Here is a 72,089-nt window from a genome sequence, read left to right as displayed (position 1 = left end):
TGCCATACTTGATCGGAGGAGTACTCCATCTAGTCGGGTATCCTGTCTTCGACAGTGGTCAGTACAAGCTGCTTCAGAGGAAAGTACAAGATGGACACATATTGACTTCTCTGTTTTAATTGAGTAAATTGCTTAGAGGACTCCACATAGTCAGGAAAGAATTTGTCCTATTATTTTTGGAGCAGCATCCTCTCTGAAATGTGTAAGTCATCAGAACAGAATGAATCTAGGGATCCAAGTGCAACTAAGGGGAGCATTTTTCATTTTTGAAAAATCATGACTCACTATGAGGTTTGGGTGCAAAAGAAAAGCAGGCCGGGGCCCAAATGGTGAGATGTTTAGTAACTGAGAAATGACAAAGGGTTGTATTCTTCAGTGATAAGCCTGAGAACTGCTGCAATTCCATCCATTTTCTTATTTGGTGGGGTGGGAAAATTTCTGAGAGGCCAAATGTAGCTCCAATACGCTCTTTGAAATGCAGGTACCTGGAAAAAGTGATCACTGCTGAAATCATAAGAGCAGGTATCTGACTTGTGAGAGAAATTTGATGACTTAGGCACAATGATAAAAGCAGAATTATAGAAATGTAAAGGAGCTACCTTCTCAGTGTCCCTAGTCCCTGGGCCTCCATTTGGCATGAAGGACCAGGTTTGGTTTTGTCTACACAGAGAAAATGAGTTCTGTCAGAATGTGTGTTAACCCATGTTTTAATTAACACGCTGTCCTACACTGCTGAGCACCTAGTGTAAACAAAGATAGTTGTGACTTAAAATGGTTCCCTGGTTGTAGTGAAGCTTGGGTGCCACCTCACCCTAGGATTTTCTAATGCAGCACATTTTCTTAGCATAGACAAAGGCTGTGAGACTCCACTGTGGTTCCCTACATATTTTTATGGTACTCTTATATGCTGGGCTGTAACAAAATTTCACATTCTGAGCTCAACTGTGCCATTAAGGCACAGACTTGAATAAAGGCTATGTGGAGCTGAACTGCTTCAGGGGGTATTCTGGGAGAAAAAAAAATCCCACCTGGGGCTTCATGGTGCATACTGCACCCTCCCTTTGGATTGCGTAGAATGCCTCTCTTTCTGTGCCATCAGTTCAACTGGCTGATGCAGAACAGCCGCAAGACTATGGCTTGCCACTTCTTCCCCAGTTCCTTGGGGGAGTCTTGCATTCCCTGGGGTGCTAGGAAGGAATGGTTCCTGCATTCCTTATGCCTTCTTTCCCTCTGCACCTATGTGGTGGATAAGGCACAATGTGTCACTCTACTCCATTTGGGGGCAATAGCGTTTCTATTTGTGTGTGTGAGCATGCTCCTTTCTTGGAACTTTCATAGGATGGAAAATGGCCTAAATCAATGACCGCAATGCAAACTGCAATTGGTTTTCCATGAATCTATTTACAGTGTGAGTTATCTCCTGTCTTATTCCATGAATAACAGACAATGTTACATCCCATCCCAAATGCTTTTTGATAGGATAATGGGACCATTCTGAGAACCATGTAATTGCAGCGGTTTTGATTGAAGAGCTGATTTGATGGATTACATCCCTCTTGAAGCTAGGAATCAGGATACACTACAGGGAGACTGCCTGGACCCTCTGGTGCCAGAGGGCTTAACGCAGTATTGACAGGGCTGTGCATATTAAATCCAGATCAAACTTCTGAATGAACACAGGCACATGTGAACTTACAAGGCTGGAAAGTGCCTTCCAGAGTCTTATAGGAGCTATTTTTAGTAAAGGCAGTTTTTAAAAAAAACTACTTACAGCTGAGATATGAGCTGAAGTAACTGCCCTGTCAGAGCTTTTTTTTTATGTTACATGAACAGCAAAACAGAAATACGTTCAAGGCGTGTGTGTGTGTGTGTGTGTGTATATATATATATATATATGAGTCCTAGAGATATGACACACAGGATCCCAAATTTATAGGTTCCCCCTGCCCACACTGATGGGAATTTATGGACACTCCTTGACTAGGTGATTGCCCAACACTCTTGCTGAAATCATGGTTTTGAACAGTTCTCCAAATGTAAACTAAAAAATCCCGAGCAATCTTCCAGAAGATGGCACATCATTTCCTCTTTTAGATAAGTTGTTGCAGCCAATGTTGTTATTGTAGGGTCATACTCTGACACCCATACTTCTGTTGAAAAGTCCCCTACCTGGAGTGTAGTCCCATTGGAATGAATGGGCTTGCTCCTGGAGTGAGGTGCTATTCTCTGTGAGGGGGGCAGTAGAATCTGGCTCTTGCATTCGTTTCCTCGTAAGAAAAAGACACCGTTTCTTATCTGTATATTGCACATTAAAAATGCACTGTACCATTCAAAGGCAATGTAAAGAGGTAAACAGGAGGGAGAACCAGTGGTCCATTTGGAGCCCAATCCTGAAAGGGTCTAAACACTTCCTGCTGAATACCCTCAATTCCCATTAAAGATCCTGAGAGGTGCTGAGGAAGGGGAGTTGTTGGGGCTCAACTCCGTTCAGGACAAGGTCCTTAGGACCTGATCTAAAGGTTCACTGAAGTTAATGGAAAGACTCCACTGATGTCAATGGGCTTTTTATCAGACCCTTAGCAGGGTATGGCAGGAGCACTTGAGCTTAAGTTCTAATATCAATTTGTTGGTTTCCTACTAGCTGCTGCATGACATTTGCCCACATCACAAAGCTGTCCTATAATTTGGCCCACTTGGCATTTCATATGGAAAAGATTCCCAACAAGAATGGCATGGATATTACTACTCGGAATTACGATTGAGTTATGTGAGGGAGTGTGCGGAGTACCTGCCCAAACTAGTTGGCGCTATTAGTGACTTATCATGATTGTGAATATCAAATACACATGAATAGTTAGAAAAGAAAGTCAATTTGTTGAAGAAAAAAATGTCAAGGTCAGTTTCTACACTTCTGGCCAATAGAATGGAGCTGTAGACAGCACTTTCAGTGAACTTGCTTGAGTTTTACAGTAGAAACATATCAGACTGCGCTAGACACAAACATGGGTACCTTTTAGGTAAGGTTGTCCAATGCCCAAGTGGCCTATTGGGTACTTTCCTGCTCACAGAATGAAGGAATGGATGCATTAATGTTTTTTAACAGCAGTACTGTGGGGCTCACTTAGTTTTATTAAAAACATCTTTAATCTTTCATGCTCACATGTCCCTGCTCTCAGAAGCCACACATACTGACATTAACCATATCCAATTCTCCTGTCATTTGCTTTGTGTGTGACCTAGATTAATAGAACTGCTTGTTTGTTTATCTGCACCAGAATCAAATGGGTCTCTTTTTTCATTGCCTGCAATAGACACAGCATGATATTCTTGCCCACTGCTATAAACAGGGGCTCTAAACATGCCTAATGTTTCTGTTTTGCCTATCCATTTTCAGATGCCACTGGTCTTGTATTTTTGGAATATGTATGGTTAGAAGTTGTTTTATTAGTGCCATATTCTTCTTGGGATAGCTCTGTGTATGTTCCAGCATGCTCTGATCATTGGGATTGAAACACTGTTCTCCACAGCAACTACTAACCAGTGTTTTCTGAAGGATTATTACTCATGTATGTAGCACCACATGGTGCTTCAATTAAAAAAACAAGAGACCTCTGTGATAAAGGTTGATTTGCTTTTCACATTGATAAAAGAAGTGCTGGGAGAAGATGGGCAGATCTGCAGGTAGCAGCTACTTCGCAGCTTTCTGGCATTTTGCAGTAGCTCTACTGTGTGATATTTCATTTTGCTTGAAAGCTACAGAACATCCTGAAAGGTCAGCTGATGATAATGCAGTTTCTTTTTAGCTCTCACCTTTGGTTTGCCTAATGTGATACGTGACAAGGTTCTTGGACATGAGATTTCTTTTCTAGCTTTTTGTTTTATTAAATATTTAGCATTCATTTTCAGTTTTGGCAACCAAAAATGGACTTGGCCCTCTTCCCCATTCTTTGAGACTGTATCTAAGGGAAGCAGGGGAGATAAAGGGCATCGCTTTGGAGATTCAGTATTTGTTGAGTTAAATGTTGCTGAGTAGTTTAACATCCCCACCCTCATCGTGAATATATGTGGAAAGAATGAATATGAAGTCTAGCTCTAGCTGACTATAAACCTTTACTGTATGTGGGATGTTCCTTGAGAAGAGGCGGTCCGTAGCCTCCCAGACGGAGTAAACAGAATTCATCGGCTTACTCACTGTATCACAGGGGCAGTGTTTGATGGGAGTAGCTCTGGGTGCCTGGCACCTGCTGGAGCAGGGAGGCTGGCTAGCAACAATAAACCCACAATCAACCTTGATGACGGCTCTAAGTGCAGACTGTAAATAATAAAGGCTTTTATTTTATTTTTTCTGTGGGGCTGGGAACAGTATGTGAGAGCAAACAGAAGGAATTACAACAGCCCTTGTACAGCAAACAGGTGGTGGCATGTCTTCTGGTTTTGTTAGCGCATTTTGTTTCTACTCCCTCTTTGGCAATCCGTGGCCAAAAACATGTTCACTCGCTGTCTTCTCTCCCTTGCTGCACCAAACATGTGTATGTAAAAATTAGTTAAAAACATACAGAAAGAGATGAGATCAAAGAGGACAACATACATAGACCTCTAGTACATACCACCCAAGAGTCATGTGGGGCCTCCCACTTTTTTCAGCCCTTTGCATGACTGTATCCAGATGTCCAGCCATGTTGCTTCAGTACCACAGGCCTCCTGCTCTGGGTCCAACAAAATCCACTCTGCTTACTCTGTGCTCTGCCTGAGACACATGGGCAGAACTGGCAATAGAGCCCAAATCAAGAGGGCACTCCAGACTCTGATACATGGTATGTTACTCTGATGGTGCTCTCTGCTTCCTGCTCTGTCCATGGACCGGATCCTGACGATTCATTACACAGCAAGAAGGAGCATATGAACGCCATATGGCCAAACAATCTTGAGTCAGGCTGGCCCAGTATGCAAAGGGTGTGGGGAGTAGGTACCCCGAGATGCTCACCAGAGAACTCATCCAAATTAATCCTCACCCTCCTCTGGAAATTCCTACTTCCTTTCTCTTTCCCTGTGGTGGCCACAGAAGTCACTGTAACCCTATTGTTTCAAGAACCCTTGTGTGGCTGTTGTGGTAGGAGGGAGAGGGACCAAGACTGTGTCCCAAGACCCAGTGCCTCCACACAAATATATTGTCTTATGACTGTGAACACTTGCTCACTCTTAGTTGGTCTCTCCGGTGTAATGTAGGAGACTTTGAACTGTCACTGCCTGTGGTGGATCTTTTCTGTGACTTCATTCTCTTGGGGCTGCCATTCAGGCACTTTCCCCTAGCAATACATTCAGTCACAACCAGCCCTGTGACAATCAGAGCAGGAAAGGGAGTGTTTGCTTCTGAGTCTGTTTTCATGTTAGACGGATCCAATATCTTCATATTAAACAAACTGCTTTTGTCAGAGGCCTCTATGGGGAGTGACAGAAATGAAATTTTGTCTATAGCGTTGTCCAGGCTGCAACAGGAATAACTAAGAGCAAAAGTTAACAGGGGATTGTAGGAATCTCTCTTATCATTGTGGGAGTGTATAAGAACAGAAGTATTAAGATTAACTTGAATCATGTCCCCTGATTAGCCTCTGAAAACAACCTGGAAGGTTTATGATTTGTATTTATCCTCTCAGTTGCCTGATGTTTTGAGTGAGGCATTAACGATAGCTGTTGTGGTGCTACTGGATGTGAGATTTCGGCTTTCTATATAAAATGTGCTTTCTTCATAAGGTGCATGCTTTATCATGTAGTAAAAATCATGACTCATTTTCTGATTCAAAGATAGAATAGGAAGTGTCGATACTGCGACTACATATAAAAACCAACCCCCTATTTAAGAGAACTTGTAAATATAAGTATCCCACACCTCTGTTCATGCTTCTGTAAAAGTAGGAAGTGAGTGTGATACAACTGCTTTCATTGATCAAATACTTTCGGAAATGTGAAAGATGTGAAAGGAAATCTACAGGAAGGGACTATGGTCTACTGGTCAGAGCACAGGAGACAGAATCAGAAGATCAGGTGGTGACATGTTAGAACCCCTTTGGAATGCCACCTGATGTACTGGGGTTTCACTGAGCCCCTCCTCCGCTTCATCAGCCTGGATTCCCTCTCCCTGTTTTGCTAAATTAGGCTCTTCAGCCTCTTGTAGCATGCACACAGGTAGGGCCCCACCCAGCTGCAGACACAGACTGAAGTCAGCTCTGTGTGAGAGGATTCACTCAGCACTCACGTGCACCCCCCTTTGGGGAACAAACCCAAAATAATACCCCCTTGCGCTGTAGAGAAAGTTCTTCACAGCCAAACTCATAAAAATTTGCCCTCTCCCTCAATGTGAAGAGACAGATGCACAACTTCTTGCCCCCACGGTTACAAATTGCACAAACAGTATATATTTATTCTGTCTGATTAATTTTTAAACAGGGAACTTATAGTTGTAAATGTCAGAAGGAAAGCTCTAGGCAGAACTGAGAACAGCCTATTGCTGCCTGAGCTATTCTCGGGCCTGCACACAACCACTAGGCGAGCATGTCTTCAGCAGGAACGTTCTGGGATTGCCTTGGAAGGATTAACTGAACTAATCCAACTGCAATGCCAATGTTTTCAGTCCACAATAGATCTGTGGTGGAACAGTGGCCCAACGCGGAAGGTCACTGTAAGGAGATGGAGCACCACTAAAACTTTGGGTGTATTTGCAATTCCGATTTGTCCTGTGGTAAAGACAGCTCCATATGTCATGGCCTGAATTTTGATATACTCCACCAAGTTTCAGGGACTGTGTGCCACATTTAGGACTTAAAAGCCTGATCCAAAGCCCATCGAAGTCAATGGAAAGACTTGCATTACCTTCAATGGACTTTGGATCAGGCCCTAAGCACTGCAATATTTGTCCCCAAAATACTTTGAAATGTATAAAATTAACCAGTTTACTCATTTAGAATATACAGTCTGCTAGAAGAGATTTAAAATGCTCTTACCATTTGTATGTTGTTTAAAACACTTGCCACACAACACTAGATTTAAAAATATCATGAAAATGGGACAGTTTTCAAGAGAGTGCAAGAAATAATAATAAACCTAACTCTGTACAGGGAAAAAACACTGAGGATTTGTTTAGGTTGCTGCTCTTGAGAGCACAGTCTGAAGCTTCAACAGAGCAAAGTTAAAAACTGAGAAGTGGGGTGTACTGAGATGAGCATTGTTAAGGATAATGGAGCAGGTGGGCTTTCAGAGGTGATTTGGAGGAAGAGAGGCAGGGTGCTTGGCACAGAAAAGTCTTTTTTGACAAATGTTCTATCATTCATCCCGAGTGGCATTTTGAAATGAGCAAGAATCAGAGTTGCAAGTTGGGCATGGAAGGTAACTGCACTGAAGTTGTGAGCCATTAAAAAGTTACTCTAGGACAGTGTTTCCCAAACTTGGGATGCCGCTTGTGTAGGGAAAGCCCTTGGCGGGCCGGGCCGGTTTGTTTACCTGCCCTGTCCGCAGGTCCGGCCGATCACAGCTCCCACTGGCCGCAGTTCGCTGCTCCAGGCCAATGGGAGCTGCTGGAAGCGGCGCGAGCCGAGGGACGTACTGGTCGCCGCTTCCCGCAGCTCCCATTGGCCTGGAGCAGTGAACTGCAGCCAGTGGGAGCCGCGATCGGCCGAACCTGCAGATGCGGCAGGTATACAAACCGGCCCGGCCCACCAGGGGCTTTCCCTACACAAGCGGCATCCCACGTTTGGGAAACACGGCTCTAGGAGATGGAAGGCAGCAGCTGGACGGGGGGCCTGGAGTAAGAACTATTGGGGACTTACAGGAAGGAGAGAAGGCAGCAGTTGGGAGTGAGGAAGAAGCAGAATCTGGAACTTGTTTAAAAAAAATGCACTGTACCAGTTAAGCAGTAGCACAAACCACAAAGTGAAAATTAGCTTTTGTTTGGATTGTCCAGAAATGATCAACTAGTGTACGCAGAGTCCATTGTGTTTGAAGTAAATGGTGTTACAAAGGGGAAGAATTTTACCCATCATTTCACTGAGGTTGTGGATGTTCATTTTATAGTAAAATAAACAACATGAAGTGAAAACTGTGTGAATGTTTTCTGTCACCATGTCTTAGTCCTGTGTGGCCTTTTCTGCAGAAACACGCTGCCTTAATTACCATATAAAGGCAGTGACTATGTCATAAAAAAATGTTGGGGGAAAAAGTCAGATGACTCACAGTCAATATTGATAAAGTCACTGATTTGGGACTGATCCATAATTCCTGCCTCCGCCCCCCCCCCCCCCATCCCTGTTTTCCTGCATCCATTCCTGTTGCAGCTTCCCAGGCCTAACTACTCCCCTCCACATTCAGTGGGGGGGTCAGCAAGATTTTTTCCCCTCCCTGCTGTAAGGCCATGTGCAAGAGTCACAATGCTCCTTAAAATCCAAACCCAGGTGTCACAAAATCTGTAGCTCTTAGACCAACGATGGCAAGCTCCCAGAGCTACTTACAGTAACAGCTGAAATACCTGATCACACCCCATACTGGTGACAAATTACAACTTCAATTTGATAAGTAACATATTTCCAAATAAAGGACTTGATCTTGCTCTCACTTAATTCATTTGACTCCAGTGGAAGCAGAATCAGGCCCCAGAGCACGTTTAGAGAAAGTGCTGTAAGCCGTAGCTATTTTTCTAGTGTGTGTTCCATGTTAGTTTCAGGTTGAGTTAGTCAGACATGTGTGATTTGATGGGATTTTTATTTAGCAAAAGTTGTGATTAATAGAAGGCCAAATTGTGACTTTACCCTCAGCCCTGAACAAGAGGCTGCATTGTCCCGAGAGTAAATTGGAAGTCACAGTGGAACTCAGTGTCACAATCTGCGTTGGGGGTTTCAGCTTACTCCAAAGGGGAAGTACTCTGCGCCAAGTCTACGCCCGGTGAAGCATGTGTCCCCAGAAGGCTGGTGCAGCTCAACTGGCTGGTGTGTCTATGGCGGGGATTCATCGCCAAGGCTCTACCCATTCTTCCCGGTCCCCCAGAGATCTCTTCTTGCACCACTACCCGTGCTATGTGTAGCCTGCGCAGGGGTGTAAGGGAGCACAAGTTATCCCCTAGGGTCCCTGTGCAGCACTACAAGCAGCATACATTGAGTCATATGTGCTACGTATTATTATTGAGCCTTTCTTCTGGGAACCTCAAAAGCACATACATCCATTAGTTACAACATCCCATAGGGAAAGAAACACTGTTATTAATAATAGTATAGGGCCTAGGTTGTGGGCCAGAAGCCCATTATGCTAGGCACTGTACAAACAAAACAAGAAGACAGCCCTTGCCCCCAGAGAGTTTGTAATCTAAGTCAGAGACAAAAAACAGCTGCCTATAGACAGACCAACAGGGTACAAGGAAACAAGGAGACAGAGTGGGTCGGCATGATAAGCTGTGGCCTCAGCACACAAAATTTCAATGGTAAACATTCAATGGTTAACATTTTCAAGTTTTGATTTTGCAATTTTTAGCCTTGGCCACCTCAGTGTGCATTTTATCTAAATTAATTTTGGATGCAACTCAGATTATCAGTGTACAGTTATTTAAATAAAAGTGTGTCGTATGTGCATCTCCCTTCTCTCCACATTCTTTGACCTTTTGTAGGTCTAGGACAAACCGATATGAGCTAAAAAGCATATTTGCTTCACAATTGAGAGCTTGATACAATTCAATGAAAAGCAGCATGTTTGTTATTTATAATGATGTTCAGTGTTTTTTATCTTGAAAAAATTCTTCCAAAATATTAACTAATGAATATTTCTAACACCTTTGTGAAGCAGAAACAATTTCCTCTCATTTACAGATGGGAAACCTAAAGTAGGAGAGGGTAAATTAATTTCTGGATAAAGGTTGAAATTCATCCTATGCAGAAGGGTTTATGCAACATTTAAGGACTCTAATATAATGTATGTAGGAATTAAATAGTGTCTTGGTCTTGTGCTGACTATCTTCACAGGGGTACGTTTCATCCAAGGATACGTGACCGGAGGGTGTCAGAACCGTGATTAGATTTCAGGTAAAATTTCCCACAGTGACGGTCCTTGAACATCAGTGGAACGTAGGCTCCTAAGTGCCTACGTGGGGGGCATGGATCAGCATTCATGTTGCACCCCTTGTCAGTGCCCAGCCTAAGCTGAGGAAGCTAGTGATCCAACCAGTGGACCAAATTTGGTGATAAATCCTGGTCACGTGGCACCTGAGGCACATTACACATATGCTAAGAAGTGCCCACAAGACTTCTGAAAATTCTTAAATCTAAACATGCAATTGAGAGCCAAGTACTCCGGAGTGGTAAAATTTTCCAGAGCGCCTACAAGACTTAGGAGTCATCTCCTGTCCCAGCTGACAGATTGTAATACAATGATTACTGTACACCAAACAGCTGATGAACAGTATTCACTTGCACTGTAGAGCAGGCAGTGAGAGAGCAGTCCAAATGTTGCTGCTGAGGGCAGTGTTGGCTCATGGTGTATTTTATCTTCTCTGTGAGATCCTTGTTCCAGTACATAAACAAATTTGTTTTTGTTTAAAGACTTTCCCACACGAGTGACTGCCAAGTTCAGAGGACTGCTCTGAGATTGATCTTGGGGTTTTTGGAACAAGAGATGAGATTATATAATAAAGTTAGTCTCAGTGAAGCAGTTGGGAGATGCTGTTTCAATCTGCAACATAACAGCCAAAGGGACTAATAATAATTAAAAAAAAAAAGTCCTTTAAATGTTCATGGGTTTGTGGGGAAGGAATTCTATTGACCTTTGTAACATATAAATTGCATTTGCAGTTTAGCTGGTCCAGTTGGAAATCAGAGTCACAAGGCAAAACCATGACTAGTGAATCAGGCAAGAAGGAGCGTTCTGAAAAGAGAAAACAGGAGCTAACTAATTTCTTCTGGAGGATCAGAATTATCTATTTAAATTCTTTACACACAGCTTGCTGTAGATACTTCAAACTAACCAAGAAATGCATACACTGTAATGTTAATATAGTGATTTAGTGGTTTTCAAACTATGCTCCTTGGACTGCTCTTCCAGGTACTTCTGCTGTGACAATGTTGAATTCTGTTACTCTTCATGTAGATCGGCATCTGCTAATTGTAGCCTAATTCAGAGCTCAAAAGTTTGCCAGCAGTGTTTTACTATTTCTTTTTAAAAGGCACAATTGCAGGATGTAAGCACCATAGCGCCTCCTTGTGTTGAGGCATGATGCTGCAAGGGGTCCCCATCCCTACTGCCTCCTGCTGGCAGTCTGCCTTTCCCTGAGTCTTCTGTTGCTCAGTTCTCTGGCCAAGTCACATCAAATGCAAACCCCTTCCAGGGTAACAAAAACATCCAAACAAGAAGTGCTAACAAACACAAAGTAATAATTCTTTAGCCCCTCTTCAACCAAACTAGTCACTACTACTTCTCCAGCAGGATTCCCCACACTGCCTCCCTCTCCTTCCTCTTCCCTGTGCAGGACCCAGTTTCCACCTTTAGGATTTTCTGGTCTGGAGGCCTACACCAGCTCCCTTCCCAGAGCCTAATGAGAGGAGCTCCATCACTGTTTCCCTTCTCCAGGGACCCTCACAGTTCTCTTGAGGGCTCTCACGGTCAACTCCAAGCCCTCATTCAGGGCTTTCCACATGGAGACCTATTCTACCTCCTGTGGGCTTCTTCAAGTCTACAGAAGCCCTGCAGCTGCTTCAAAGAAAATTCCTTGTCTCTCACCATTCCCGTTAAACAACTTTTCCTTTATAATGTTCTATCAGTCTCTTTCTAGCTCAGCTGCTCATTACTAATTAGCTAAAAGACACCACCTGGAGCACCTAATTGCTCCCAGGTATAACCAACAGGTTTATCATAGGCCAGTTAGGCCCTCATTCTCCTGAAAGGCCATGGGCCCCAGGACTCAGCTGTGCAGGAACCAGAATGTCCATTCTGTGGGGAATGTTGCATTTCTAATTTTTGTTTGTTTGTTCTGAATTGGAATAAAAAGTCAGAAATATTAAATCTTCCACAAAATTCTGGGCCAGGAGCTGGCCAACAGGTAAGTCATCTGGGGAGCCAGGCAGTTCACCAGGCAAACAGCTATGATGCTGGGCAACCTGCCAGCCAGCAGGTGGGCAGGCTGGGAGGTAATCAGCCAGGCTTACATCAAAAGTTTTGATGGGATCGATATGTTTCGCGGAACATTTTGATCCCCTCAAATTAGTATTTTTCTGATAGAAAATTGTTTTGTCAGAAAATCTTTGACTGGCTCTCTGTAAAACAGATTGAAATAGGAGGAGTTTTCCTTTGACATATACTCAGCCGTGCTCAAACCTGCAGAAAACACAAGGGTGGAACTTACGATAACCAAGCAGCTGAGCCCCCACATTAAAGTGAATTCATTAGAGCAGTTTCCCAAACTTGGGATGCCGCTTTTGTAGGGAAAGCCCCTGGCGGGCCGGGCCAGTTTGTTTACCTGTCGTGTCTGCAGGTTCGGCCAATCGCGGCTCCCACTGGCCGCGGTTCACCGCTCCAGGCCAATGGGAGCTGCGGAAAGTGGCGGCCAGTACGTCCCTCGGCCCGTGCCGCTTCCAGCAGCTTCCATTGGACTGGAGTGGCAAGCCACGGCTGATGGGAACCGCGATCGGCCAGACCTGAGAACAGGGCAGGTAAACAAACCGGCCCGGCCTGCCAGGGGCTTTCCCTTCACAAGCAGCGTCCCAAGTTTGGGAAACACTGCATTAGAGACGTTAGTACATAATGGTCCTCCTATTTTTTCATGTAGCCAAGCTCTCTAGTTTTCTGTAGAACACATATAGGAGTAGTACAGCAAGACGGAAGATGGGAGAGGAGGTCCCCAAGGGGACTTCAATTTTACAAAGCAGTTCATTATAGAGCAAAATATTGAGAACCCTAGATAGGATTACTACAGATACATCTAATGGGTCCCCTTAAAAACTAGTTAGTTACAGATTTACATGGTACTTCGACTATTCTGCATGTGGGATTTATGGACTGAACAAGACGTTGAATGAATATTTGTGGAGCAGCTCTAAAAGTCATTCCTTGACATTCATCGTCTCAATCTTCATCTTTACAGCAGTCACCTCTGGCCGCATATGCTATACAATCAACTGCTAAAACAGCAATACAAATCCTGGAGAGGTGGAAGATCTTCCAATGAGGGACTTTGGCAGGTTTGCCGCCTGGGTTATTCTAAACAGACTATAAGCTCTCCTATTGCCTAAAGAAGGCAGGAGCCAAAATGTCATAAATTTATATTTATTATTTAATTCTCTTTACTGGACTGAGCTAGAACGTGTGTGGATCAAGCCCTCTTCTGGATCAACACCTTATAAATAATTTAAAGAAAGAACCACCATCCCCAAATAAGACAGTCTCCTTATAACTTAATTGTATTATTCTAAAAATGAAGATAAGAATGCCTTTGTACAGCATACGAGATTAAGAATTGCCAAACTGCCCCCTTTGATATGCAATGTATAGATTTAAATCTGTTGTGAAATACAGAGGTTTGACTTTAACAGACCACTAAAATCCACACTCTGCCACAACAAAGAAAGGACATTTTATTTTGCAGCATCTGAAGAGCTGACAGTTAATAAAAACAACAAAAAAAATCAAGGGATAAAGAATTGCTTGGAATAGGTCTAAATCTGGGGGATTAGTAGCACCTCACTATCTGTAACAAAGAGGGGTAAAAATAAGTTGGAGGGGCAGGAAGGAGCAGAGGGAAAACTCCCCCTCCTCTTCAGGGCTTGAGGGGAGCAGTACTCCCCCACATTTCCCCTCCTTCTTAACTAAGAGCTTCCCCTCCTGTTTCACTCTAGACACTGGCAACAAACCCAGTTAAAAATAAAATCACTAAGTGCAAACTGGCTTCCCTGAGGCATGCTGTTTCAGAGGAATTGTCTCAGCTTTGAGAAGCTATGCCAAAAAAGGCCAGATCAGTAATTTGATGGGAAACCTATAAGGGGCATTTTATGTGCTGCAGAAAGTGGTCATGGTGACTCAGTGGGTGGTTTTTCTTCCCTCTGAGTCAGTACAGACAAAGAAATGCTCATGCATGGTGTTAGAGAGGACTGTGGTGCTAGAGGTGCTGTCTTTTAGAGGAAACAAAATGTAGGCCCTGACCACTTGTGGTCATGAAAGATCCCATGCCCCTCTTTGTAGGGGAAATGGCGTTAATCCTGGTGTACCAGTAAAATTCGAAGCCAGGTAATTACATTCTGACCACTTAATCCTCCCCAGTAATTTCAACTGGGTATAGTATCCTTTACGCTCTGCCACAAAGTGTTCTGAAATGCTGCTGGACACTTCAAACGACAGTGGCTGGTTTCAGTGGCAGATGAAGTTATCCCTGTTGAAAGGCTTAGTTAATATTGGTCAAGCACTTTGAGCTTCTCGGATGAAAGACACTATGGAAGAGCAAGGTATCGTTGTTGTTGTAAATAACGTTAGGAGGAGGGGATAAGTATGCTCTGTCTTGAAAAAGTTTTGGGAACAACATTTATTTAAACTCCTTACAAAGGAAAAAAACCTCCCCTTTCTCCAATAACTAGATATGAGCTGCATCTACAAGCCAAAGCAGGTAGCAGAATAATCAGGGCTTCGTATCTGTCATTCTATCTGGCAATTAGGCACAAGTATTTGGAAAATCTGGGAAAGGACAGCTGATCAAATTTTCTTTTTGGTGGTTAGTGAACAATATTTTACTATAGTTTCCTGGAATTCCAAACCAATCCGCTGCAGTTGTGAAAGTTTACGTTTGGTTATGTGTCATCTTTTGAAGCCAGGGCTAATGAGATCGGACGTGATAGCATGATGAAATATGGCCCTGATGAAAACTAAAAAAAAAGTTGCTTTTCTCCAGGGAGGTAAACACATCCTATGCCTCAGATACATTTAGGGTTCATAAGACAGGTCTTTAATTTCTCAATTTTCTCCTGGGCAATGAATATTCATGTGCTGGCTACAAAAGACACTGTTCAAATGCATGCACTCTTAGCTGAACGTAGTCCTACTGCAGAGACCCACCAGTAGGAGAGTAAGCGTGGTGTTGTGGCATGAAAAATCATGCCAGAGGAACTTGGTGCTGCAAGCGATCCACAAGCCTTTATTCGGCATTGCCTCCTGGATGGCTTGATCTTTTGACTAATAGATCATATTCTAGCAATACATTATAAGCAAAGGAGCCCTTGGGCCCAGGCTTCATAAACATAAGAGATGCAATCCATTCTGTCATCTATCAGCTCTCGCTTGTACACAACAAATCAAGCTTATTGTTGAAGGACATGATGTGTCTATTAGATATCAAGATAATCAGCCTGATTCTGAACTCACAATAGTGTAATTCAGAAGTAACTCCACTGAAAGCAATAGGCCTGATTCTTCTCTCACACTAGTTTATTTTTTTAAGCTATGAGCGCCATTCGTTTCAGTGGAGTTACTTCTGGTTTGCACAAGTAAGAGTGAGTGAAGAATTATCCAAAAATCAAGGCATAGCTGTTTCAGGCTATGATATTTATGCCAACTGGGGAGCTACATACATGCTTCCAAGACTGGCATTTAGCCCTTAGGAACAAAACATATTGTTTGCAGTCAAACCTCTGAAACCCAACTCACTTCAATTGAGCTCCAGGTCTATAAATGAGGGCAGAATTTGACCCTCAATATTCAGTGGCAGAGCTACTATCTTTCTGTTGTGCATAGCTTGCTTCAAATGGATGCAGAGGTACATCTGTGGAGAAGTTTCTGAAATGGCTGTTTCTCCTGGGGAATTCTACGTTGCTTGTGAATTGCCAACCAAACAGCAAAGGCTGCAAACTCTTTTTCTATACAGTTAAGTGTTTTTGTATAGTACTTTTTAAAAGTGTTTTCTCCTAAGCACAAAAATCAATGTAACCATATTAAGAAAACAGAGGGAATGAAAGATAGTTTTAAAAAATGGTATTATTATATTTCTATGGCTGAGGCTTGTGGGGAGTTTTGGGTAAGGAATAGAAGATTCCCACTTCCTTCCCCCCTCTCCCCAATAGTGTTTCTAATATTTTCAGTATTATTCTCTACCTTATTTCTTATGCAGCCTAACTTTGTTTGCTTCTATTACCCACTCCCATTGAACAGTGCTTTCCTTACGCTCTCCCACCCACTCCCCTGCACACGCCTTACTCCTCGTGAGGCTCAACTCCCCCAGCTGCTCATGTTCCTTATGTTAAAGCCAAGGTTTTAATTTCATGCTCTAGTTTATCTTTGGCAAATTGAAATGATTATTATTTACACGGCACCCTCGGGGTCCCTGGCACTTTGCAGAAAAAAATAAAGGATAATCGAGGGAACTGATCTTACAAACATTAGCCACCAGACAACTGTTAACATGAGTAGTCCACATGGCTTCACTAGGGCAGTTCACAGCAGCACCAAGTTTTTGCAGAACCAGGCATTTAAGACATAAATCACTGCTGGCTATCTGCACATGACCCATAGATGAGTCAGAAGACAATAATTTGCAAGACCTCTATTTAGGGCATAACACAATTCTCCCACCTATCCCCCCTACACAGCCAGCTCTGCTGGTTGGTCCATGGGAGGGAAAAAAGGAGGGGATGGAGCTATGATTTCACCTATGTTGTTGTTCTTAAGGCATGGAGAGCTGGTATTTAACCATATTGCTGTTTAAACATAACTCTAACAGCAACCAGAGTCTGGTGTTGACTGTAGCCTACAGCTCCCTGAAGTCCAGAGCCCCACCTTCCAAAATGGAGGGTGACTTTGCTCTCTGCAACCATACCCACAACTTTGTTGCTCTGGAGGAAAGGGAAATATCTGTGTGTAGGTGAGCATCACCCTGGAACATGGATTCCACTGCATGCTGGCAGGGTTTGATTAAGGCAATCCAGGGTCCTAGGCACACCATGACATGGAGCTTCCCATCCCACTTGGCGGGGACCCCTCCTCATCCAGAGAGGTAGGGTCAGCAGCATGGGCCTTTTTGCACACACAGCTCCCCCCCGCAGGAGTGGCAGCAGGCAATCCCCCCATACTTACCCCAGTAAATGGGTTGTATCTGCTTGGGTCCGTGGAGGTGCCCCACTGGATTCTTCTCCTGTCACACACAGAGTCTTCTGCTAGGATGGTGTTAGCAAGGCCTCTCAGAGCAGTGAGTCTTGGCATTAGCAGCCCATAGAGAGGTATGAGGCAGTCCTTATTGCCCACTCAAAGTGGTCAAAAACCAGGAGTCCTCAAAATAAAACTGTAACAACCAAAACACACACACCCCTCGACACACAACTGATAGGGCTCTTTTTTTTAGGCTTTTGGTTTTTGAGCCTTTAGCATGCCCCTGAGTCACATTTTCAAGCTCTCTCTGTAGTCATTTGGGCTAGAATTATTTTTAAAATGAAAACAGATTCTTTCCTAATCACAGGCTTCCAGCAGCTGGGGCTTTAAGACTCACAGTAAAATTGTGAATGGTGGCAACAATGGAGTTCACACTTCTCAAAGCTATTGTTTCAGGCTCTCTGCAGACACAGACAGACATCACTCTATTGGTTGCACTCCAGTCACTATCTGAAAGTTTTCTTTTCAACTATGTGGGCTAGTCACTTACTATTTTTTTTAAACAAAAGTGAAGATTCTGCTGTCAGCACATAACTCCAGAAAGCTGAGCCCCAAATTATGTGCTTATGCCTTCATTCAGCCCTGCAATTCGGGTGGCTTTTTCAGGGCCATGCAGGGTGTAAAGAGAGTCTCTCTAGAGCACCTCCCTAGTGGGGCTGGCCCCCTCACCATGTCCAGTTTCCACCACCAAGTCAGCCTGCTGGTGGCCCCACCCCGAGGAGCCTACTTACTTTACTTCTGCGTGGGGAAAAAATGCAAAAGTCCAGGTCAATACAAACCAAGTCCCAGGGTCAATAACAAGGCCAAAAAAGGGGGGGGGGGGAAGTCTGATGCCCCACCTTACTGCAGGGGTGCCTGATTAGGAGTTTTGTTGGAGTCCTCAGGATTAGGTAGCCAAGTCAGCACCTCCCTATGGCTTACTCCTGGGGCCTGCTGGCCGCATCACAAAGCTTTGAGGTTTCTGACCTAAGCTTCTTCCTGCTGTCCCAGGAGCTACTCTAGCCACTCCCTTCACAGGGCAGCTTCCTCCTTTTAAAAAAAGCCCTCCTCCCTCCCACACATGACTGACAGGGCCAGAGGGACAGGACTACTTTAGTACACAGAAAGAAGAACAGGAGTACTTGTGGCACCTTAGAGACCAACAAATTTATTAGAGCATAAGCTTTCGTGGACTACAGAGCCTCCCAAGCTCCTTCCCTGTGGGTATGGGGTTTATACCCTGTCTCCCTATTCAGCTGTCAGGCCCTGTCAGGGCTAGTCACAATCTAGCTGTAAGGACAGATAGTAAACAACAGGGGAAGGGAGAGGGAGGCAGTAGGGATAGGAGAGTTACCACAGTGAAGATCATTTCATGTTACACAGTGTGTGCTTTATACCAGTTTCTTTTTAAATTAGCTTATTGATATTTGGAGACAGTCACATAAGAGGGCAAACTAAGGAACAAAGGGAGCTGTCAAGGCGAATTTGGAGGTGAATGAGGGTGCATAACTGACAGGGACAGGGAGGCAGTGCTAAACATGGAGTTATAGTTAAGAAGTCACTTGTGGGCGGAAGAAAACAGATCAGTCTCACAGTGAGCTGAATTGGGAGATCACAGGTGTGAGCAGGGAGACAAGGTGTATTTCCATAACAATTAGCCACTGTGGTCTCAGTAAACAGCCTGTGACTTCTATTACTACTGAGAGTACTGTGACTACTACCTTAACTGTTACCTTGTCCTACTTTCTCTCCCCGCTGACCTCTGTTTATTTGTTCACCTGTTACATATTGCCAGACTCCCAGAGTGGAGCTCTCAGGGGCAGGGACTGTCTTTATGTTATTTGTACAGTGCAGTGGTTATCTGAAACATAGCTCGAGGTGAAATTTATCACATTGCCAGGCAGTCAAAATCTTGAAATCCTCCTTGAAACCTTATTGGCTATCGTCCCTCTTCTTGTTGCTGGGTTTTTTTTATTATTATTAATTATTATTATTTTATTTTTTGGCTCTGCTGCTGGAAATCTTCCCTGAGAGGCCTCCGCTCCCTATAAATGCAAAGGGAGCCCTGCTATTTGCAATACTGTTATAATGACTTTTTTGGCAGTCCAAAAATAGCCTCAGGGCCATCTTGCAAAAGTCTATATTCAGTATTTCTGATTTGTCATTAAAGTCTTTCTGAATGTTAAACTTTTGTTGCCAATCAAAACAAACTTGTATCCCAGTGCCGGTCATTCACTTTGTCCATGTCCCTATGAACTAAATGTGGTTCTATTATTCCTGTTCCACTGTGATGCAACAGCAGAATTCTACTCTGGGAAAGACAGTGGGTCAAAAGGGGCTGGAAGATAGACAGATGAAACTAGGAGGGAACCTAGGGAAGAAAGGATGATTGATCTTTTCTTTGCTCTCTCACTCTCGGGGGCCCCACTCTTCAGAGATGTTGTGTACCCACATCATGGAACAGGCCCTTGATGTCTACTCCACTATCTTCCAAACAAGAACAGATTGATTCTGGAAGATACTTAATAGCTCTTTAAAGAGTGCTTAGTCTTGCTTGGATCAGTGGTTCATTCTTGGGTGCTTTTGCCAATGAAATGAAATGTAAATTGACAGTGTCAGGAAGGTATGCTGTGAGGAACTAAATATTAATAGTCCTGTATAACAAGATAGAAAATTCAAGATGGATGACTGGAAGAAGTTATACAGAAAACAAAAGAAATACAGTTGGTCTTGAATGTAGTCATTTGTTCTTCCCTGACATTTACATTGAGTGGGAGCATAGATCTCAGGCCCCACAAAGGTGAACAATGAAAGGAGACAGATTCAGCAGAGAATTTCAGTGTGCAGAAAATACTGATGCCAACTTTGCTGGGTACAAATTTGAGACTACTGTAACCTTTGAGCTCTGATTGTAAAGAAATGCTATGCAGCCCGATATGATGGATTACCATGGGGATTACCGGCAGGCAGGGGGGAGAATAACATCATGAGTTATTTTGTTTTCAGTTCAACATTTATCTTTAAATATTTTTGCCTCTGAATTAGTTTCAATAAAATCTGCATCGCAGCAGAGGGACTCGTGGAGCTCCTTCAATAAAAAAGTCACTGTGTGTTATACGATAACACTGAACAGACTCCAGACACTCCATTTTCTTATCTTAGATATACAGTGCAGCATAACTCAAGCAAAGGAGAGATGTTAATGCATCTGTAACACTAGGTAACAGAAGCAACAGTAGCATGTTAGTGTAGTAATAACTCTCACATGTGGAATATCTGAAGATGGGTTTTATTGAATTCAGTTTATTTAACCAGGATAAACCCTTGAGATATGAATCTCATTTACAAGATGGTGTTGGCAAGAAGGCAGATTATTACAAGCACATGCAGAAGATAAGTATAAAACAAAGTGAAAGGCCTGTTTATATTTTTAATTACCATCCTTTCATTATCAAAAACGTTAAGTGAAAAGAAAAGCATTAGAGATAACTATTGCTTGCATTATTACAGAATAAAGGCAAAATATTCCACTTCGTTGCATTATTCTGTGCAGGTATGCTGGCATTCAAGACTGGAAGGGGCTAGAGCGCTTTTCTTTCACAGTGTAATGCTGCTTGATAATCAAATGTCTCTGATAGGTAAATACAACGTCTCTCTTGTATTAAAGAGTTATTATGTTGTGTTTACAGTATATTCTCTTAGTCTGTAGTTAACATACTTTAAATACTCTTAAAGGTAATGGGCTGCCTGCCAATGACATCTGAAGACTAGCAAGCTGCATAGTTTTCTTAGACGTATCATTCTGGGTCTGTTTTTTGCTCTTCCTTTGAATTTTAGATTTTCACCCTACCTGTGCACAGAACATCAATCAGCAGGAATTCAGGAGGCTTTTCACCTCACCTTATATTGTTGATCTAGACTTCTAGAGAGAAGATGACTTGGCCAACTAGTCCCAGGCAAGGGGAATGCTGTGCTAAATATAATAGCAAATGACATTGCTATTGCTAAAGTGGATTAAAAATGTTTTATTCAGCAGTAATGTAAATAGAAGTACAATAATGTTATGATAACTCAACATTATATTGAAGGAGAGCTTGCACCAGCATCTACTGTATAAGTAAAGCCAATAGGGCTTTCTTTTGTTTGCTTCTGGAAGCATTCTTTATGGTTAAAGTGGAGCACTGGGGATCAGGGGATCTGTGTTACATGTTCAAGCTCTTTCACTGATTTACTGTGTGACCTTGGGCAACTCATACAGAGGAATATTATCACCTGGGTGGGACCCAGACTCCCTGTTTGTAGGTGGAATTTGTCCCCAATATTGTGTCCACAGTTCAAGTGTCTACAGAAATCTGAGTAGGTGGTCTTCTAACTACCAGATTTGCACCCACAAGCAAGAAATCAGATGTAACTAATATTTGCATCAACAATTGAATTGCAGGTGCAAAACGTCAGGTGTGAATTGGAGGCTTCTAAAAATGTACCCCTTAATCTTTCTTTTGTTTCAGCTTCTCCGTGTATTTTTGCCTCTGAGTTGTAATATCATCTGCTAGGTAGCTGAACAGAAAGCAGCTGCTCCTGTAAATTACACTTTACCTGAGACTGATGCTTTATTCCTCCAGTAGAGGGTGCTGTAAACCTCAGTAAGTTTCCTGTCTGTTTTTTCTGCCTTTTAAAATGCAGAATGTTACTGTGGGTTGGGTGTGGGTCCATCACAGCTACCCATGTAATTTCTCAAGGATTGTGGGGGGCGGGGGCTATAGCTAGTGAGAACTGTTCATCAAAGCTGCAAACTCACAAGTTTTCTTGCCTTTTAACTTGACACGTGTGTCTCTGTTAGATGACTGGTTTCAGAGTAGCAGCCGTGTTAGTCTGTATCCGCAAAAGGAAGAACAGGAGTACTTGTGGCACCTTAGAGACTAACAAATTTATTAGAGCATAAGCTTTCGTGGACATCCGAAGAAGTGGGCTGTAGTCCACGAAAGCTTATGCTCTAATAAATTTGTTAGTCTCTAAGGTGCCACAAGTACTCCTGTTCTTTTTGTTAGATGACTGTCTCTAACCATTAGAGTTGGGTGAATAATACAAAACATTTGCTATGTATATTCATTGGAATTTCTAAATGAATTTGCTTGACCGACCGTATTTGCCCCTTTGTGCATTTGCTTTCTATGAACATTCAAGTAGTGCAGATTACTGGCACAAAAAGTTGTGAAAAGCAAATTTTGGGGAAAATTTCAGTGTTTGCTCTGGAAGTGCTTGCACGCTCATCCAGGCCTCAGTTCAGCAACATACTTAAGCATGCGCCTACCTTTAAGCCTAGGTAGTCTCACTGAACTTGCTGAAGTGAACAGAACCAATGTCGTAAGTCTTTACTGACAAATCAAAATTGAGCAGCGCAGACTGAGTTGTTTAGAGTCTTCATGATCAATCCACACAGTATAAAATGTAAAGAAATATAAAAAAAATGAAGAAACCACAACTTGATCACGAATATGCAACAAACAGGAAAAAAAAAGAGGTCACTTTTGGTTGTTATGAATTATTCTCTCCGCTCTGGTCCCTGTGAAGGCTGCAATGAAAAGAAAGTCTAAAAGGAATGCTGACAGTTGCACCACTAAAAATAATTCTGAAAAGTCAGGCTTAGACTGAGAGGACCATGTCACATTCTCCATCAGAGCATGATAGTTTGCTGGGTGTGGCTAATGCATAGTGAGCAATGCGGTGTCAGGGGAGGTTTGTCTATTACCACCTAGTCTGTAGGTTTTCGATAAAAGTCACTGAATAAATTGAAGTTCTCAGATACAGCAGTGAGGGAAGCTTTACAAGCACCTACATAGACAGATCACAATTTTCTCAAATGTGTACTATTATGCTGGCTCTATGCCTGTTGCGGAGATATGGCTGCTTTATGCTCTCATTCTTTATAGGAGCAGCTGTTAAGGAGTGGGGTGGAACACAAGATCGAGCCCATTGTGTCAAATGAGGCCAGGATAATAAAGATTCATTATAGGAGGAACAATAGTGGCCCCTATAGTAAGATTGCCTAATATTTCCCAAGATAAAAAAAATTCCAATCACTTTTTGCAGCAAACATTTGAAATTTGGCAGGGGGTTAGTTCTGCTGCTAGGGAGGTGCCTTTTGCTCCCTCTGTGAAAATTTATTCAGATTTGGCTGTATTACATGCCATTAAAAATAAAAACAGCAAAATCACCATTTGCAGTCTGTGAAGATCTGTAGAACTTGCAAGAGAGTTGCCGCTCAAATCTCTGATCATTCCATTTCCACTGAGCATGCCCCAACCCCACTGATCCTCCTTACAGACCCCACATTGAGCATGCTACTCTACATCTCCTTGTGTCATGCAGAACCATAGGTACAACCACTGGGGAAATGGGTCAGGCCCAGCCTCAGAAATAGGCATTAGGTATATCATCTTTGGGTCACGATTACCACTATTCTGCTAGTGTAAATTTTGCAGTTTAAATTATTTATGGGGTCTGGCAAGAGAAGTCACACTATAGGTCTGATCCAAATCCCACTGAAGTCAGTAAGGATCTTTCCATTGACTTCAGTGAGCTTTGGGTCAAGTCCCATAGCAGGTTCATGCTATACATCTTTAAATTCTGCCTCTGGTATGATTTCACAGTGATGTAGTTGAGACCATCATAGATCCATATATTCTAATGTCAGAAGAGACCATTGTGATTGTGATCATTTAGTCTGACCGCCTGTATAGCACACGCCATAGAACTTCCTCAAAATAATTCCCAGAGCAGAGCTTTTAGAAAAACATCCAATCTTGATTTTAAAATGGTCAGTAATGGAGAATCCACCACAACCCTTGGTTTCAATGATTAATTACTCTCATTGTTAAAAATGTACACCTTATTTCCAGTCTGAATTTGTCTAGCTTCAATTTCCAGGCATTGGATTGTGTTATACCTTTCTCTGCTGGATTAGAAAGCCCATTATTAAATATTTGTTCTCCATGTAGGTTCTTACAGACTAATCAAGACACCCCCTAACTTTCTCTTTGTTAAGCTAAATAGATAGAACTCCTTGAGTCTATCACTATTAGGCATGTGTTCTAATTCTTTAATCATTCTTGTGGCTCTTCTCTGAACCCTCTCAAATTTATCAACATCCTTCTTGAACTGTGAGCACCAGAACTGGACACAGTATTCCAGCAGCGTTCACACCAGTGCCAAATCCAGAGGTGAAATAATCATCTCTAATCCTATTCATCATTCCCCTGTTTATGCATCCGAGGATCACATTAGCTCTTTCGGTCACAGTGTCACACTGGGAACTTCTGCACAGCTGATTATCCACCGTGACCCCCAAATCTTTTTCAGAGTTGCTGCTTTCCAGGACCAAGTCCCCTAGCCTGTAAGTATGGCCTACAATCTTATTCCCAGAGCCATACATTTAGCTGTATTAAAATGCATTTTGTTTGCTTGCATCCAGTTTACCAAGCGATCCAGATTGCTCTGAATCATTGACCTGTCCTCTTCATTGTTTACTACTTCCCCAATTTTTGTGTTATCTGCAAACTTTATGCATGATGATTTCATGTTTTCTTCCAGGTCCCCAATAAATAGCACAGGGCCAAGAACTGGTCCCGGTGGGACCCACTGGAAATAGACCCACTTGATGATGATTCCCTGTTTACAGTTACATATTGAGACCTAGCAGTTAGCCAGGTTTTAATCCATTTGATGTTGGTGCCACGTTAATTTTATATCATCCTTTTCTTAAATCAAAATGTCATTTGGTACCAAGTCAAATGCCTTACAGAAGTCTGTTATTGCCTCAACACTATTACCTTTATGAACCAAACCTGTAATCTAATAAATAAAAACAAGTTAGTCTGAGAGGATCAGATTTTCCATATATCCATCTTGATTTGCTCAATTACATTACCTTCCTTTAGCTCTTGATTAATCGAGTCCAGTATCTGCTGCACCATCTTGCCCTGGGAGTGATGTTAGGCTGTGTCGTGGGGCTGGTTCACTCTAGGGGAGGATGTTATAGCCCTATAGCTGAGTCCAAATGACTCGGGTCAGTATGGCCTAATGGCCAGAGTCAATAAGGCAGGCCTCCCTTTCCAGGGCTGCATGGCCTAGTAGCCAGAGTCAATAAGGCAGCCCTCCTATTTGGGGCTGTGTGGCCTAGTGACCAGGGTGGAAATGGGCTGCCACCCAAGGATGGGTGGTGGCCAGGATAGGGGGACCTGGGCCCTCCCTGCTCCACCGGGTTCCAATTTACCCTTTTTAAAAATTGGTACAACATTAGCTTTCTTTCAGAAGACTGGAACTTTCCCAGGGCTCCAAGACTTATTGAAAATCATCATCAACAATACAGCAAGCTCCTCAGCCAATTCTATTAAAACTCTTGGATGCAAGTTATCTGCATCTGCTGATTTTAAAATGTCTAACTTTAGTAGCTTCTGTTTAACATCCTCCAGAGATACTAGTGAAATGGAAGAAGTGTTATCACCTTATGATGAGACTGCATCCTCTGTTTTTACCCAAATACAGAAGAGAAACATTTATTGATCGCTTCTGCCTTTTCTGCATTATTATTGATAATTCTACCATTTCCATCTAGTAATGGACCAATACCATTGTCAGGATTCTTTTTATTTCTAATATATTTTAAAAACTCCTTATTTTCCTTAACTCTGCTGATCAGAGATTTTTCCTTGTATGCCTAGGCCTCCTTCATCAGTTTTCTATAATTCCTAGCTTCTGATTTATACTCATATCTACTTCCCTTTTCTTCTGTTTGTTTATACACACACACACACTTACAGCTACCTTCACTTCCCTGCTAAACCATATTATTTTTTTAACCAGCACAGCCTACTTCCTCAGTTACAGAACTGTGTCTTTTTGGGCATCTAGTAAAGTGTTCTTAAATATTTCCCAATAGCATTCATATTTTTCTGATTAAATCCTTCCTCTGATTTAATTCAGACAGAGTGGGTGGAATAGTTCATATCCCTGAGACAGGGGGGTGTAAGTGGTTAAAGTAAATTCAATCTACAGTTTGATCAGATGGAATAACACTGCTATAGGGACTTTCCTTAAGACAGAGCATGAGCCTGACCATGCTGTCAATACTTTCCCCCAAGTTTTAGAAAATGGGCTAAACTATATGCCCCTCTTTGATTTTCAGATGAAATGTGACCTCCTCTCTCAGTTACATGCAATAACAATAGGCACCTATGAAAATTGTGTCGCTCAGAATTGTCCACATGGCCAAGTTCAACAAATTAGCAGCCAGAAATTTTAATCAGATATTTAATCTTTCAACCATGTAAGTGAGATTTTGTATTTACAGTGGCAATGGGCCAGCTTAATCTCAGAAAAGAAAGATTGCTAGCCATGTCCTTGAAGCTGGGACGCCTGAGAGAAGTGTCTCTCTGCTAATCAGGTCCATCTGACCTGCGGCTCACATGAAGGCTGTCACCATTGCCACTTGCTGCTATGTGCTGGCTTATTCTCTAGATTTGTTTTAAGCTTTGAGAAACAAGGGCAATTGTCTCTTTGTCTTCAGCTACATTGTTAAAAATTGCCCAGTTCATCCAAGGATAATAAAGAAAACAGAAAAATATAAAGCACTGATGATACCATAGCATACATTTACATGTAATTCAATACATTATTGATAAACTCCTACTATATCCAGCTAATGAATGTTATATGCCAAATTCTGGATCACCATGCAATGGTGGCTCAAAGAGATGCACAGACACACTGCAAAAACAAAGTAAATATACATTCATATTCTGTCCCTCAGTCTCCTGTTCCTCACATGCATGTGCACGTGTACACATGTGTTATTTCTGCCAGAAACATGACCAATTTGCAAAGGCCCAATGTACAAGGACTGTGTGTGTGTGTATGTGTGTGTGTGTGTGTAAAAACATGCACACCATTTCCATGACCCCAAGAGCACAGTCCACAAATCCCTTCTTTTGCTGAGGGTGTGCACAGTAGCATCTCTGTGGGTTTTAAAGATTGTGAGGTGTTCAAATAATACAGTAACAGGGGCCATATAAATAGTGGGCTGGCTGGATCCATTTAGAGGAGTCAAGGGTGGGACAACTAACTTCCGTTGGGTTAAGTTTTCTGGCAAATGGCTGTGTAGAACACTTGCTGGAATTTGGTATCCAATTTGACTTCCGTGATCAGCCTGGAAATATACATTTCCCCCCAAACAATACTTGCTATTAGGGCGGTCTCTGCAGGGATTGAGAAGGGAAAAGTCAATGGGCTGCAATGGGAGATCTCTTCAAGCAGGGTTGAGGGGTGAATAAGCTGGCACTTTCCTGGCAATGGCTCTGGCTCCCTACAGCATCTCCTCCTTTCAGCAGTTAAAGCAGCACTGCTAAGTAGCTTGGGGAGACACAGGAGCTCTGCCTGTTTCTCCTTGGCCAGGTGGGATCTTTTGAGGTCACTTACCATGAAGGGCTTCAGAACGCTGCTTCTAGAGTGACGAGACAGCAAGTGTGAAAAATCGGGACAGAAGGGGGGGGGAGAGAAATAGGCGCCTGTATAAGACAAAGCCCCAAATATCAGGACTGTCCCTATAAAATTGGGACATCTGGTCATCCTAGCTGCTTCCTGTCTTACCAGAACCACTTACATGAAACTGCCATTGGTTCTGCTGTTGATGTCAACAGCATCTGTTTCCTGAAGAAGGGCACAGAATTTTCATTAACCTTCTCTCCTATCATTTCAAAATGAAATTAAGAAAAGACAAAGGTTGGTTCATGATTGTAAGCAACCCTTCAGGTTTATAACAGTGTGTGTCATTTTTGGTAGGTGGTAAGGAGCAGGGTAAGAAAATGATACCCACACACTTCAATTGCAGCTGGTGATCAATTTATGATCAGAAGCAGGAGGTACAATAGTTCTTGTAGTATTTATCCTAGCAGTGTCACTGCAGATACTATTTTTACTCTGATACATTAGAGATCAGCCCACTGGATCCAAAACCTCCTGAACTTTAGGAAAGTGTGATTCTCATGAAGATGAAAATGCTATGGCTTGGGCCCTTTTTATAATTTGTCCAAAGTATAAATCTGAACATCCTTCTGCTTTGGGAAATCTTGAATTATGATTTGAATTTTGATCTGAACTTTAATTCTTGGGCCCGTCTCTTGAACAAATATCTAATCATTTAAAAATATTTTTTATGCAAGCACAGCCTTCTTGGCACAAGTACATTCAGAACCAAAGATTTAGTTTTAGCCAATCCATATTTCTAATGACGAAAAATCAGTTCACAGCTGTGCAGTGGGCAGTTTTTCTGGTTCTCATGCAACAAGTAGATGCTGGGATATGTGTTTAAAATACTTACACTCAGTGTAACCATGGAGAGGCCAGAACACTATACACTGTATCTGTATTAGGGTTTTATACTGCTGCATACCACCACTGTGGTATCCAGGCTCCTTCCACACAAAATCAATAGCAATAGTAAGGTCCCTAGTGGACTTCAGGGCATCTCTGGCTATTCTGCCTCTTTCAGGTGTACCTCTGCCTGAGGTGTTCTTCCATTTTAGGAAGGCTGTATATGCAGCTCCTGTCTTGCTGCTCTGACACAACTCTTATGATTTCTGTGTAAAGCATACTACTCCACAGTCCTCCAAAAACGCAAATGTTTCCTACGTTCTTAATTGCTGCAATTTAGTTGCATTTGTTGTTCACAGGACTATGATTAATGTCATAACAGGTCTGTGGACATTCCTTACTTTACCTTGACAGTGGAACAACAGTGGTGACAAAGAACAGGTTAAGACATAATGGACCTCTCGTTTGCAAGGAATTACCTAAGAGTGCTTATAAAGATATCAGCCTTGTTATTCAATTATTATGTAATCTTATTCATCGTTATTACCATCTGGGTCCTTATATTTCATTTTAGAACTGTGAGAAATGTAGTCTCTGAGTAAACCCATATTAAACACATACACTATATACATAACTCCCCATGCAATGAGAACAAAGATACACAGAATGTTAATTATGGGAATGTCAGAGGTCAAACAGAATGTTGTCTTGCCCAGCCCAATTGCTGATGGGAAGCTAAAAGATGATTAGTTCATTTGCATACAGCAATGCTATTGGTTAAAATTAGAGATGGTCCAAAAGCACAACATTTGGATCTAGATTTCAAACACCCTAAAAATCTAGGTCTGTTCAGATCCAGAGTTTTGGTTTGATCCACTACAGAATTAAGAGCCAGCTTTCTGCAGAGCTTTAAAAACTATGACAACTGTTTGCGATTAGTGCACATTTAAGGTCTACAACATTCTGGGTGGCAGTTTTCACAAGATTTGTCAACTGGAAAGAGTTGCAGTTGGAGTTAGAAACTGACCCAAAGAATGAAAGGGACCAGATACCGTTTGTAAATAAGGACCTATTCACTGTGCTACTTTGATTCACTTTTGTCGTCATTTTGCTTCTTGTTGTATTCATCCAATTAAAGTCACTGGAGTCAGTTTAAAAGGTTTGATCAGTTTATTTGGATTTGAAGACATAATGTTGTACATTTCATCTGTGAGATTTTTGCTCAGTCCATGTACAAAAATGGTGATTGGTTGAAGTATTGTCTATGACACGATTCCAGCACCCATCTAACCTACTGGTCCTCTCTGCCCTTGAAATCAAACTGTATGTTTAAAAATTAACTATAAATTTCCCCACTCCCTATTCCTCTGCTTTTGTGTATTTAGCAGACAGATGGTTAAAAAACATTAACATAAAACGGGATAGGCCCTAAGGGCCATATCCAAAGCCCAGGACACAAGGTATTTCTCAATAATTACTTCAGACTCTCTTTCCTTCTATCTGTCTGTTTTGTGTCTCTATCTAAACGATAAGAACATCCGCAGTTACATTAGATTACTAACATGATCCCCGGACTTGCAGTCAGACAAGGTGGGATAGGGCTGCTGTGTGAAGCCCTATTGACTTCATTGCCTGCACAAATCCAGTTTGCCTGCACACATCTGGCCTTACATGGGGTATCACCCTCATGTTAAAGGGCAAAGGCTAACCACTAATTGCTCTCAGTGAGTGTGTGTACAGAGCCTAGCACAATGGGGCCCTGATCTTGTCTGAGGGCCTTAGGTGCTACTGTAATATAATAGCAAGCAGTCATTTTGAATGATAGCATTTTATGTGCTATTTACCACAGAAGCCATATTTCAGAAGCATCAAGTGACTATTGGGATGAGTGGTTACAACAATTCCATTTCACCAAAAATTCCGTGGTTGGTAAATGTGTTTTTATTCTAATACAGAATGAAAATGAGACTGTTCTCATGGGGGAGGAAAAAAAAAAGGAAAGAGGGAGAAATCCATCCCAGAACATCCAAAAGCCGGCTAGTTAGAGCACTCATCTGGATGTGGGACACCAAATTTCAAGTCCCTGTTCTGAATCAGGCAGCGAGTGCCTTACCACCATTGGGTCTCTCTCTCTCTCTGCCCAGAAATTCCATCCTGGAGCTGAGAAACCTTTATAATGAAATTTTTGATGGAACAGCATTTTTAAATGGAAAAAATGTCATCTAATTATTTTGACCAGATCTTGTTACAAATTTTGCATCAGTAAAGCCATGTGACTAGCACTGCCATCTAGTCACCTCTCTTCCCATGGATAACATCCCTGTGGTAACAACGATGACTTACATGAGATATGTAAGAAGTATTTCATGTATTTTTGCAGTCCTTGAATGTGATTTAACAGCAAGAAGCGCTATAATCATGTGATCAGCCAGTTCTCTGTGGACCACCAGAAAGTGGTCCATGGACCATGCGTTGAGAACTGCTGATCTATAATGTACTGTAGTGAAAGTAAAGATAGGCAGATCTGTCTGTCTAGATTCTTATGTAGGGCCCATCAACATGATGCTTATATCTGAAGTCTTCCCAAAACAAATACACTTCTACCTCGACATAACGCTGTCCTCGGGAGCCAAAAAGTCTTACCGTGTTATAGGTGAAACCGCATTATATTGAACTTGCTTTGATCCACCGGAGTGTGCAGTCCCGCCCCCCCAGAGCACTGCTTTACCGTGTTATATCCGAATTTGTGTTATATCGGGTCGCGTTATATCAAGGTAGCGGTGTATATAAACACACATAGGATAAATAGGTTTGAGTATGAGAAACCTCTGTATGGATCAGTATTTTCTCTAACTCAGTGACAATCCTTTGATTCAGTTGCTCTATGACTAATATCTCTCGTTTTCATTGCCACCAGACAAAGCAGTATTAGCAGCTCTAAAGATTTTCTAAGATTTTTTTGAGAATAAGCTGGTTCTGAACCCAGGCAATCGTCCTTTGAGGTTTACGTCACCCTCTGGTGTTTTGCCCATCAAAATATAGCCTGCTTCAAAGAAATGACACAGCCTCCAGGATGGCAAAGAGCACGTACTGGGAGGGAGTTCTTGGATTTCTGACTGCTTCATGGGACACATCCTTGCCCCATAGAGATTCAAGTTTACCAAAAGTCCTTGGGTCATTTTTTTTCTTCATTTCCCCTGCTACCCATAGATTATAACAGGGCTTGGCAATGTCACTATAAGGAGGGTTTCTACTATGAGCTGCCTTTTAAGGAGTTCATGGATTTTTTAATATTTTTTTTTAAGACTGAAACTTGACATAAAAGTACTTGGGACAGAAATGTTACTTTCTTTTTTATGTTGCACTGCACACAATACATATTTCCCCCTCATTTCAGATGCTTTATTTGTCACTGACTCTGTGTAAAAACCAGTTTCTTTATTAAAAAAAATAAACAAAAACAAACGATTGGGCCAGATTCTCAGGTGGTGTAAATCAGCATATATCCATTAAAGTAAAGTAAATCCTCTGCTGGCATAAACTACACTAGTTTATGCCAGCAGAGGAGCTGGTTCTAATGCGTTTTAAAAGGCGTGTAACATGGCCCACTGATCTAGGTAGATACAAATTGCAACTCATTGCAGAAGTAAATCAAAAAAGCTGAATCAAATGTTCCTTGCTTTCTTTCCTTCTTGAATGTTCAGAATCCTCATTGCTTTCCTTTCTAGATGAAAAGGTTTAAAATAGGAGACTCTGTTTTGTCTGACAATCTTACCCTGTTTCCCCGAAAATAAGACATCCTCCGAAAATAAGGCCTACTTACAGTTTTGCCTCTCGTTGTAATATAAGGCATCCCCCCGATAATAAGACCTCCCCGATAATAAGGCATCCACCGATAATAAGGCATTTTTCATTTCTGAAAAATAAGACATCCCCTGAAAATAAGACCTAGTGCATCTTTGGGAGCAAAAATTAATATAAGACACTGTCTTATTTTCGGGGAAACAGGGTATGCTTCACTGGGAAAATAAAAAGAAGGAATCAAAGAATGAGAATGACTGCATTTTCTTTAAGAATCTTGCAGCACTCCCTTGTGAGTGATCTGATCAAGGGATATAGTCATGGCTCACCTCAGCATCTCATTAATTGCAAATCATTCACATCCGCATAGACTTTAAGGTCAGAAGGGACCATCATGATCGTCTAGTCTGACCTCATGCACATTGCAGGTCACATGATTTAAAGACTTCAAGTTACAGAGAATCCACCATTTATACTAGTTTAAACCTTCAAGTGATCTGTGCCCCATGCTGCAGAGGAAGGCAACCCCCCCCCCCCCAAGGTCTCTGCCAATCTGATCTGGGGGGAAATTCCTTCCTTAACCCAAATATGGTGATCGGACACTCAGCATGTGGGCAAGACCTACCAGCCAGACACCCTGAGAAAGAATTCTTTGTAGTAACTCAAAGCCCTCCCCATCTAGTGTCCTATCACCAGCTGTTGGAGATATTTACTACTAGCAGTTGCAGATCGGCTGCATGCTATTGTAGGCAGTCTCATCATACCATCCCCTCCATAAACTTATCAAGCTCAGTCTTGAAGCCAATAAGTTTTTTTTTTACCCCAATGCTTCCTTTGGAAGGCTGTTCCAGAACTTTACTCCTCTGATGGTTAGAAACCTTCGTCTAATTTCAAGCCTAAACTTGTTGATGGCCAGTTTATATCCTAATGCAAAATTTTGCTTGTGTGCCATAATGGCATTCTGCTAGCCTTGTGCATTCGCCTTCTTTAATCTTGTTTTCTATATTCAAACAATTCAATGAACCCTAGACACCCACCTTCTGGGTGTCTTGGGATAAGTAAATTTAAATAAATGTAAATGACTATGTAAGCTGGGAGGATGTTAACTAGTTCAAAGTTTTCATCTCGTCTTTATTAGCAACGTTTATTTGCATTGAGTTTTGTGAGAGACTGTGTTGTATGCATATGATCATTGCCCGTGATTGAGGAATGATTATTGGTTTAAGTCTAAAGGGATTGCTTGATGTCTGCTGAGAAAACAGAGTCATTCTTGCAGTCTCTTCCACTACTGATATAAAGAGAAGACCAATTAAGCAATGGTTGCCCAGAGTCATCTTCAACCCCTTCTTTGGTATGTGCTTGTTTTTCCTAGAAGGAAATTTAATTTAATTTGGTTTTTGAGTTGATCATTTCCCTCCATTCCTGGCCAGGGATGTTCACTACCTTCACCCCCTGCTCTTGCCCCTCTGTAGATCTATTAAAACCTGAGTTAAACACAGTAAGACAGGAGAATGATGACTTGGAGTGCTTTTAATGAGAGACGTGCTACATGACTTTAGCATCCATGTGGTCCTCAGCAGAAACACCAATAGAATAAAAGTTTTTCATGTGTAGAGAAATCAACTTTTTCACTAGTCTAGACAAGGTGCAAAAGTTTATATTAAGATATGACACCATGTTAAAGCACTTTTAGAACAAAATGTAGTTTTTGCTAGGAAAGTGCTGAGAAGGTTTCAAATCTCACTGTAGAGAGAGCCTGATTTGATGCCATAAACATAAGCAGAACCTGAAATATAACAGATTTATATAATTCTGCAGTGGATTTTCAGTAAAGATGGGGGCAAACTCAGTGAAGTTGGCAGGCTAGCAAGCTTCACAGACTTTGTGTCAAACGTTAGGGGCTTCATCAAATGCAGGTGAGTTTTGCAAATTCTTCCTCCCTCCCCAATAATTACACCACTTTTATCTTCATGGAAATTCAATTAAAAACATATTATTCAACCTGTGCTACACAGATATGGAAGAAAACAACAAAAGATAAAGTTATCTGCAGCTTGTTCTGTGCAATAAATAGGACTTGACCAGGCATCTTAGAAATGGGACAGCTGCTAGGTTGCATTACAAATGAATGTGCCACCCACAGAAAATACTGAAAAATGCATTCAATTAAGAATTTAGGGCCATGGAAATCAGTCATCCCCTATTAAATAATAAAAATAATTACCCTACAATAGTGATAGTATTTGTTACCAACCATGGTCCTGCTGTTCCCTAATTATTTTAAATGAATGCATTTTTACTGACCCATAGTTCTTTGTGGTTATACCTAGAAAAGGGCCCTGGTATTTGTCAGAGAAGTTCCTAATTGATTCCTCTGTACTTAGTGTGCTTATTGTTAATCTATCTTGCTAAGAGCTGAGGGCTAACACATTTGGTTAACCCATGAGCGGTTTTTATTCCCGTGAAGAAATGTGAAGAGAAGTATTCTGTTTGAATGCTAATTAAGATTCCTGTTGGCCCCAAAAGAGCATAAACCAAGCTATCAAGGAAAATGGGAGAAAAATTAATACTGTGGGTGTAGTGGGGGACATAGTCTCTGGAAAAAATACAAGAGAAGCTTTGAACTATTTAATTCAGGACTTATTGAACTGTTCTGCTGCAGGACTGGAAGTTCCTTGGACCAAAGTTAATTATTTATTTACATATTCAATGGGATCCTGATACAGGAGAAAAAACAAGCTACTTTCACCATGCAAGAGTGATGACATAAATTGTAATGTGCCAGCTACAGGCAGGGCCAGATTAAGGCATAGGCACTGTAGACCTGTGCCCAGGCCCCCAGCTTGTGGAGTCATCTGGCAAGAGTAGAATATCATCTTTGATTTAAAAATAAAATTATGTTCCTAGGCTTCATGGATACAAAGAAAATATAACCCAGATATAACAGATGTAGTGACATTTGCCCAAGTCTGCAAACAGCATGACGCAATAGCTCTGAAATAGAATTGCCCTATTCATCTTAACTCTGAAATCTGTGACCGTTCCAAAGAGGAGGTGGGACCACAACAAGGTCATGGGGTTATAGCGGTCCCCTTATGGGGAGTGCTAAGGGCCCTGATTGCCTTAATTTGACCCAGGAGATGGGAAAATTCAAAGTGCTCTCATCAGGTAGGAGCAGCTTATTTTTTTGCTAATAAGCTAAACAGGATATTGAAAGCCTTGGGAGAATGACAAAATTACCTACAATTTTCCTGACAATCGAAACAAGATCTGTACCTGCCATCTATTTCCCAGAAACTCAGACATCACTAGACTGAAACAGTGAATGAAATATGCCAGATGTGTAAAGCCAACATCCATAATAGTTTGAACAGTGTATCATGTCACTGACATGGCTCATTATCTTCAGCCCTTATCAAGAAGAAAGATGCTCATTGATTATAGTTCTAGTTCTTCTGGAAGACAGAAAACTGTGTTTGTATTGCCAAAGGCTTTAAAACACAACAATACTGTTTTCAGTGGTGCCTAGCAGGTACCTATGGAAGAAGAAGACAAAGAAAACCAATGAGCAGCGACAGCCATGTCTGACTGCTAGTCTGTAGGTCGGTAGTGAAAGGCGTGACTCTCGCTTCAACCATCTCAGAGCCTGCATGATGGAGGCCCGATATAGTCTGGGAATCTCAACACAAATAACATGATATCTTGAAAGAACATCCACTGAAAATGCAGGGGGAACATAACTGTCATTGAGATATTTGTTTAAATGAGACTCTCAGATGTTTGCAAAAGTGTTAACTCCTTGTGGCAGTTTTGTTGGAAGATGAACGGAGTTTACAAGTGACCTGGTAGGGGGTCAGTACTAGCAGGCCAAGCTGTCCTTGCACTAAACAGACGGATGAGTATGGTGCTGCTGATTTCAGAAGCCTGACTATTTTTTTCACTCTCATAACTCCATGGTGAATTAATGATTTTTAGATAACACCATAGGAATGATGCTCTACTTATGCTTTTGTGACATGTGTTATAGACAGTATGGCAAGAATCAACCTTGCCCGCCATTTATTTGAGTCTCAGTGGGAGTGATCATATGTGGATTCCCTGTGTGCGAGTGGGCTTTATCATGAACAGGCCAGGTAACAGGCATAGCCATTAGCGTAATAACGTTAGCAAGGCTCCTTTCACTTCCACAGCTTTAGCTAGATCTAGTGCAATACAGCAAAAGAAGGTATTGGTGGTGGATATAATCTTTTCCATCTCTTTTTCCAGTGAGCACCCAGTGAGTAACAAATGGATTATGATGTTAAACATGAGTCTAACTCTAGTAGTGCACATACATTTCAACTTCAGTAAAAAGCTCTTGGCATGCCAGGTAGGTGGAATGAATAAGTTCAATTCTATGCATATAGGGATAGTTTGAAATTCACTCCAAGGATGTGAGAGGAAAGTTCTGGCCTCAGTAAAGAAAGTGTCATTAAGAATGTAGAGCCAAATTATCGATGCAATCATTGAATATTTGCTTGCTTATGCCAACAGTGAATTTACAATGGAACTTAATTGCCAACCTATTTACTAATATACTTCAAAAAGGTAATCCTGAAAAATACCCTCTAAAGCTATGGCGCCAAAATTGCCAGTAAACTGGGAAATGTCTGCATCCTATATGAAATGGCACTACTTAGACTGCTTCATTATAAATGGGGGGAGGGAGGGGAAATCTCCAGGGAGTTGCAAATAATAAATAACTATTCTTGCTGTTACATAATAGTAGAATAAAAATGAGGCAAAAAGTAAGGGACAAAGTATCTAATTTCCAGCAGCAGCCTTCCTTCCCCTTCTCTCCTACTCTCCCTGGGGATAGCAGTGCAGGAAGGCTAGGCACACTGCTAATGCTACAGCTAGCAATGTCTGCTGTGGCTCAGAATGAGGCAGCCTGGCTCCTTGGCTGTGTTTGTTGTTGTTCGTACGGCTCAGGAACTTGGCAGGAGCAGAGCAGCCAGTTCCCACTTTTAGTCCCACAGTCAGGAAAGTCTCACAGCCTGTGGAGGAGACAGACTGACTGAAAAAGCCCAGCCAGCTCCACTGTAGATAAGTTAATGTACACAGAAGGGACGTAAATTACCACGACCCTCAGCAGCAGGACATTGGCCAGGGCCTGTCAGAAAGAGGACAAACGTCGGCAGGCTGCGTGTCTCCCTGACATTTACCTCCAGATAGAGCAGCCTTACTGCCCTACAAGGAAGGACCTCTTGGAGCCAGGGTTTCCTTGAAAACAGCTGCCTGTCCCTGACACCTACGAGCTAATGCAGTTTTAATCAGGGGAATTAGCTAAGGGCGGTGGACTGTTTTCCCAAACAGTTTGCATGGGGGCAGCGGTTTTTCTTTCCCTTTGTGACTATTGACAGTTCCATTATGTTTCTTTATCTGAACTAAGTTTTTCCTTTTCTCCTCTCCCCTTCCCAGGGAATAAAACATCTTATCTCCACCCACCAAGCCCTGACGACACCATTCTTTCTGTTTGCATAGTGACATCACATTCCAGTGCTCCTCACGTCCCAGAAATAACTGAAACCATAAAGCAAACAGGAAAAAGACCCTGATGCATGCCCTGCTGTTGCCTTTTTATGAGTTGCAGCCATATATTTCTGATGTGAGAGGCACATCTAAATATATAACACACTACTAATAATGTTCTGACCGTCTATAGTGCTTTCCATCCAAGGCTCACAAAGTGCTATACAAACATTAACAACTTGAGCCTTCTGTGGCTCCATATTAATACTCTCCATTTTACAAATGGATGAAAGTGAAATACAGTGAGTTAATGAAAGGAACAGAATGGGATAGTGGCTCTAACCACTAAACTACACCCCCTCCTTATATAAGTTTCATCTTGATGCATGAAGCTAGATTAATAACAAGGAATAATGGGCAGAGAATAATGGGAAAAATCTATATAAGGCCACCATTTGTTACATTGAATAGTGACTTGTAACACACACAGTCCTATGGATTTCAATAGCACTAATTGTGCAGTAAGGTACTATTCACCACCGTGGCAGTATTGAACCCACAGAGATTTCATTATTATTGTTATTATTTATTGTAAGCTCCATGGCTAAAAGGCTTAAGGGATGGAGGTCTGCTCAGGGAGTGGACTCTGGTTTGGGAATGGGATTTAAAATCAACAAAGAGAGGCTGAAGTATCTGTTCTAGTGATTAGGAGCTCTATCCCAGGGAGCAGGCAGGCAGTCTGCCCAAAGGTTTTGTGGTGCTCTGGGATCTTCACCTGCAGATTCTGAACCATCTGTGGAGTGATTCCCTGGGACCGGACCACCCGGACCCAGTGGTGGTACCACACATCTGACTTCACAGTGTGGCCTGAGGGACCAGCTGCAGTGGAGCTGATGTCAGGGAAAGGGACCAGGTAGCTGCAAATTGGAGCAGAATTGGCTGGTGAAGACTTCATTGAACTGTAGCAGATCGGCAGAGGACAGACATCCTGACTATCATAGAGTCTAATTGGATCCATGAGTGGGGTCTTAGATGGATGGGGTTTCTTGTATGACTAAGTTCTGAACCTCAACAAGCTGAACAATTAATACATTGGAACTGGGGTGTTGGCCACACTCCTCATACACTGACTGAGTTTTGCTCCTTTGAGTGTATGTAAATATATTCATTTGGTTATTGTGTTTCTTTTGTTTAGTTTCCCCCCCCCCCTTTTCCTGCAAATAAAAAGGTATTTGTGGTTCCATGTTCCCACAGTCTCCAGCATGCCTGTCAGTGGGGAAGAACCACCTGGAAAGCTGACCGGGAATGTTCTATTTTAATTTCCCAGAACCGGAAATAAGAGTACAGCTCTGGTTAGGGCTCAAGTCATTGTTCTGATTCTAGAAAAGGACCTACAGAAACCAGGTCCTTGTTGCTGCCATTGGCACCTGGCAGAAGGATTTTATTATTAATTAGTAATTATTATTATTATTATCAATATTAATACTGTTAGTTAGTGCCTAGGAGCCCAAGTCATGGACCATGACCTCATTGTGCTAGGAGCTGTACAAACGCCTAACAAAAAGTTAGTCCTTGCCTGAAAGAGCTTACAGTCTAAGATAAGAGACAAGACAGACATGGGAGCACAATGGGAAAACAATGAGACAACATTCAGCAATTCAGCTGAATTGTCCCCTTAGAGTTGGTGTCACCAAGCAAATTCCTGTAGCTCTACCCTACCCTAGAAACTGAGCCTGCACTCGCATGGCTCTAGAATCCAGGGAGCACAAAAGTGCCCTACAGTGGAATTGTGCCAAACCCAGGAGTCCGGGCCACAATATTCAGTAAATACTATTGTAAGAAGGGACCAGGTCTTCCTGTGCGTGTGTTCATAGTGCAGTAAGGCACTTATCCTGCATTAGACCTTTGGTCAAGACAAATAACAAACAGTAATAATAGTTATGCATTCTGTTTCTCTGCAGTTTCTCAAAGCCCTCTTTTCACCATTTAAAGATATATTTTTCGAAATCAGCCAACTCACTGCCGTACCATTGCATAACACTAGCACACTTTCTAGGCTAATGTATGTTCTCATCTCTTTCAGGCTGGAACACCCTCCCCATTTCCCCCCAAAATGCATTCACGATTCTGGCACTGAAAATCTTTATCTTTATATGTTGTTTTGAGCACACCCACTGCTTCCTGACTTTAAACAGTTATGGGCTAGATAGAGGTTTACTGGCATCAGCTGGTGGTTTCTTTACAGCTGCTTTAAATCATGCTTTTTATTCAATGAACATGACACGACTTTGTGTCAGTTGGACGGAGAGTAGAGCTTAATGTCCCAAAACTGAGTCTATTGCTAGTCAGAAGCCGGAATATGAACAAACATCTTTGAATGTTGTGGGGCCAGCAGGGTATACTGACTGGGGTTACCCTGTATCGTAAACCAAGGGGCCCCGTACCATGCCTGGTGTACCGCGTCTCAGAGACAAACAGTGTAGGTGCTTCAGCAGCTAGACCTTGAAGGCGCTATCCCTGATGGGTCCCCATAAGCACTTAGGCACAAGTGGCTAAGGGAAAGATGTTCACTAGGGCTGGCAGGAAAGGGAAAGGTTGCAGATACTCTAGGTACAGAGACTTAAACAGTTACGGTTCAAAGTGAGGATAGCGGTAAGTATTTGAGTTCCAGGGGCAGTATAATCGAGGGTTAGGGCTCTTCAGATTTAATGCCTGCGGTGCCCTCTCCAGACCAATCTCTATTCAAGCAAATCAGAGATTGTTGGTTTCCAGGCCAGGCTCAGTTAGTGTCTCTCATTGGGGACCCATCTGCACTGGCTCCCTGCCCAGACACTCCTGCTTCCCTATAAATCCCACACAGATCTGCGCTCAGCTGTAATGTCCGGCATTCACAGCTTGTCCCACGTGTGGCTCTGCTCACAGTTCCTCAGGCTTCTTTCCAGCTCACTGCTGCATGTGGCTCCCTTTGCCAAACTGAACTCAGCTGCTTCCTGGTTCTGGCCCTTTCCCCTTACCTGGCCAGGGGAAAGGGAAGTGCAGGGGGGAGGGACTGATAGGAAAAGTAGTCCCTGCTTATCCAGGAGGATGGGGATATACAGTAGGGAGGGGACTGATGGGAGTTGTAGTCCCCTGTTTTCTAGTTCCATCACAAGGGGAAGAATTGGCATTAGAATCCCTGGATCTGAACCTGCCTCTGTGGTTTTGGTTCTGGAGGTGGATAATGTTTTGGTTCTAATGTGGGGGTGACTGAAATCTCACAAGACCTCCTAATCTTACAAGATTTTGCCCAAAATGGTGGAAATCTCATGATAAAAGTTGATTTTCTGATATTTCTCCCAAAATCTCCAAAAAAACCAGCTCATGAGGTTTGGGTGCCTGTGACAGTCTACGCCCCTAGGGTCAGGGCAGCGCAGGCTAGCAGCTAAAGTCTATAGAGCAGCCCTTAGGTGCAGGGCAGCATGGCCTAGCAGCCAGAGTCTATGGGGGTGGGGCACCCACCAAGGGGTGTGGCAGCCCTGGTAGCAGGGTCCAGGCCCACCCAACCCAGGGCCCTTACAGTGGTGTAACAACAAGGATAGAACAAGAAGCAATAGGTTTAAACTGCAGCAAGGGAGGTCTAGGTTGGACATTAGGAAAAAGTTCCTAACTGTCAGGGTGGTTAAACACTGGAATAAATTGCCTAGGGAGGTTGTGGAATCTCCATCTCTGGAGATATTTAAGAGTAGGTTAGATAAATGTCTATCAGGGATGGTCTAGACAGTATTTGGTCCTGCCATGTGGGCAGGGGACTGGACTCGATGACCTCTCAAGGTCCCGTCCAGTCCTAGAATCTATGAATCTATGAAACTTGCCACTGACTCAGCACAGGGGTCCTACCAAAACACATTGAGGTTTCTCAGGTGGGAGGTACCACTTCATCACCCTCCCTGGGTAACTTCCTACCAGTGTCTGTGTTGGGGTCTCCCATGAGACTTCAGATTTTCCATGGTCAGCTGGGCTGGTCGCCTCCTGTGGCTCCTCCAGTCGCCGGGGTTCAAGCAGGGAGGCTCTGATTCCCAGCGTAGTCAGGGGCTGTGGCTGGCCCTCCACAAGAGCTTTCCAGACAGGTCCTTCCCCTGCAGCCTCCAACCCACAATGAGCTGCGCTTCTTCCCCTTATATTGCTAGAGCATTTGGAGCATGCCCAGTCCCACCGGGAAGGCGGGACCTCCGCTGTCAATAATATGGACTTAACCCTGTCTGGGCTACTGTGGGGTAAGCAGACCCTGTCACAGTGCCATTGACATCAAATCAGAACTGGAATTCTTACGTTAATTCAAATCCTGAACCCTCACCTCCGAAACCAGATCCAAACACCATCTTTAGTCCAGCTCTAATTTCCAGAAATGGAGAGGAGGAATGGTAGGACAATATAGGTTCCTTTTAATACTTCATGGGCCAGGTATGTGTTAAATATACTTTGTGCTTCTAAAGCAACTGGATCCCTGGAGGCCTCATCCCTCCACTCTCCACTGCACTGAAACAGAAGTAGGGCAGGATGATGAACCCAGCCCTGCATTTTATTGTGATCTGTGTTTTCTTTTGTTCACACCCCTGCAATGCATATCACTTCAAACTGCTTATCTCCCTTTGTTTCAAATAAATCCTGTGTTGTGACTCACCACTGTAATGCCCAGTAGTATGTAACATATCAGAGTTCTCCTGAAAGGAGGATTTCCAAGTTTTTATCTTCTGTGACTTATACCTTCTGACAACATGGCTGTCTCCTCTGTTGCTTCAAAGTGCCCAATGAAGTTGCTCCAAATTTGTGGGACAGAGTTTGCTGCTTTATTGGTATACATCCAGATTAGCTCAATTGAGCAGAATTTGACCCACAAGGGAGGAGGGGGATATTGGGGGAGCCCTTGATTCATAAAAATGTTTACTCAAGCTTGCACAACTGCCCTCTGGCTTCTTTCATTCATGTGCCCCCTTCTCCCTACCTAGCATTTTGAATAAGCATCCAGAGACTTGCAATCTTATCCAGACCTATCCAAATCTCTTTGAAGGGATGGATTAAGGCAGGAACCTTGGGATCCAGGCCAAGAAGTCTCAGCAGAACAGCAAGTCTGTGAGAAACCAAGATTTTAACCAGGGGAGCTGGCAGGGGAAAATAAAGGAGTCCATCAGAGGGAGGGTGAAAGGAAGGAAGAGTCTGTCTGGGGAAGGAAGGCTCCATTGGGGATCTGATCTGAAGGAGGAGGATGAAAGAGACTGGGGAAGGAAGGGAGGGATGTGGGAAGGCAAAATGGTGGTAGATCCAGCTCCCAGTTTTTCTTAAGCCACAGCTGCCTTATTGATCTGGAAACCAAGCTGCAAATCTTGTAAGAACAGGAGTTTTTTGCAAGACTTCTGGTAAACCCTGATAGAATATCCCTCCATTGTAGTACAGGTTGCATTAAAGAAGAAATGCACAAGAGAAGACATGATGAAAGCATACAAAATAATGAATGGTACAGAAGAAGAAGATCACAAACGTCTGTTCACCCTTTCCCATAGTACAAGGACACGGGAATATTCTATTAAAGAGAAAAGTAGCACATTTTAAAATGATAAAAGGAAATGCTTTTTAACGCAACACTCTTAATCTGGGGAACTCATTGCCAAAAGATGTCATTGAGACCAAGAGCATACAAGGTTGGAACAAACAATTTTATGCATACAAATCGTGAATATACAGAGTTATGATACTAGAGATTAAATTTTTTTTAGAAGAGTATAGTGGAAGAGCTATAAATTCATATGCTTCAGGGTATAAACTGACCTCTTACTAATGGGGACAAAGAATAAAACTCTCCCTGTTGGTGTTTCTTACAGTGTCTTCTGAAACAGCTGGTACTGGCCACTGCTGGAGACAGACAGGGTACTGAGCTAGACTGACACTTGGTCTGATCTGGTATAGCAATTCCTTTCTTCTTACGGCACTATAATTCCACTTCTGGTTGAAAATGAGTTGTGGAGAGCTATGTGAAAAACTACGCAGATTACCAACTCATCAGAACTTCACTAACGGGTTGGTTTGAGTTTTAGGTCAGATTGAGATTAACGTCCATAGGCACATAAGCGATTATCACAATTATTACAACTCTCAGGAGAGAGCCCAGGACTAAATAAATCTAGAACCTCAGATACTCAGATCTGTATGAAGGCGTCTCCATGGAAGCTACCCCTACTGTACCTGTCCTGTGATAAACAGAGATCTGTGGTTTTAGCACTGTCAGTTTGTTTCTGCCTTCCATGGGCACTAAATAATTCATTTGAGGTGGTAAAGAGAAGGTGGTTTGGGTTTTTTTTTTAAGAGCTGGAACATGCTGATCCCATGGAATCAACACATTCCATGGACTGTGATGATTCCATCAAAACGTTGATGCAAACCGGGCAGGCTGGTGACAGTGATTGCACCTTTGTGCTGGAAATTCTTCAGTGTTCATGTTTTGTTCTCATACGGAATGAAACAAAATGTTGACAACCCAGATTTTTTTGTGAAATGGAAATTTCAGATTTTTTTTTTTGAGCTGGTTTATCCCTCTTTGATTTTTTTTTCCTTACCAAAACCAAACAAACCAAGAGAGATTAGACCATTTTACAGAATAATCATATCCTGAGTTTTGGGCCAGATTCTCTTCTCACATACATTAGAGGAAATCAGAAATGACATTGACTTTAAAGGAGTTGCTCATGATTTATGTTGGCTTAAGTGACCTTAGAATTAAGCCTGATGTAGATAGGTTGATATAACAAAGAAAAATCAGACCCTTAGAAGTACATTAAACTGCTTCAAATAATCTAAGTATTTTTTTGGGAGAGGGGAGAAAATTAAATTTTAAATCCTCCCCCCCCTTTTTTTTAAACAAAAAAAATCAAAAATAAAACACTACAAAGAATCCTTGACGAATATTGCTGGTTAATTTTCAAATTCTAGAAAATTTGTATCGCTGAGTTGTAAACTACAGCCATGGAAACAGATCTGAAGAAAGTAGAAGCCCACCCAAACCTTTGCCCAGAACTTAAACAATTTTCTGAGGTTTGGAAACTTCTGAATAATCCTCCCCCTTTCCCCCCCCCCCCCCCCCGTTGTCTTTAACTTTCTTGCATCTCTTCACTTCCTGGATCCAACTGGGGCCAGAAGTGGAAGTGCAAAGGTCACACATGAGAGGCTGTTCTCTCATGTATATTTCCAGTCCGATCATAAGCAGGAAGGACCAGAAATCCCTTGTGAAAGCCTAATCGGATAACATTTCTTGGGCTGGCCCTGAACTCTGATTTGTATAAGGTACAGGAGCGGGGTTCATCACGTGCTGATGCAAGCATGATTATCAGGAATAGCAGCACAACAGTAACTTGGGGGGAAAGCGACAAGTTATTTCCAATTGCTTTTTTAAATGTTCAAATTGTTTGTTTTAGAACCATTTTTCTCGTTAATGTTTAACCTTTTGCCTTTCCAAAGCAATGTTCATGTTATCAGCTCCATTACTGAAGGACACAGATAGAATAAAACTCCTATCTCAAATGTGAATAAATAACAGAAGCAGAAATTAATTGAATGAGACTGACTCACTCAAACACCTTTTAAGGTTTTCTTTACCTACCAATGTAAGCAAATGGTGTAAGCATGTCCCTTTTTGTCCCATGCACTGCAGGGAAAGAAGGTCAGCCAGAAATGACCTCTTGTGTTGCATATGCACTCAGGTTCCATTAGGAAGGCTTTTGTCCTGAAATCCAACTACCGTAGGAAGCAAACAAGTGTAAAAATTTACAACATGAAGAAACAAACCTTCTTATGTAGGGAACATGCTTGTTAATCAGAGGAACTCTCTCTGCTAAGGATGAGCTATGGAAGGGCTTTCGACAGACTCACACTGTGGTCTAATGAATGACAACTGTGGTTTTTGACTGATGTTAGGAGCCATCTGATAAGAATCCTCGGGAGAAAAACAACTACTTTTGAGGAATGCATGATCAATCCATCAATTATTTAATTAAGCCAAACAAATCCTATGCAAATCAGTTTATCTCAGATGTTTGGGGGACAACAAAATCTTTTGGGTAAAGAGGGGTTTGGACAATCAGGAGAGTGATTGGGCACATTCTGTTAGTCTATAAGGTGCCACAGGACTCTTTGTCGCTTTTTACAGATCCAGACTAACATGGCTACCCCTCTGATACTGAGCACATGAGTCATGTTGAGGGGCATTAGCTGAAATCTGATAAGAAAGTTTCAGTATGACAGTTTGGCCAAACAGGGCTGTACTGTAAAGCCAAAAGGATGATAGTTTCCAGTTTAAAGAGTTGTTATTGTTTCATAAAGGAGACACAAAGATAGAAGAGGGGGGAAAAAATACTGGCAGATAAGGATATTGTAATTAGGAGAGCAACAGGAACTGGTACATTTGTATGGTTCATAAATGTACATACTTTAAGTTGTATGTAAAATACCAACTATTCAATGACTATTCCTTAATTTTAATTAAATTAATGATTCACTGGATTCCAGCTGCTAAGAAAAAAGGCTCCATCCTGTTACGTTTCAAAGCATGATTCCTTTATATGTATATCATAACAAAACAATAGAATGTAACCAATGATGGCTCTGTAACTGAGAAAAAGTGTTATTTTCATATAGGCTCTACTAACTGTATCTGGTTTTCCTAAAGATTTAAGTGGAGTTCTATTTAATGAATCAATCCTAAAATACAGTAGTTGCTGAAGGTCTGATTCTATCACACAGTGGGTAGCACTTATTGCCCCAAGTAGTCCCATTGAAGCCAATGGAACTTCTTAGGTGATTACATACTACTCAACTTAATTAAAAGTGGCAACATCAGACTCCAAGGTTCTTTCAGTTTTTGTGGGAACAGAAAGGATTCAGAAATTCCTAACAGGTCTCTTTGTAGAAATTCTATAGGTCAATGTCTACAGGATTGACCTCTGAATGTCTGTATCAACTTTTGCATGTACGTTGGCTCGCTGAATAGCCAGGAAAGCTAGCTGCAAGATTTGTTCTCAGTTCTACAGTTTTGCTAACCTGCAACAATTTAAATGAGATTTACATAAGAGAATCCCCAACCAGCATAGAGCATGTCAGGGAGGTGGCTGGAGCACCTTTCATGCTGATGATCACTGTTGTAACTTATGCAGAGTGTGGAACTGGGCTCTGGCTCGCACTATGATCAAAGGAATTCAAAGAGGACTTTAAGATACCTTTAGTCCTTGCACAGGTCCTGTGTCAAGTGCAGCTCAACTAGATGCATGGATCTGGGCCACTGTTTCCACCAGTGCAAAATTAAAGCCTAATCAGGTAAGGTTTTAAAGGGCACAGCTTACCCAACTTTAAAGGGGGTGTGGCCATTGGACAGTAGATTGCTTTTAAAGTGAATGGAAATAATGCCGAATGGCACAGAGTCTGAATGAGTTTTATACTTTTTAATAGTGATTATTATTTCCCTATGAGACTCATTTTACTTGACCTTTCACTCCATGTATTGCAGACTACATCAGTCAGTCTGAATCCAGCTTTGATGCTGAAGCTTCATAGTCTATGATTGAAAGTGAAAATGGTTGTCATACCATTTCAGCAGAGCAAACATGCATCTTTTTCAGGAAACAAACATTGGCAGAGAGACAGATGAATTGCTCTACATCTTTCTGTCAGAAGTTTAATTTTCAAGCAGCACTAGTACAGAGTGTCGGAAACCTCTCACAAATTCAAACGACACAAATTCTCAGAAGAAACCAGAACTGTTTCTGCAGAGATACACAGTATGGCATTGTAACTGACAGGACAGCCACCTCCCCCATCCATTACCCAGAAAAATATTTATCAAGAGAATGGTTCCAATAGCAGACAATATCTTTCACCAGTGGATAGCACTGTCAAGCCTGACTTAATAAAAATACCCTTTCCAGAAAGCCTGCCTATTGCACTTCTCATTCTGACTAGGAAATTCAGAATTTTATTGCATACTGTGGATCCCAGACAGCAACAGCTTTTAATCCCTTTCCTTCCAAGAACCAAAAACAATTTCTCATTGCATAACCTCTAGTGTGTGAAGAATAGGGCACTAGACTCAAATATATGATGCTGTTGTCCAAGTCACTGTCTATCACACTTCTCTGCTCCATTTTCACTTTTCCCATGCAACATCACATCATCTCATGTGTTACATTTGTTTCTGATTATAGGCTGTGTATAATAGCCCAGCACAATGCCTTACAGAATGCCATGGCTTCATGCCATGGGAAAAGACATTCGTAATTTTTATGACCCCTGTGCAGCAATGGTGCATTTTTTTTAAACAGAAGAACATGTAAAGGAATTATTTTGTAGCAATATTAGGCATCATTACTCACAGCAGACATACACATTTGAACTCATTAAGGCTTTGCTTTGGTATTTCAGAACATATGCTGTGAATACCTCGTTTTTCCAACTCCACCGATATAAAAAACCCTAGAAAATAGGAAGGAGTAGGCCACAAACATCTTTATCTCCAGTTTTGGGGCCAGATTCTGTACTCAGTGGAAATCCAGAGTGAATCTGAAATCACTGGAGTTTTCCTGGTTTACATGGCAAAAGAAACAATGGGGGGAATGGGAACAATGGTGCTAGGGAAAGGCAGGGTTTGGAAGTTGTTTATTTCAGATGGACTGAACAAAGCTTATTTTCTCCAAGCAAACGGGTACTTACTCACATGGCTAGCCTGCACTGAAGCCTGTGCTGTCACAGCTTCACTATTTTTAGCATGGTATTAGATTAAAGCCTACCTGAGCAGCAAATCAGACCTCCAATTGCAGTGTACACATAGCCTCTGTCCACACTGATATTGCACCCATAGAGATTAGCACTGTAGACGATCATACAGTGGTTAGCTGCTCTCCAAGCCAGTTTATTCCAAATGGGTCATTGATTAGTGTACTGGAGCAAAGCTTGTCGACATTTTTTGACTGTAGACATTTCCTGCCAAAAAATGGGGCTTCATTGAAAACAAGTTTTTATTCCACAGGAAAACAGTTTGGTGAAATTTTTCAATTTTTTCCATGGGATTTAGGGTTCAAAAATAGAAAAGTTTTCAATTTATTTTTTTCCTTTTCACCCCATCTTTTTTTTGCCACTGAATGCAATAGAATGAATGTTTAGGTCCACGCCCTTTTTTTTCTTTTATTCCTTTTCTCTGTTGCTACTCTGTAGTTTTCAAAACTGTCTTAACATTGGAAGAGTCAGAAAGAAGAGAAAGGGGGGAAAAAGAAAAGGAAAAAGTGAATGCTACTCATTTTATTTCACTTCATGGCAACAAGGGAGAAAAGGGGGGTGAAAGGTAGAAAAGGAGAAAAGAAAAAATGGCAATGTTATTAAACATTTGTGAAAAAATCAAAAACTAAAATATGGTTCTATTTTTAATTCTGTGACACAAAAACAACTTCAAAATTTTAGAAAAAAATTGTTCAATTGTTTTTTCCCCATTTTCGACCCTTCAGAGGTGTATCTTACAAAATATAACTATGAAAGAAAGGCTGATGTGAATTAGACATGTTGGGTCAAATTCACCTTTGATGTAACTCCATTGATGTCAGTGGAGTTACAATAGGGAAGAATTTGTTTTATTGAGAGGTCATTCCTTATTTTATGTTTAAAAGGGTATAAGAGAAGTACAAGAAGGGGAGTAAGATGAATAGTTTTATCCATGTGATGATGGGAAGTTTTGGTAGGATGGGTGAAGCCTTCTCTATCAATGTTTCCTGACTTTCTCCTTTGACCTCTGACTTGGACTATAGAGATTTAGGAAGAAGAGTCATTCACAGACAACCCATTCTCTGCACAAAATTGACATGCCAATTGCATTACCCACCCTTGGCCTCCTACACATTATCATCATGGACTTACATATGCACACACAAATACACGCAATAGTACTATAATCCTTTTTGTAACCTTGTAATAAAGAAAATCTGTTCAGATGAGAGTCAAGGTTTTGTAGAGCTAAGTGCTAGAGACAACATGCATGAATTGATAAGAACAAGCCTAACACTAGTCTCTACCTTCTAAGACAAGTTCTGGTTTAATGTCACCTCAGAAAATGTGTTGCTTCTGACAAGGATTTGGGGGTTATAGTGGAACACAAATTGAATAGGAGTAAAAAATGGGATGCAGTTGTGTAACAGGCTAATATTCTGGGGTGAATTAACAGGTGTGTCATACGTAAGACATGAGAGGTAATTGCCCCACTCTTCTCGGCACTGGTATGACCTCAGCTGGAGTATTGTATCCAATTCTGGGTGCCACTCTTTAGGAAAGATGTGGACAAACTGGAAACAGTCCAAAGAAGAGCAACAAAAATGATCAAAGGTTTAGAAAACCTGACCTAGGAGGAAAGATAAAAAAAACTAATCATATTTAGTCTTGAGAAAAGACTAGGTTAAAGGTTAAGGGCTGTTATAAAAAGGATGGTGATAAATTGTTCTCCATGTCCACTGAAGGTTGGACAAGAAATAATGGGCTTAATATGCAGCAAGGGAGAGTTAGGTTAGATATAAGGACAACCTTTTTAACTATAAGGGTAGTTAAGCTCTGGAATAGGCTTACAAGGGAGGTTGTAGAATCTCCATCCTTGAAAGTTTTTAAAAAAAGATTGGACAAACATCTGTTAAGGATGATCTAGATTTACTTGGTCCTCCCTCAGCGCAGGGGATGCTCTCTTGAGGGCCCTTCTAGCCTTACATTTTTATGATTCTGTGACAACATGAAGAAGTGTTTGTATGTTACTATTTACAGGGTTAATAAGATCCTTGGTGCTTCATGGTATAGTTAGGATGGAATACCTGTTGGATCTCCTTCACATTTGTTAATTCTGTTTCAACTGCTTTTATACTTTTAGCTCCAGAATCAAATCAGTGAAATCCAATTTCCTTGGTTAGGCTATGCATGGGAAAGTAATTTTACCAGGCTAAATTTTCAGTCACCTTAACCTGGCCTCTAAATTTACCCTTGAAATTTTGAATGCTTCCCTTTTTGCATGTGAGAGTCGAGTAACTAAACATCCAGCTGTATGATGTACGTGCATCAAATGTGAGTATTTATGTGTGCAGAAATTTGCAAGTGAAAAACGATGGGTGCAAGTTTATTGGCCCATGGAAAAAATGGTCTGGCCCAAAATGAGCTGATCTGAAAGGATTGAAAGGAGGGGTTTTTCTACAAGCCGTCTGACAAAGCTGCATTCCCTGAGAATGGAAGCCCTGTGCCAAGGTTCACACAATGAGTGCGGCTTGCTAAGACAAATAATATTAAGATACAATCATTGCCTCTTGCGGACCAAAAAATGAAAATACTGGATAAGATCCCACCTCCTGGCTTCATGGTTGTCAAGAATAGGATCTATTGGTCTTTAAAAGAAATAATAATAATTCAAAGTAGCTAAGGAGAACTATGTGAACTGGCATCTAATCAGTGTTTTGTGCAGGATTTTTTACTTTGATTTTCAAAATTCTCAGAACTGTAGTTAACAAGCAAGATTGTATTGTTCCAACCTCTTGTTGCCTGCTCTTCTCATGTAGTGGGGTTACAAACTTCTGGCAGGATCTGCTTGCTTCCTTTGATAATGATCTGTATGTTGAAGGAGATGATGAGCTCCTAAGTTAGAAGGTGTGCAAGAAATGGGAAAACCTTCTTGCCAATGAAAGAAAACAGAACATGTCGAAAACCCTTTAACTTATGTGTTTCTTAATATGATACCCTTTCCAAAATTTTAAGAGTTTGGCTCAAATTCTGCCTTCAGTTACACCAATGGAAACGTATAGGGCTGATTCTCGGTTGCCCTGCCCCTTGTGTAGTCACTTTACGCCAGTACAATGTGGAAGTACAAACTCAGAATGGTGTCGTGTTTCATACCAGCTTTGCATTCATTTGCACTGGTGTAAATGACTATACGAAGGTGCAGGTCAGCAGAGAATCAGACCATCAATGATTTCCAACAAGAGATGTTAAAATGTTCCTGCATTGTATAGCTCAAGTCTGAAATCACTCCCACATTCATTCCTTTGACCCAGAAACTTTGGCTTTGAAGTGTTATTGCATGTCATGCCTGGAATAGTACTTAATCCCATCAAGCCATTTGTCTTTTTTTATTTAATTTGTGAAAAACTGCAGTATAGTGTTTGCCCCAGATACTCCAATGGGGTGCAACCCCTCTAAGCTGCACAGCTGGCAGGCTCTGGTGATAAAGCCAGCATAGCTGGCCATGAATATCACTTTGGTGTAGAAAGATCTTCTGATGCTATAGAGCTAACATTGCAGCTCCCCCTCCCCTGCATCTTTCACCTGCTGCAGATCGGATTGGGGCAAAGGAAGCAGAGCAGAATCATTCCAATCCCCAGGGATCCCTGGTTGTCATATGCACCCCATGGGGCAGCTAGCAGCTGCTGGAACTTAGAACAGCTTTGTGCCTGGGCACTCGCCCAGCACACAGCCCAAATAATCACAAATGAACCTCTAAGGAGAGTTGGGCAAATCACAGATTTTTTGATTCACGGGCAATTCCAAAAATGATTTTTGTTTTTAATTTTTCAGCCAATTGAAAATGTTTTAAAAAATGAGGGGGGAGATAAAAAAATATTTCACTCAACTAAAAAAACAAACCCCATTTTGCTTCAATTTTCATCATTTTTAATCATTTAAAATTTTGTAAAATAAAATGAAAGGAAATTTTTGGAACTGAAGTTTTTGGAATAAAAAAAGTTTCCTTTCAAAATCCAATGTTCTCAGATTTATTTTTCAACTGAAACAATTCAGCGAAATGAACATGAACTCACAAAATGTTTCAGTGTCACCAAATCTGCATTTATTTATTTATTTATTTTGCAGGAAAAAAGTTTCAGGTGAAGATTTTTGCCCAGCTGTACCCCCAGCTGTACGTCCTAGAATTTGAAAAGCCACTTAACTATCCTTGAGTCATTTTATCATGTGAACGGAGAGTATTTCCTTCTCTGTGTGTCTCTTAAAAGTAACAGAGAAATAATTTGTCCCTTACATGAGAGCTAGTTTTAAATTTTTTTCACATGTGCCTAACATCTTTGGAATGTAGGCCTTGCCATTACTGGAAGTCAGTCATTTTTAATTTTATAGGTTATGCTTCACCTTGACCCCAAGAACATGTTCCTTCTAAAAGATGAGAATGTCTCTCTGACATTGGCAGACCAGGTGCCAACTCATGCCAATGCTTCAGGCCTCACTGAACACTGACAAATGCATAGCTGGAAACCAGGCTGGTTTACCTGTGGGTTAGTATAGTTAAAATAGATATTAGTATTAAAAGTATGTGTTTAGATTTTATGGAATGCTTGTAGCACGCTGCAGGTACTAAGCCTACTTAGAATATCTGCATTCCATTGTCATGCTGTCCAGAGTGGCTCACAACTGAGAATGCCAGCCTCTGGGCAGACTGTCAAAAGCAGGGAAGAGCCCCCAAACTGGTGATATGTTCTATAATTAGATTTCACCAGCCCAGTAACAAATGTGAACTCCTAGATTACTGTAACAGTCTTTCCACGGAGTCACAGACAGTCTCCTTGGGCTCTTCAGTCTATCCTGACACCCAGGCAAGATGGACTTAGTGATAAATGGCCACTTACACCAAAAATCACAAAATATTCAGGTTGTTTCCAGTCCCAAGAGTCCAGTCACTTAACTCAGGTCAAATTGTACCTCAGATCTCACACAAGGACAATACCTGTAGCCAATCCTTTAATAAACTATCTACAGGTTTAATAACTAGGACAAGAAATGAGAGTTATTTACAGGTTAAAGCAAGCAAGCATATATATACAAATGAGTTTTAGTCTGTGATTCAAAAGGTGACAGTTGTAGTAATCTGTCAGCACTGACTGTCTTTTTAGAGCTTAACCCAGGTTGACCCTGGGGATCTCTGCTTTATGTTTCTTAGCTCCAGCCCTTGTAAGAGTCCAAATAGCAAGGAGATGAAAAATCTGCATGTTAGCTATTTTTATTTCTCCTTGTTCAGCATTTAAACAGAGGCTTTCTGCACATAGTTCTCCAGGTGTGGCTATGGCAATTAACAAAACTTTTGTCCTAGGATGGCCCACTTAATTTTGATAGTCCTCCTGGATGGGCGGGGGGAGCCACTCTTCCCGTCTGAGTTCACAAATTCAGAGCAGGCATTTTTACAATTATAAAATAAACCTCTATTTTACCTTGTAGCATGGAATACAAACGTTACAAGTAAGATTAATACATGCAACAACTTGCAAGTATTTTATAGACTCTAAACGTTAAACACATCCTTATAAATCTAACACCTCTCTTGAACAATATTAACTTATAGGTGAGGTCTAGTTTCTAGCTATGAATTTGTCAGTGCTCAGCTGATGCCTACAGACTTAGCAAGAGCTGGCATCTGGTTTACCAGCATTACACTCATACTATAAGGTAATACTTAAGTGTTTTCTCTATAACTGAAAAATGTTTGTTCTCAAACTGTGTAACTCACCAACAGGGCCAGCTCCAGCATTTCTGCCGCCCCAAGCAAAAAAAAAAAAAAAAAGCCGCGATCGCGATCGGCGGCGGCAATTGGGGAAAAAAGAAAAAAAGCCGCGATCGGCGGCAGCAGTTCAGCAGCAGGTCCTTCGCTCCTAGAGGGAGTGAGGGACCTGCCACCCCCGAATTGCTGCAGGTGCCGCCCCCTCCCTTGGCCGCCCCAAGCACCTACTTGTTATGCTGGGGCCTGGAGCCAGCCCTGCTCACCAAACAGGAAAAAAATGTCACCTAATGCAAAATGCTGGATTCTTACAGAAGGTGTTATCTCCCATCCATCAGGAAGAACTATTGTATCCAAATGGGCCATTGTGGAACAAAGACTTAGTTGATTGCTCCCCCAGCACCACCAGGAAGAGGTTACTTACAGGAGTGCTCGTCCCACGAGCTTGGACTCTTGGGGAAGGGATAAAAATCCTGACCAGAATTAACTGGGATCTCTTTACACTATCTGGACTCTGAGGAACAAAGATTTCTAAACATAAGCAAGAGATCCCCAGCTGCATGGCTTGGGTTAGCCCCAATGGGCAAAAAAGCTTGCTTATTATAGAAGCTTCTATTAGCTTTTGAATTTAAGATTGTGCCTCATTTGTGTGTGTACGTTACCTGCTTTAACCTTGTAAATGACTCTTATTTTTCCTAGTTAATAAATCGTTAGTTAGTTTGTTACAGGAGTATCAGTCTCATGTTACTATGGCACAATATGAGAAACAAATATATTATATCCACATACAGCCTATTGTATCTATTCAGAAGTGGTTGCTGTAGAAGATGTGCTCCTCACTACTACTTATGAATGAACCTTCAATTATTGGAGAGGACAACATGACAGCTCCTGAGACTGTGGTAGGCTAATGAGTTTGCTCCAACCCCTCCCCACCCCCAACATGTATTTGCATTTAACGATAAAGGGGTCCAAGATTTAATTATTTTTTTGGGAGCTCCAGTATTTGTCCTCTACTAACCAGGTCATCTTTCAGACTAGAAAAAATGCTGCGAGTAAGCCAAGGCTCCTGCTCAATGAGTTGATGTAAAGCCAGAAAATTATGGCAGTAACTGTAGTCTGAGCATGACCAGAATTTGAACTGCTAAAGATCAGCTTTTTGTGTGCACTGCTGTACACATCTCCTCTAAATACGCTTTAGCTGCTGCATTCATGGCTGGAGGGGTCACTAGAAATTCTGGGCCACTGAACTAATTGTATTTTTAAATGGAAGCGCTTTATGATTTAAATAAGAAATATCCAAAGCAGTGATAAGCTTCAATACCTTGATATTGTTCTAGGTTAAAATGTTTCTATGTGACTTCGGCAGGTGGCTTATATTATAATGAAGAGTCATAAACAAATCAAAAGTGTTTTATACAAAATTATAATTAACCAAAGGCCCTGAAATTTTGATTAACTGAAAGCTTTTGAGCAGAGTACCTTTCCACAAACCGTCTGAAGGTTTGTTGTTTGGCGCACACAGACTGAAACAATCCTGAATTCTTACCTTAAACTCCAATGGCCAACTCCGCTTTTGGCATCACTGGGAGAAACTGCATGCTAAAAATAAATACATATCTATTGGATGTGCTGGCCAGGCATGTTCTTCAGGGACATGGGTGGATTAAGACTAAATAGGACCCACACCCACTTGTTCCCTTTATCTATTGACTTCATAATTTCTCTAACTACTCTCAAAGGACTCTTAACTCAGAATCCAATTGGTCTCTTCCCTCCAGTCCCCTCCTCCCTGATGGACTTAATGATCTTCTCTTCCTGGTCCCATTTGAGAGACTTTTGGTTTTCCATTGATTTGTTGATCTGCTGGGCCCCCTCAGACTGCCTGGGCCCTAATAATTCTGCTTTAATTTGCTTCTGCTTATGATGTTCATGCCAGTAATGAAGGCCAGGCCTGTTGCTGACCATGTCTATTACTCAGCGTGGCTCCAATATGAGTATAATGGAAACAAAAAATGGCCTGTAACTGGTCCAATACTATTTGCCGAGTTTCTGACATCAAGCATATGCAAGTACAGACTGGCAATGGTGACTGCTAAAGGCAGAAAAGAGAGACATACATTTGGAAATGTGTTTTAAAAATCAATGGGTCAAACTGAGATCTGCTGTAAATGCATTTTCCATGGAATTATCTGGACCAATTTCTACAGTGATAGAAATGTAGTGTAAGCTATGTGTCAGGTGGGCATTGATCAGACAATTGGCCTGACTCTACTCTTTTACACTGGTGTAAATCAGGAGTACCTCCGCTGAAGCTAGTGGAGTTGCCAATGGAGTTAGAATAAAAAGGGTTTACATGGGTGTGTGGACAGAATCAGGCCCAATTGGTTTAAGGTCTGAAAATGGTACAGTAATGTGACTTACAGCAATTTGATCTTCAGGGGTAATGCAAAATAAGTGTAACCTACACTCCAAGGAGACAAAAACAAGGATGTTTTAGGAAAAGCCACTAACAGCAGGGTGTAAGAGACTGTACCGGGAGGCCCAGCTTCATCTTACATCTTCCTTTTGTCTGCTTTGTGTGTAAATTACACATGTTTTGCCATTCCACTGAATGCTATATTGGTGCATGTTCTGCTACTTGGCTACTTACACCCAGCATGTAACTTACACCACCACTAATGTTACTGTTTTACTTGGCCCACATTACAGAACACTCAAAAACAAAGTGAAAAGGACAGAATGCCTATTTCCCCCCCTGTATGTTCTAGAGAGTCCCATTAGCCAAGCCAAGGATTAAGTTTCATGTTCACAGTTGTCCTAAACCAAGATATTACTCTCTGGATTTTCTATTTTTTATTCCTTTTGTACATATCAAAGCATTTTGATTAGGCCAAGTCACTGAGTAGAGAAAAGCCAAAGTAAATAATGAAGTTTAAATTACTACAGCAAAGGGACCAAAATTTCAGCCAGGACCAGAGTTATAGGGATTTCCAGCTATTCTAAGAGGTACTAGTATATAAATTTTATGGATTTGGCTCACACATCAATTTTGATTATGCTGCTGATTTATTTCCGATTACCAAGGTCATCCTTGCATTTAAAAAGTAATTTATCTTGTCAAAAACGTTACTGATGGATTTTTCAGAGACCCACGCCAGCCTACAGTTCTCTTTGGAGCTCCTAAGCTTTAGTCATTTGGCATTAAGCCTGGTGACCTTTGTTGCATCAGGCTAACTGCTGTAGTTCCATGTTTGCCTTTTAAGAAATTGAGAGGTAGGCAAGTTTTATTGTCTAAAACTCTGATTTATAGTTAGGCCTGACAGGGTAAGCTGCTGTCCCACAGAAGTCAAAGGGCCCGATTCGGATCTCACATCCATTTGACACTGGTGTAACTCCATTGAAAGGAACAACTCATGGAAGGGAAATCAGAATCAGGCCAGGTATGTTTAATAGGAAAAGAAAGGCAAGGTTGTTTTTCCCAATATAACCCAATTGGCAGAGGTAGAGTCCTGTGACACCAAAGAGTTTTGCACTGTTACTCTCCTAGTTGGTCAATAGTCTAGTTTTTGTTTTTAGCAGAGGCAGAGCAGTCCTGTGACCTAAAACAGACAAGACTTAGCACAGGATCAGTGGTGGAGCAGCACATTTAAGAAGGCAGATTTTATATGTGAGATATTTAAATTCCTGTATCTTATGAATTTTTTTATGTACTTAAAATGTCACTCCCTTTCAGATTTTGGAAAATGAAAAAAAAAATCAGTTTGCTGCTTTGGTTTGGGATTTTCCCTCCTTTTCTTTACACCCTCTTTTCTCCCCCTCCCCCCCCCCGGAACAAAGTTGAAAAACAATAAAAAAAACCTGGAGTGAAATGAGGGAGAAAAATCCATAATTTTCAAAGTTTTCCAAATTTTGACCAACTGCAGAACAGGAAGCAGGGAATAAAGAAAGGGGAGGGGAGGGAGGAAAACTTCCAAATCCCAGACCAAAAATGGAAAAATGAAATTGTACAGTTCCAAAGAACAAAACAAAATGACATCAAAGTGAAACTATTTACAGTACTTTCACTTTGACTTTGCAAAGTGACACAAAATGTTTCATTCTAAAAGGAACATTTTTGGGGAAAGCCTAAAACGTTGCGGGTCAAAAAAAATTAGAAATGGATTTTCCCCTGCAAACACTCAGGAAAAAAATTGGGGTTTCTGACCAGCTCTACTTCTGAGCATGTTTACTGCGTATGTATGCGCAACGTGGAGATTCACCAGCACACAGGGCTACATCACTGTAAGCAGGGTCTGAACGGGCTCTTCCCTAACAGCTAGTGATGCCCTGGGGGAAAAGACTTCAGGAGCAGACCATATTTGCATAGACACCTGTCTAGGTGTTCAGCCAACAGACCTATTTTGCCAAAATGATCAATTTTGGCTGGTTTTGGGTTACAATTTACTTGAGTATTGAGTGGATGATGAAATGTTGCTTTTTCTTATTGTCTGAGTAAAGGGCAGCAGAATGATATTTAGCATCCTCTGATTGAGGGGGTCACCCTACACTAAGCCTCACTTCCTAAGCAGGGGGCAAAGATGCCAGATTCCATTGAACATCAGCGGGGTTGGGAAACCGATGGTGTGGACTAAAAAGTCAGCGAGACAAGGTGGGTGAGGTAATATCTTTGATTAGACCAACTTCTGTTGGTGAGAGAGACAAGCTTTCGAGCTTATACAGAATTCTTCTTCAGACACAGTAGAAGAGCTCTGTGTAAGCGTAAAAGCTTGTCTCTCTCACCCACAGAAGTTGGTCCAGTCAAAGATATTACCTCACCCACCTTGTCTCTCTAATATCCTGGGACCAACACAGCTACCGCAACACTAGAAAGCCCTAGACAGCATTTGACCTGCCTTTCTCTCAAGTGTTTAAAGACAGAGCTGATAGGACTCATTTGAGAGTCCTTGTGTCTGTTCAGTGATTACTAGAGCCAATATCACGGAGTAGGTTTAGGAGACAAGCCTTGGAGCTGATATGGGGACAGTATTGCAGTGAAAGGCAATGAAGAGGCAGCAGCCCAGAGGTTCCCTGCTATCCAATGAAATCAGTAAGAGCTGGGCTAAGTGTGAGGACCTCAGAATGTAGCAGCACAGAAGTGGCAAGCAGCAGCAGAGATGAGCAGCGGCAGCAGCAGTGAGCCAGTTGCAGAGGTAGAGGTGGCAGTGGAGGCCTTGCTTTATGGCCTTCCACCCTTTTCAGGGAGTGAGAGGTGGACCCATGTGAATGCACCTCTGAACTCTGAGTCTTTGCTCACTAAGGACAACCAACTGTGAGTAGGATGCCGTGGAGGGAAAGGGGGGAGGCGTGTTAAAGGGACATTCATTCTTCTGACTTTCTCACCCCAAAGAGGGAAACTGAGGCAAAGGACACTGCTCAATGTACTGTGGAGTAGGTGTTTGCTTATGGTTACATGCTTTCGAATCATGGTTGTAGTATTTCCCCAAATTAATAGTGGGTTCCCTTTCCCTTTTAATAAAAGTTTTGTTGTACACAGACTCAATGTTTGTGAGTGGGGAACTACTGCCTCCTAGAGGCACCCAGGGGTGGTGTTTAGTTTTCCCAGATCACTGGGTGGGGGATAGAGCTGATTCTATTTTGTATTGTTAAGAGAAACAGTACCAGGTTTACAATGGCGCCAATGGTGTTGTGGCACTGGGCCCACACTCAGAAGAGCCCCCGGTGCCCAGACCATGGCCCTGCCCTCCTGCATTCCACCCCAAAGCCCCATCCCTCAGTGGTTTGAGCATTGGCCTGCTAAACCCAGGGTTGTGAGTTCAATCCTTGAGGGAGCCACTTAGGGAACTGGGGCAAAAATCAGTACTTGGTCCTGCTAGTGATGGCAGGGCGCTGGACTCGATGATCTTTCGGGGTCCCTTCCAGTTCTATGAGATAGGTATATCTCCATCCCTGCTTGGCCTCTTCCCGCCCTGCCTGCTGCCTGCTCCTCTCCTCCCCCTCCACCCTCACGCCCTGCTCACTCCTCTCTGCCCCCTCCCCCACTATAAGTGGCAGGCAGAGCCTTGGGTGGGGAAGAGGCCGAGCGGAGGTGGGACCTCGGGGCAGAGCGCGGGTGGAGTGGGGGCGGGGCCACAGTCCAGGCACCAGGGCCCTAAAAGATTAATCCGGCCCTGAAGAGGAAAACCTAGCTATTGAACCTGTCCCTTGTTGCTGCCGAGTCAAACTGGCAGAAAGATTACAAACGTCTAGTCAGGGCCTGCAAAATCCCCAGATTTGTATGTGCTCAAGTGGTAAGTTTGCACCCGAATGCTGGGGTGTAACTGTGGCTACTCCCTTTTGCAAATACAACTGGTAGTAAAGTATTTGAGGTACTTTGCATTTGAGAGAAAAGTGATGCCTCAAAAAATTTGGAAACCTTGACTTGTGACAGCAGTGACAAAGATATAACCTTGATTACAACAATTTTGCTTGCTAGACAATGCCTTCCATACAAATATGTCCCACAATTCTTGACACGCTGTAGTGATAGTCTAAACTATTATCTGTACCAGCATGTATAGACCTGTAGGTAGGTAAGCAGGTAGATAGATAGGAATTACTTTGCCAGCTGCTGAGGTGCAGCTGCCTATGGAGAGTAGCAAAAGTACACAGAAGCGTGAAGCAGTGAATAATGTGTGCAGCTGTAGTATTATAAATTGAAATGATTATTGCATTTTCAGTAATTGCATAAGCATAATTTAATGACACAAGCTAGAACTTAATCAGGAGACTAAAGCCAACATGCTCATACTGCTGTGAAAAGTGCAATGGTAGATACGATGCACCTTGTGCACTGCCCATTCCTCAGACCTGTGCCTAAAGGCACAGTCCAGTCTATAGTATTCGGATACTTCAACCACAGTCAATTTTGAGACCGGTTGCTATAAGACATAAACAAATATATATACTGTATTTTAAAAGTCTTCAAAATGACTCAGACCAACCAAATTATGCATCTAGCTAGTCTGAGCCTACATGTTCCTATTCCTTACTTTTGTCCTCTATCCTTTTTTCCTTCCTGTTGTTTGTTATCTTCACTTGTGGCATTTTGTCTCCAGATTTGAAGCTTTTGAACACAGCAATGATATCTTCCTCTTCGTGTACAGTGCTTGTCCCCATGGGACCCTGATCTTAATAAGGGTCTCTGGATGCCACCACAAAAGAAAAATAATAAGAAATAATGTTTAATTTAACCTAAATATTTCATTGCAAGCAATATTCAGAGAAGCCTCAGAACAGTGGGTGATTCCATGACAGAAATTTGGGGCCCCAGTACATCACGTTTGTGGGGAGCCCATCCTCTCCTATTTTACCCCAGTTATACATTTGGGGATCCCCTCTGAGCTTGGGACCCCAGTACAATTGTCTCTCCTTCCTCCCCCCTCCCCGTGAGGCCTGGCTAATTGTACATATCTTCTAAGCTACAATATTTAGGCCCAACATGGTGCGGTAAGGACAGAGTAAGAGCATACTTCATTCTGAACCCTCTATGATAAAGGTTTATGTCCCAATCTGCAATGAGTAAGCTCATTGCAGAATTGGGACCTTAGCCTGTACTTAACTCTGAATTTCCCTGATTTGGTGAGCGAGTCAAACTCTTAACTTTATTTGAATGTACTCTACTGTAGGGTATCTTAAAGTTCTTTCTTTGAAGTTTCAAGTTTCTCTTCCCTCCCCATTTTTTATCCATTAAACACTGCTCTCTAAAGCCTATCTCCACTGCTCTTTGAGTTAGACAGAGGTGATCTGTTGTGGGGTAGATACATCCCATCACGGGGTGTCCGATCATGTATAACAAATAAGGGGTTACGGCTCAAGTGGCTAGAGTTGACATGGCTGTCCTAGCTTATAAAGCAGGGTAGTGCGCCCAGTGGCCTGAGTCCTTAGGGCTGCCCTTGCTCTCAGGACAGCGTGGCCTAGTGGCCAGAATTCTTGGAGCTGCCCTTGTGCTTAGGGTGGCATAGCCTATTGGTCAGAGTCCTCAGGGATTGCCCTTGCTTTCAGGGCAACCAGAGTCCTTGAGCAGAGCCCACACCCTGTGGTGGGTGTTGAGCAGGGTAGGGGGACCTGGGCCCATCCTTCTCCACCAGGTCCTGACCCAGGGCCCTGTGAAACCGATAGTGCGTGGTTCAACTCGGTTTCCTATTTTAACATTCACTTTCCCAGGGTCACTTCCTACCCTTGGTTCCTGCTCTGTTAATTCTCCAGGGGGTGTCAGCCTTCCAATTCACCTCCAGGGTCAACGGGGGTTCCGTTGTCAATCCCACCGGCTCGGCCACTGTGGTCTATAGGTCCAGCAACTCCCTGGCAGGAGCCTGCAGCTCGCATCTGCTCTCCTTCTACACCACACCAAACTGAGCTGGGCCACTCCTTTTTATATCCTGTCTCCAGGATTAGCATGCCCAGCAGGGCCGAGTGGCCATGGCCTCGGCCTCTTTGGCCCACAGTGTGAGGTTAACCCCAGCTGGGTCAGTTTGGGGTAGATACACCCCATCACAGGATCACTGAATAAAACAGTAAGATTTCCTTCCTTCTACAGTGCTAACTTTCAGCAATTGTCTGCATAGGGGAAGGGAATGACCTTGGAGCCCAGACTCAGCATCCCCCTCGTGATTGCCAACAGTCCCTCGAGGCCTTTTTTGTTACTGGCATCTCATTATATCATTAAAGCAGCCTATAATTCCATTCTTCAGTCCTGAGAATTTCCCTCTTCCCAGGTACTGAATGAGTTTGGGCCTTTTAACACACAATGGAGTGTCTCGTTTTCTGACCTAAAGATACAGGGAACGCATGAAGCTGATGAGAAACAGAAGTGATTAACTTGATTTCTTTTCATTGAGAAATTAGGATTGAATGTCCATCCCAATAAGAGGAAATACATTCTTCATGCTTCCATTTACAATGTCAAAGAGAGAGGGAGAGCAAGCAAGAGGGAGATTAACAAATACAATATACAGGAGCCTAAATTGAAACATCATTTTTCATAGGAAGAAGGCTTTGGCACAGTTCAGGCTCTTTGTGATGTAGTGTCTCCAGTCAGCCTCAGTAAAAGTTGGCTGCAGTTTCTCAGAACCTGCCTTTTGAGACTCAGAGACTGCTTTGCTTCCCATAGATCTGATTACGCTAATTGCACATTTTTTTAAATTACAAAATGGAGGTCATAAGTCTACAAATGATCTGAAAAATTGATGTTTTTTTTCTAACCCTGCTTTTACTAAGGTGTCTGTCATCTTCTCTCTTTACCATTTTCAGCCATCTTAGATCTTAAGGCTTCCCAGGGGCTAGGCATTGTGGAGCTGGCTTACAGACAAATTGTTAGAGAGCTTATGAAACTGTTTTATGGGATCTAGTTGTAATAATTTATAGTATGAGGGATACCTGGAGTTGAAGAGATCCTTCTCCAGCCAAGGTCTGAATTGCAACATTAGTGGACTGAGATTGCAAAGTTCTGTGTGTTCATCTCCCTCCTCAGCTATGTACTCCAACCAGAGCACACTGGCGCAGCAAGATAGGGCCAGTAGCAAAATGAAAAATGATGGCCTAGGGTTGGGAGGTGAACACACAGAGGGACATACTCTCTCAAAGCTACAGATGCTCAGAGGTGAAAGCTGGACAATTCTAGGAATCTTTCTGACCAGTTAGTACCATTGTGACCATTTGCCATAATACTGTAGAGGAACCTCGATAAAGAAGGTTAGATTGTGGCACCCCTTCTCTCCTGCCAGGGGCTCATTCCAAAAATGAAGGCTGAAGTGCCTTCAGACAAGCTTTAAAGGCAGATGGGAGGTCCTGTCTGAAATGGGACCACTTGGCAATCACTCAGGTATTACAAACTACATGGGGTGCAAAAAAAATGAGACATGTTTTCGTGGTTCTTGCTTCTACTGGCTGCGAAAAACATCAGCGCTGATAAATCTGCCAAGAGGTGACCCAGCCACATCACCCCCATCCATCCTGCCAACTCAATAAAAAAATAAAAGCGGACATTCAGGGGCATAAAGCTCCCCTCATTCGCATCTATGAAACATGAACATAAAAGGCAAGGAATTAATGTGTGGGGGTGAGATGGGTGGGGAGAAGGGAAATTGTTAAAATTGTGGTTTAGGGGATTTCCATGAAATGTCTTCAATAGCTGACTACTCATGCAGCTTTTCTGCGTTGTCTGGTATGTATTCGTTCTACAGCAAATATGCGGGTGGAGGCAGGCTAAAAGGACTTTAACACAGCATTATTGCCCTTCACTAATTGAACAGATACTATTATTACTACTACTACTACTAATTAACAGTATTTAGCATTTGTGTAATACTTTACATGTTCAAAACATTGTATCATTTGGGGGTTGTGACCACCCTCCCTTTCTTTATGGCGAGATGGAAGAGGCATCAAGGACATTTTTCAGGTTGTAATATGAGGTCATGGGTTGCAAAAGGTTGAGAACCACTGAGCTAATTAATCCTCACAACACACCTGGTAGGTAGGTGGAAAAGTATTGTTTATCCTCCCTGACACAGGAGAACACTAAGGCAGAGAGTTTGGGTGACTTGCCCAAGGCCACCAAAGCAACTGATGATGGAGAGGACTAGAACATGAATGCCTAGCTGCTCACCTGAATGATCTTCATAATTTCAAAATATGTCAGCCCTGATCTCCCTGCCCCCTCTCCCCTCCCGTGGTCTCTATACCACCTCAGATGAAGCTATATGATAGAAACACAGGGCCTGATTCTCCTTCTCACTTTAGTTTTAGACTGGTCTAATTCCACTGACATCACTACATCATTACTTCTGATTTATACCTATATAAATGAGATGGGGAGGATCAGGCTCAGCCAATCCAGGGGCTATATTTGCTCTTTTGTGTGGCACTCAGCAGGTGAAAAAGCAAAAAATTCCAGATAATCCCCCAAAAAGTGGAAAATTGCTTTAGGAATGGGCACTATGCAATCACCCATGTGCTTCACTGACTACTCAAAAGAGTTAGGCCTTGTCTATACAGCGGGCTATATCGGCGCTGATAGATGCAGCAGCATTGATTTAGTGGATCTTGTGACAGCACAATAAGTTGATGGGAGAGCACTCTCCTGTCAACTTAATTAATCCACCTCAATAAGAGGCGGAAGCTATGTCTATGGGAAAGCGTCTCCCATCGACATAGTGCGGTGTAGACACTGCTTTAAGTCGGTGTAAGCTAAGTCGACTTAAGTTACATTATTTACATAATTTAACGAACATAACTTACATCGACTTAGAGCGCTAGTGTAGACTAGGCCTTAGATATTGTCTGACATGACTGTCTTTGGAGGATACTGCAAACATGGGGATTCCAAAGCATTTCATAGAATTCATGGCAAGTCTCTACCACCAACAAAAGACAACAGTGAGTGGTTTTCCACTGAGCAGGGTATGAGACAATAGTGTATTTTGTCCCCAAGCCTTTTAAAGAAATACGCAGAATTTATTGTGAGACAAGCCTTGGAAAGTTTTGATAAAGTGGAAGGAGCACAAATTTCCACTGAAGGACACTTCTTAACGGACCTCAGATATGCTGATGACGTTCTTTGCCACAACCACCAATGAAATGCAATGTCAGAGTCTGTAAAAACAGCTAGTGAGAAATATGAGCTATTCCTGGGTGCGACAAAACCAAAATCACATGTATGTTGACATGACTAACAAAAATGGGATGCAAGCAGACATCACGATTAATGAACGACGTGTAGAGACAGCAGATGAATTTAGTTATCTGTAATCACATATATCCAGCCAAGGAAGCTGTCCCAAAGAAATTGGAAGAAGACTAGGGATGACTTGCTCAGCCTCTATAGCCTCCATTAAGAAATTGTGGGAAAACAATGGCATCTTGAAAGGTACAACGGGGCAATTGGTGAAAACCCTATTTTTTTCCATAGCAATTTATGGATGCATATCATGGGAAGTTAATGCTGCTGACAAGAAGAAAATGGAAGCTTGTGAATGTGGAGCTAGCAAAGACTCTTGAGTAGCTCCTGGATGGGAAAAAAGACAAATGCCTATGCCTATTGGAGAGAAATAGACTGTGATGTTAGAAGTCAACAAACATAAATGTATGAGCTTTGGTCACATTTGGCATAGAGATGGAAATTACCTTGATAAAAGTTATCAGGGAAAGAATGGTGGAGGGTCATTGTAGTAAGAAATGGACAGGTGGTGTGCAGCAGATCACAGGAAGGTCAGTTGCTGAGTGCTTGATGTTAGTGAAAGATCCTGAAGGCTTCTGAAAATTCTGTTATGATGTCATCAATATTCAGAGATGAATAAATGCATTTACTTACTTAACTATACTCTACAGGCACCAATTGGCTGGTGTTTGCTGTACCAGAAGAGGCATGGCTTTCCAGAAATGGAGTGGTGAGTGGGTATATCAGCAGATCCATGATCAGTGCATTCATCTTATCCCCTCCCATGTTCAGGATGGACCACAAACAGTGAACAAAATACAGCAGCCACAATCCGCTCTCAGTTGTGCTGCAAAAGCCAAGTGCCAGTGCAGCTGAGGTTAAATGCAGGTAAATGGAGTTTACCCACTTCTCATTTGGGCAAGATGGAATTTAGTTTACCCACTTCTTTGTTTACCAAGACACCACTGCTGTGCTGCTAAGAGAGAATGCACATAGTGAGATATGGAGATTCCTAATGCCTGCAAAGGGGATCGGCTCGCCATGGCTTAATTTACATCTTGATAGTGCCTTTTCCTTTCATCCTCCAGGGGACAGTGTGTGTGTGCGCACGCATACCTGCATGCTGGGGGTGCACCTGGCTGAAAGACCCAGATTCTGATCTTATTTACACTGGCAAGACTCCACTGGCCCTGATGCTGATCTCACTGATACCAGTATGATTCAGTGTAGTTACTTCTGATTTACATGGGTGTCAGAGAGCTCAGTCATGCCAGCAATGTGGGTCAGCTTCGTGCACCTGGACACCTATCCTGGAGCCAGCTGATTTGTGTTGGCAAGGAGCTCATTGCTATACCACTGTTCTCTGTATGCCTCTGTCTCTCCCTTATTGGATTCAAAAAGATGTGCATTGATCCCTATGTGTTGCTGCCATTGACTGATGCTGGTCCCTGAGACCTGTGCCCTGTGACCTTGGGGTCTAGTTTGTGCCTTGTGTCTATCTTCTGTGTCCAGGTTCTTATACCAGGCCCATCACAGGGGGCATCCTCTACTTATGTTACTGGCAGAAACTGACCTCTCTTATGCAATCATCTCCTCAGCAGGAGTCGCATGGTCACCCATTATTTATGGCTGTAACCATACTAGGTTGATAGCTGCTGCAGTGGCACCTTTTGTGTTCTTCCTCTCCCCCTCCTGCCCACAAGCCTGTCCACAGGGTGTGCTCCACTAGGCTCCCGCCTGGGCTGCCCAGGCCCCTGGCTACTGCTGTCACTACTGGTGTGAAGAACAGGTGAACGCTAGTCTGCTTGCACTTACAGAGCACTGTTTCTAAAATATAAATAAATATATGGAGATATACCTATCTCATAGAACTGGAAGGGACCCCAAAAAGGTCATGGAGTCCAGCCCCTGCCTTCACTAGCAGGACCAACTACTGATTTTGCCCTAGATCCCTAAGGGTACGTCTTCACTTACCGGAGGGTCCGGCGGCAGGCAATCGATGTTCTGGGATCGATTTATCGCGTCTGGTTAAGACGCGATAAATCGATCCTGGATCGATCCCGGAAGTGCTCACCGTCGACGCCGGTACTCCAGCTCGCCGAGAGGAGTACGCGGCATCGACGGGGGAGCCTTCCTGCCGCGTCTGGACCGCAGTAAGTTCGGACTAAGGTACTTCGAATTCAGCTACGTTATTAACGTAGCTGAATTTGCGTACCTTAGTCCGAAGTGGGGGCTTAGTGGGGACCAGGCCTAAGTGGTCCCTTTAAGGATTGAACTGCCAACCCCAGATTTAACAAGTCAATGCTCAAACCACTGAGCTATCCATCCACATCGTGACTGGGGGCTTTTGTGCAGACTGGTCTTATTCACACAAGCAGTGAATCTGGCCAAATGGGATGATAGAGCCAGATGCATGCATCATTTCTAGGCCACCATGGTCCTCCACACTCCACTCACATCTCCCCTTCCCTTCTCTTCTCATTTTCCTCTAACAGGGTAAGGCCTGACACGGACTTGCCATAGTTGATGGATTTTTAGCACTGCTATTAGGAACACACACACACACTCACATACCCCCTCCAGCCTGGGAAATCACAAGCAGATGAACATTCCCTCTACAAAGGAGAGGTTGAATCAGAATCCTCTGTCAGTCAACTTTCCTTGGATGTGACCAAGCAAGCATAGAGATCATGCTGTTTCTCGGTTTCTCTGCTTTTTTTCTTACACACAGTATGCCAAGTAAGCTAGGTATATCACCTTTAGACTGCAGACATTACAATGGGAGGTTGGCTCAAGATTTCAAAGGACCATCACAGTGTTTCACCACAGTGTGGACCAGCAGCAAAGAGGTTAACAACAATGCAAGGAAGAGAGACAATTGGGCAAAAGGCGTTACTGTCTCGTGTCTGGATGTTTTACTGTAGAGCTGTCAAGAAACCTCACAGAGCTTGAGGGGTCCCATACTCTGATTTCTATGGCTTTAAAGTGCCTGGGATGATTTAGTGAAGGGGAGGGATGCCTGATCAGAGAAGAGCCTTTTACTTTTTTTTCTTTTTAAAGCATGTCGCTGATCAAAGCGGTGCCAGGGAGGCTAGGAAGAGCAGGGTTCTAATGGATCAGCTGTGTAAAACATGCCAGCAGACAAGCCCCAGTTCTCCGAGTCTCACAGGGAACTGCTCACAGATTAGGGGAAAAAATAAAACTTCCAGCTGACCTTGTGTCAAGGAGTTAAGTGTTGTTTGGAAGAGACTGCAATAGGTTTTTTTCCCCTTATTAAAAAATACGTTTCCCAAATATCCAGTGGTAATTTAAGAGGCAGTGGAAAGATTTACACAAGTCAGACAGTGACTTATTTTAGGCATACTGAAAAAAAGCACTAGACTGTATTGTTATCAAAATGAATCATGCTCCCTCCTTCTCCCATTTACCAGTGGTCCTTCACCCCACTACTCATAGAGCCATAAACATGTCTGGATGTTTGCAAAGTTTCTACTGGTCTGTTTTGGACAGCTTTTGGCAAGGTGTATAAAAAACCCCATTAAAATAATAAGCATTCTTACATTTTGGAGGAAAAAAGGAAACAGGGATGTGCTAAAATGTGGGTGGGAAAACACTTTTTGAATACTGGGGGAGGGTAGGTGAAGCAGCAGCAATTTAAAAATATACTCAAATTTCAAATGATTTTTAAAGCCCTTTGAAAAGCACTACAGTATTCTGTGGGACAACAGTTGTAAGCTGTATTGTGAGGGATCATTACAGCAAAATAGTGTAAGGGTTGTTTTATGTGAAATATATGGACAGAAAGATCTAATTAGGCATTCGATACTCAGGTGATTTATAACAGCTGAGGAGTTAGGTCATTTTATCAAATCGTCTCTTGGTTACACCAGTCCAAACCCCATTGAATTCAGTGAGGTTGTAACTGGTGTGAGGCTGAAATAGTGTAAGTAGGAGCAGAATTTGGCTACCAGCATTGTTACCAGTTCATTTCCTGCAGTGTAGGAGCTTTGCACATGCTCACAGCCTGGCCTTTCTGGTGTAAATGAAGTTAGTGCCAGTGAAAAGTTACAGCTGTGAAGAATGAAGCTCTCTCTTTATCCACCGCACAGGTAAAGCACAGAAAGCACTGTAGTTAGCTTTTCCCATGCTGCCTCCACTGAGTGACCATAGCTCCTTGCCCCATCTTTGGATTGTCTACTGAGTCTGCCATCAAGGATGCTAATGAGTGCCAATTAGGATCAGGTGCTCTTGCTGTCTGCTAGGAAATAGCCCCCAATTCATTTCACATAGGGTATGTCTTCACTGCATTTAACTCGTGTTCTCTAGAGTTGAGTTCCTCATCTCAAATTAGCTTAGCCTAGCTGGTCACCATACAGGATTGAAATTCGTTGCAATCATTGCCAATGTACATTGAATTTGAACCAGGGACATAGGGATGAAAAGCTCTGGACTCCAAACCATTATCAAGCCACTGCATTATTATAAATGATAAATCAGCTATTAGTGATAAGTCATGATCTCAGTTTGTGCAGCAACATGGCAAGGATTGCGTTAGATCTTTGTGTGAGATGCGATTCTTGTGGTGCTACAGCTCATATAGCACTTTGGGCTCCTATCTAGAAGGTGCTATATACATGATTGTCATTATCATTTTCTCCAGGCTCTGTGGTGTCACTTTACCCAACTCTCCAACACCAGAAATTCTACCACTTCTGGAGACAGAAACTTTCCCAGTGCATTTTAACTGCTTTAAATCTCTTGCTCAGTCCTCAGCCGTTTCTCAGCATGTCACTCTGATCATAGTGGTACAAAAGCTGTGAAATAAAGCTAAGCACTTCTGAGAGCCAGTGAAAAACGGAGAGGTGGTTAGTTGATAAAGTAGCTGAAAACTCTGGGTTATGTAAACAAAGAATGAGTACACATCACATAAACATCTGCATTTCCACTAGGATAAAGCTGTAACTTTAGCTTTCATCTCAGGCTGAGGAAAAAGATAGTCTGTAGAAATATTCACTGGTATGTAATTATTTGCTTCATATTTTGTACACAATATAGAAAAATTTCTTATGAGGTGTATATTGATTTAAGTTTGTCTCTTTCAATCTATTTTACACTGTATACTTCATGTACGATTTTTTTATCACTTTTCTGTAATTTAATATAATTTGGTGAGTTATGAACTCAGTTTATCTGTGGAATGTTCTTCAATTTGTGCTGAAAGCTATACAAAAAGCAAATATGCCCTTGTCATTATATGCAGCTCAATTCAGCTGAGGGAGCCAGACAAAAAAAGGTATAATTTATGCAAACATATAACTTACACCTCATCTCAAAAATACTGGGGGAGGCCTGATTCTCATTAACACTTAAATCCATTTACACCACTCTCACAGTGTCAAGTGGCCTTCAAGTGGATTTACATATTATTTATTCCCAATTTAAAGCCCCTTTACCAACCAGAGAAGTGGCCTTAGTGAAAATCTGAATCAGACCCAAAGTCTAATTCTGATCTTATTTACACCAGTTTTGCACAGGTGTAATTCTGCTGATTTCCATAGAGTAACTCATGATTTAACCAGCATAAGGTCAGAATCAGAACCCTGGAAGGTAAAATGACTATTGAGAATCTGGTTTTGTGGTCATTTTGTATCTGAAGCCAGTGCAGCCACTGGATTCAGACGTGGAACCAGATCTGAATTTGACCTTCCTAGATCAGGGCTGGAATTCCGGTTAGGTCCCCAAACAGATATGCCCATTTTGTAACACTGATCCAAATCCAAGTGTTAGCAGTTTAGAGAGCTGAGCCAGTGTTCTTGTCCAATCTCATATCTAACAGGAGTTTTGGGAAATATTTCTTGTAAGGTTGAATATCATAGATCTGTCTGTGGATTTTCTGGTGCTAGGGTATGGTTAGAACATGCATTCTCCTGCGCAGTCCTGAAGATACCACAGTTGAAGTATTTCTGCCTCAGCTAGTCCCTAAACCAACACAGTAAAAGCACATGCTTGTTGGCCTCGGAGGTAGAGGAACAATCAGAGGAAGCAGTTCAGAAAGGTCATTCCTCT

General features: G+C 42.2%; 1 long non-coding RNA gene across 1 annotated transcript; it reads left to right on the top strand.

Moving 5' to 3' along the window:
• The first annotated feature begins 20,327 nt into the window (after nucleotides 1-20,327).
• Nucleotides 20,328-39,049, top strand: LOC135981696 (uncharacterized). Its single transcript, XR_010598832.1, has 3 exons — nucleotides 20,328-21,767; nucleotides 36,559-36,661; nucleotides 37,753-39,049. It is a non-coding gene; the product is annotated as an uncharacterized LOC135981696 (long non-coding RNA).
• The last annotated feature ends 33,040 nt before the right edge of the window (nucleotides 39,050-72,089 follow it).

Source organism: Chrysemys picta, chromosome 2 (genome assembly GCF_011386835.1).
Source record: "Chrysemys picta bellii isolate R12L10 chromosome 2, ASM1138683v2, whole genome shotgun sequence".
NCBI lineage: Eukaryota > Metazoa > Chordata > Testudines > Emydidae > Chrysemys > Chrysemys picta.
The sequence above is the reverse complement of the archived record's forward strand: the minus strand, read 5'-3'. Positions and strand labels throughout refer to the sequence as shown.